This window comes from Peromyscus californicus, unplaced genomic scaffold, assembly GCF_007827085.1.
Source record: "Peromyscus californicus insignis strain IS unplaced genomic scaffold, ASM782708v3 Scaffold_23__1_contigs__length_62951481, whole genome shotgun sequence".
Taxonomy (NCBI): domain Eukaryota; kingdom Metazoa; phylum Chordata; class Mammalia; order Rodentia; family Cricetidae; genus Peromyscus; species Peromyscus californicus.
In genome coordinates, this window is record NW_026294534.1 from 62430472 (window position 1) to 62502560 (window position 72089).

Consider the following 72089-nt stretch of genomic DNA (forward strand, 5'->3'; position numbering starts at 1 on the left):
GAAGGCCATTCTAGCTGACAGAGTGTGGTTAATTTTTCTTTTTTAGTTTCAAACCTGTCTTTTTGTGCTCTAGTCTTAAACTCCTGAAAATGGTCAAGAATCAGTGTCAAGAGCGTGGGACTTTTGTCAATACTTGACTTTTGTCCCAAAAATGTCAGTCTCAAGTGTCAGACACAAAAGAAATAGTCCAAAAGCAAACAAAATACAAAACAAAGCAGATTCCTACTGGCCATCAAAGGAAAAGCTGATTCTTCCTGGCTACCAAAGGAAAAACTGAAACCAAGATGACTGCTTGTTGCCAATCAGCAGACGCGACTCACCTCGTCTATTCAGAGAAACCAGAGGGATACAACCAATACTGTACAGAAGGGTCCTTGTTGCAGTCAGCCTCCTGGGCTTAATCCTGGCCTCAGAATTTCTCTCCAGGCGTTCTGGCCATTGTAACTAATGTAAAAGGGATTCAAATGTCAATGAGGTATGAATAAAATTACAGTTGTTTTATGCAGTTCTGCTTTATTAAGGGCTGGCTCTGAAATTTGGTTATGGCTCATCTTTTTTCAAACCCAGACTTGTTTTTTAAGTCTCTATGTCCACGGTCAAAAATTGGCAGACAGAAAGAACAAGAGCGGAGCAACCAAGAAGTTATTGGTTTATAAAATTATTGGACATAGTTAAAATCTGTAATATTTGTAACAAAGAGGTTGACTCAAAACTTTGACACAGGGTTAATAATCAGAAGGCTACATAGGTAGCCTTAAAACAAAAATCTAGTTCACCAATGTCTATGGTTCTGGGCAAATATTCAAATGTGTTAACCTTGATTTTTAACCCTTTTAGTTCTGCTTCTGACTGTTTTTGTCAACTGAAATATGTCAACCCCAAAAACATGGTTTTTATGTTTAAAGATTCACCCTGAAAAAGGCTCAATACCACACTGGAATCCCAAACACCCAGTGTAGTCACTGGCCAACTAAAGTTAGGGCCATAATTGCTAAGCATCAAGAACTGGGATAATTCTATCTTGTGATGCAATGAGACAAAGACCTTAAATAACCTGGCAAAGAACTTAGAACAGTTTTTCAACCTCAAGACTCTGGGAGTCAAAGGACATTTTTATAGGAGTAGCCTAGGGTCACCTGCACGTCAAACGTTTGCATAACAATGATCCACAAAAAGTTGAAAACCACTGGCTTAAAGAACGTCTCTTTTAAGATTTATTCAAGTTTGTAAAAACTGGTTTAAGGATGTGTAACCTCTTTGTTTTTCTATAATGGTACACTATGTAAGGATCAAGAAAATTCCCAGTCTGTTTATAGACTATGTTTATGAATTAAAAATCTTATACTTACCTGGCTGGGGAGATACCATGATCACGAAGGTGGTTTTCCCAGGGCGAGGCTTATCCATTGCACTCTGGATGTGCTGACCCCTGTGATTTCCCCAGATGCAGAAAACTAGTGGGGGACTGTGTTCGCACTCTCCCCGTTAAGAAAAAAAAAAAAAGAATTAAAAATCTTATCTTGATACTAAAAGAGCTTCAATTCAAAAATTGTTATTTTATTATAAACTGTTAAAGATAATTAAGCCTTAAAATGTTCAGAACTATACTTAAGTCATGCTAAAGACTAATGTAATCAAGTACAGAAAAAAAATTTATCTAGCCTCTTATATGTTTTCAAGATATATCCTAAACCAAACAACTAAAAACAAGTAGGAGTCATTAGGCTTAAGTTCTCAAACTGTCAGAGATTTGCTGAAGATGACATTTAAGATATTTAAACTTACATGACAGACAGAGATTCTCAGATCCTAGCAGTGACTCCCAAGGTCTCTAAGAAGACAATGGGCACAGCATCGGGCAACTCCACCTGGACTATGGCAATGCTATCCAGCTGACCACTGGGTGAGACTGCCCCGATGCCTCGCCTTCTGCCAAGGCTCAACTCAAACTGTGGACAAGCAGGACACTGGAGAGTTGATATCCTACTTTTCCTAGACAACGTGAGGCCATTCTCCCCATATTCCTCCTGCACAGGAAAGCCTCTCATCCTCTGGGCCTGGCAGCTGAGACTGCTGTCCTGATAACTGCCCTCATCGCCATAGAGTCCACAGGAGCCTGGCATATCTATTTAGGTAAAGACTATAAATCAGCCTCTGTCATTTGGGTTAATTCTTCTCAGATCTCTGACATTGATGGCTAAGCTAACTGTAGCTTTGTCAGCTGGACAACAGCAGACAATCAGCTCCTTCCCTCAAGGCAGCAGTCGCCTTGTTTGTTCATTAGTCAGTTCATTAATTAGTTAAAGGTGCTAGGTCTCTTATTAGAAAAAGGCAAACAGGTTTGCCTTGATTACAAACTTCATATTAAAGAATATACAGCGCAAAGCCACACAGAGAAACCCTGGCTCGAATATACAGGTTTCAGGTGTAACTTTTCATTAAAAGAACACACCTCACAATGGCTGTCCTCAATAATAACTATTCATGTCTCTGGTAAAATACACTTTCTAATGATGTTAAAAATATAATGCAAAAAATTACAAAAAACCCATAAAATTGGCTTAGTCTAGTTATGTTGAGAGACATGTATCATAGGTTTTTCTGGTTTTGTTTCTTTATATGTTCACTTAATAGTCAAAAAAACATAAAAGCCTGACAGGACAATTGGTCTTGGACATTAAACTTATACACCCTGTATGACTCACAAACTTGACTAAAAATATATTGTTACACTGAGATTTCAGAGGTTTAGAGTTTTTTTTAAATTTGTTTATTTATTATGTATACAGTATTCTCCCTGCATGTGTCCCTGCAGACCAAAAGGGCACCAGATCTCATTACAGATGCTTGTGAGCCACCATGTGGTTGCTGGGAATTGAACTCAGGACCTCTGGAAGTGCTCTTAACCTCTAAGCCATCTTTCCAGCCTGAGGTTTAGAGTTTTAACATTAATAAAAGAATTTTGGATAAACTGAGAGCACTGAATACTCACTATTCAGTCATAAGCTCAAGATTTAAAATTTTCTTTATAGACTTAAAGATGTTTTTCATCAGGCTAACCCAAAGCCATAGCTTTTGCTATGTCTCCAAGATGTAAATCTATTCTAGCTATTTTACAGACACTTGTAAAGAGTCAGAAAGGTCATAAGGCTTAAATCCATCTGTCATAGGTCAAACAGACCCCAGATAAGTAAAAGTTCCAAATATAAGGTTTTCTTTGAAGCTCCTAAATTTTAACTTTTACCCTTAGTCTATATTTGTCTCAGCAGATTTAACAGACACTATCTAGGGAGCACCAACGGACTGCAAACTACCAAGCTCTGGACTTGCTGAAGCTGATGTAAATCAGTCCAGCTGATGTAATTGCTCCCCATCTCTTCACCTAGAACAGCTAATCAGATGCTCTCGATAAATGTGCAGCCTTTGATTAGCCTTTTAAACTTCCTGGACCCTGACAACTGACACCCCAACTTCCGCTGGAAGCAGCTACAGAAGAGAGTACATCATCCCTGTCCCCTGAAACCAGGCCGAAAATCTTAAGTCAAAGGCAAATTCCCTTTGGGGGAAACCTGTTGCTTATCATTTGGAGATACGGTGGTCCAGCTCTTCCTCAACATAAAATACTATAAAGAGACTCAGATGGAATTAGCCCTGTCTTTCCCCTCCAAATCTAAGAGAGCCATAGGGGCAGACACAATAATGCTCTCCAGTTTTGTCAGACTTGGGTTATCAGGTATAGCCACAGGTATAGGGACCTCAGCATTGATATTACAAGACAAAAACTACAAGGCTTTACAATTAGCCATAAATTCAGACTTGGCTCACATTGAGGACTCTACTGACAAACTAGAAAGGTCTTTAGACTCCCTAGCTGAAATAGCCCTACAGAACAGACAAGAACAAAGCAGTGAAAATAAACCTTTAAAAAAAGAAAAAATTGACAAGAGCAGTGATGGTGATACAGAACACTGTTCTCCTGAACATTCCTTCCACCAAAAAGTGGGTGCAGTATTTTTAACATTCAGTTCCACTCAAATTCTCCCAGCACAGGCAGAGTGTGGCAAATTTTCCCCAGAATGTTCCATGTTACAGAATGTTACCTACTCAAATTCTTGATAAAAGAACTGGAATAATCCACGGGCAGGAGTTACAGATCACCATACTTTATTAAGCCAATTAAAGACAAGTGAGTCCTCAGGCTGAACAAGAGCAGACTAATGCCCTGGAAAAACTCTTGGCGTTAAAACAGAATGTGGTCAGTAGAGACAAGAGGATGTCTTGAACCAGTTGGTAGGTTCCATTAGACTCTTTAACTGCAAGTATAGGGGTGTTAAAAGGAGAAGAAGTTGGACAGAGCAGCTTTTTTTCTGAGAAGGTCAGAAATGATAGGCTTAAGTCCCCTAAGACTCTGGAGTGAGAGAGGGTACTGAGCTTGGGTAATGTACCTGGTCCTACAACTGGATAATAATAGGGGGATGGTGCCTAGTGATAGAAGGGTTCTGGGTGTCCCAGGCTTTTGGGTTCACCTGAGAGGCTGGCAAGGGAAAGGAAATGCCAGAGCTAGTAGGCTGGGTGGCTAAGAAGAGGAGAAGGGGTGCTGCTGCTGAATCTGGAGTGAGGCAAATGGGGGGAGCAAATGAAATAAAAGCTCCTACTTTAGCTAGAAAATCTCTTCCCATTATGGGCACAGGGCAGGTTGGTGCAACTAAAAATGTGTGGGTGAGAGGGATACCTCTGAAAATACAATTAAGTGGTGGGTCTTTGTTTGATGTCCCCATGCCATAAGGTGCACGGGGACAGTCATCTGACCAGTATCCCTCTTGGTGGCACTTCAGACAAGGTCCAGATGCTGTCCCACGTGGGGCAGGGCATGCGTGAGTCCAGTGGTGAGGTGGGTAAGGCTGTCTCTCTATCCTAACAATAGGAAAATGAGAAGAAGAGGTGGGACCCAAAACTCCCCCAGGATTGAATAAGTGGCTCTGTCCAAAAGGAAAGAAATGGGTCGTCCCGATGCTGTAATGGCTATCCTGAGTTCCCTGTAAGAGACGGCACCTTCAGTTCTCACCCATGGCCAAGCCTAGGAGATTGACTGGAGGGTGGTCTTTGTTTGATGTCCCCATGCCATAAGGTGCACGGGGACAGTCAGCTGACCAGTATCCCTCTTGGTGGCACTTCAGACAAGGTCCAGATGCTGTCCCACATGGGGCAGGGCATGCGTGAGTCCAGTGGCCTTCTCTACCACATTTAAAACAGGGACCTGGAGGCTTTTGGGCAGATGGTTGGATAGTATGTGCCAGCATTTGGCAGTCCTGTTTATGGGCTTTCTCATCTCTCCCATGGTACACCTTAAATGCCACCACTAAGACTTCTGCCTTTGGGAGGGGCCCTCTCTCCAGACTCTTAAGTTTAGCCCTGATGTCAGGGAAGCTCTGGGAGATACGAGATGGATTTTATTCCTTATCTTGAATTACATCTTTTAGCTTTTTATAGTTTGCTGGTTTGAGGGCAGCCTTAGGAAGACCCGCCAGGAGGTTATAAACTGATCTCTAGATAGACAGCCACCTGGAGTATGATAATCCCAATGTGGGATTAGTTTGATGAAACTCGTCTGTGCTCCTCAGGGCAGCTCAAGAACGAGTGACAGGAGGAGTGAAGGTGGGAGCCAGAGTGGGGAGGTTGGAGCGACCTGATATGGAGAGGAAGAGGGGGTTAGTGGAGGAGCCGAAAGGGCAGATGCTCAAGGAGCAGGAGCAGGAGGTCAAGTAGGCAGAGGTTCCTTGGAGTCAGAGATTCCTCAGATTCAGGTTGCATGGCTAGGAGCACATGGGTAGGAGAGAAGGAATCAAGCAGGGAGGAAAAATCTTAGGTAAACAAAGCTTGGGGATAAGGTAGCTCTTCATTTGCCCGTTTGCTGGCAGAAGTTAGATAATTCCTGTAAAATATCGGGGTCCAAGGAGCCATTAGGTGCCCATTTTTTATTGTTATCTAAGGGACATTTAAGGCATTTCTCAGAGGAGGAGTGGGACTAAGAGGAGGAAGCCTTATTTCCCATGACTTCGGCAAAGAGAAAAAATAAAAAACTAAAAAAACAAACATAATCCAAGACCACAATCCAAGACCACAATCTCAGGTGTCCCTGAGATCAATGAAGGATCTGTGATTGGCGCAAGTCACCCAACACTTCGTCAAGCAGGGGATGAGGGCCAGGTCATATGTGTAGCTGGAGGACCCCTGTGGGTCCAACAGCATTCAATGCTTCATTAAGAGGGAATGAGTTGTGGCATACACAGCCCAAGGACCCCCCTCCCAGGGGTCTGACAGTGAGAACAATATCTCAGACTACAATCATGGGAAATGGCCAGAGACTGAATCCAGTTTACACTGGCTGGAAAGGGAGAACTCACCAATTGAAGCATCTGGTGTTGTGCAAAGTGGTCCAGCAACCAGGCAAATGAAAAAGTGGGCAGTTGTAGGTAGAACAAAATCTTGGTACAGCATCCTGGACGCAGAGTTCTGGGAGGGCCTGCTTCATCTTGGCCCCAATGTTAGTTATTATGCAGTGCTGTGTTCACCCACAGATGAGTGTGTGAACACACATACATTTTAAAAATGTAGAGTTACCACCAGCTAGGGCTGGATAGCCTGGAGGGATGTAGCAAGGGTCCATGGAAAGCCATTTATTCTGAATTGGTGTCTATTATATGGTAGTTTTCTTCAATGATCAGGATTCAAGTTGTGGAAATAGGAATAGCCCACTTACCATTGCCATTAATGACTCTTTACCAAAAATTTTCCTTCCTTTTTCTATGACTTAATGCTCTGACATCCTAGAAATCTTGAGTACAAAAGGCAGATGTTTAAAAGGAGGCAAAAACAATATTTCATTGATCTAGAAGCTAATATTTCCCACTTCTGCCTTTGAGCTTCTGATGCTCTGGAGTTACAGTGTTATCAGGGTTCACTGACAACCAGACTTTCAACGTATGTTTATATCTTCTTTCAACTGCCTCCTCATATCCTCCAGGGTCCCATCATGTCCCTCTCCCCTTAGTCCCCTCCCACATCCTCCATGCTCCTATCATGTCCCTCTCCCCTTGGTCCCCTCCCACATCCTCCAGGCTCCCATCATGTCCCTCTCCCCTTGGTCCCCTCCCACATCCTCCATGCTCCTATCATGTCCCTCTCCCCTTGGTCCCCTCCCACATCCTCCAGGCTCCCATCATGTCCCTCTCCCCTTGGTCCCCTCCCACATCCTCCAGGGTCCCATCATGTCCCTCTCCCCTTGGTCCCCTCCCACATCCTCCAGGCTCCCATCATGTCCCTCTCCCCTTGGTCCCCTCCCACATCCTCCAGGGTCCCATCATGTCCCTCTCCCCTTGGTCCCCTCCCACATCCTCCAGGGTCCCATCATGTCCCTCTCCCTCTTTGGGTTCTGTCATTTTTATTTTCCCCTTGAGTCCAGTTAGTGCCGCTTTTTGAAATGCTGACTGATCTTGGGGGCTTGATCATGTGCAGGTGACCATGGTTGCAGTGTGTTCCTGAGTGCAATCTCCATGCCTCCTTCATGCCTTTCGTAGCAACCCTCCTCATCCTCCACCTCTCGCTTACTTTCCTCCCCCTCTTCCACGATATTTCTTGAGTCTTGCAGGTAGGAGGTTGATCCAGAGATCCCGTTTTTGGGCTAAGCAATCAGTAGTTACATATTTGCAGCACTTTGAACAGTTACAAATCTCTGCATTGACTGCTGACCACTGAAGGGGGAATCCTCTGGCTAAGCCTGAGAGAAGCACCAATGCATATATATGCATTGTGATGATGTTTCCATTTAGCAAGACAACAGCAGTATGTTCCTAGTAGGAACCTGCTGAGCTGCCTGCAGGCTGTGCAGTGTGCTCCAGGCTCCCAGCTCTGTAAGCTGTCACTCATGCTGGGGTGCGCTTTGGTGACGCAGCTGTCTTTGAGTCATTTCTGTTCCTGTTAGTAACCTCTCATCCACATTCCTGTAAGTGACCCAATAAAACTCATTGGTTCACCCAGTTGGACTTTGGTGGTGTCCATACTTCGGTGTGTCATGCGCTCTCTATCTGGGGTGAGTTGTGTCTCCCCAGGAAAAGTGATAGGTGACTTGGCGTTTCTCTTCTGCAGTTTTCACCATCCTTTCTTCATTCTGAGTGTTTGTGTTTTGTTTGTATATGACGAGGGGAGGCTCTCTCTGGTCTTGTCTGTTTAGTGTTGTAAGTACCTCTTCTATCTACATTGGCATCTCTTCCTCCAACTCTGGGGAGTTTCCCGTTATTCTTGTGAAAATATTTCATCTTAGAATGAAATTATTCCCCTTCTTCTATGCTGTTACATAGCAGTTTCCTCTGAATGGAAACATTCCATCCTTGAGGGAGGAGGAGGTTCATGGGACTCTGGAGATAAACACTCTGTGTCTGGTGTATTGGCTGGTTTTGTGTGTTAATTTGACACAAGTTAGAGTAATCAGAGGAAGGAGCCTCATCTGAAAAAAAATCTGAAAAACATGCTTCCATGAGATCCATTTGTAAGGCATTTTCTTATATAATGATCAATGGGGAAGGAACCAACCCATGGTGGGTGATGCCATGCCTGGGCTGGTGATCCTGGGTTCTATAGTAAAGCAGGCTGAGCAAGCCACGGAAAACAAGCCCATAAGCAGCACCCCTCCAAGATCTCTGCATCAGCTCCTGCCTTGGAGATCCTGCCCTGTTTGAGTTCCTGTTCTGACTTCCTTCAATCAATAATGAACAGCAATGTTGAAGTGTAAGCCAAATAAACCCTTTTCTTCTCAACTTGCTTTTTGGTCATGGTGTTTCAACACAGCAATAGAGACCCTAATTAAGACATTTGGGAAAGTGGATATTTGCAAGATTCGTGAAGTCCCTTCCCAGATTTATAGAAGGTGGAAAACAATGCCAGGGGTGGAGACACCCACCCACCAAACTGCCAAGAGGAGAAACTCTCAGACCATTAAGCTGCCTACAGTTGCGCAGGAAGCTCCGTGGACCCAGTTTTTGTGAGTCATTTCACGAGTTGCTGTTTTGAGTCATTCTTGTTCCTGCAACCAACCCCTCACCTACATTCCTGTTAATGACCCCAGTAAAAACTCACTGGTTCACTAAGTTGGACTTGGTGCAATCCTTCTCTTCTGTGGCTCCCATCTGGTGACGAGGGTGTGTGTGTGTCACCTCTCTACAGGAAAAGTCTGCCATAGAACATTTGCCTGTCACCCTTAAATGTGCTCTTTTCAGTGTTGTGCCTATTTGGGAATTCTCGCTGGCAGCTACTACTTACTTCATCTGTGTCCTTGTTGGATTGTTCCGATTCTTCCACTTGTTTTCAAGCTCACATATTCAATTCTCTCCTTGATCCAGTCAGTTGATGAGGCTATCCATAGTTCTTTTTATTTGACAATTTTTTTTAATTTCTGCATTTCAGATTGGTTTTTCTATCTCTTTGTTGAGTTCCTCTTTCATATTATCGATCACCTTCCTCATTTTGTTCAGTTGTTTGTGTCTTTGAACATACTTACAACCATTATTTGGGTTCTCATTCTGGTATTTCATTTAACTCACTCTCATTGGATGTCGTTGCTGTAGGGCTAATGTTTAAATATTTATTTATTTTACATGTAATATTTGTGATCGATGTGAGTATATGTGTAACGTATTTGTGCCATTCCATGCACTGAACCATTCAATGATGGATACCTTTTTTCTTCTTTCTTTCTTTTTTTTTTTTGAGGTACGGTCTCACTGTATAGACCAGGCTGACCTTGATCCCACAGAGATCTGCCTGCTTCTGCCTCTGGATTTGCTGGGATTAAAGGTTTGTATAACCATGCCCAGCTTTTGACTTGTTTTTTTGAGGTAGGGGGTCATGCCTCAAAACCACTATGTAGTGGAGAATGACCTTGAACTTATGACTTTCTAATTTTCATCACTGGTGGGGTTACAGACAAATGCCATGTTAGTTAGTTTGTGTGATTTTGAGGATTGAACCCAGGGCTTCCTGCGTTCTATGCAACCAAACCACATTCTTAGCTATTCAACTAGACACTTGAAATATTTATTTTTATTTTATGTATATTGGTGATTTACCTGCATGTTTGTGTACCACATGTGTGGTTGGTGCCCATGGAGGCCAGAAGAAGGCATTGGATTTCTTGGAACTGGAGTTACAGAAGGTTGTGAACCTCTCTCTATGTGGGTGCTGTGAATGGAACTGGGGTCTTCTGGAAGAGCAGCCAGTGCTCTTAACTGCTGAGATCTCTCTAAGCCCCTCAGTTACATACTCTTAAATTTTTTCTCCAGTTTTACATGTGAAGAACTCGAGTATCTGAGGACATTCCAGAAGTTTCAAGTTCTCTAATGACTGTTCAAGAAAAAATTATGCCCACGCATGATGGCTTAGGGCCTATGATCTCAGAACTTAGCAGGTTGAAGCAGGAGGATTAAAAGTTTGAGGCTCTTGTGGGCTATATAAAAAGACTCACCAAAAATATTCTGGAGAAGCTATGGCACAATGACTTCCTGAGATGTCGGGACCGAAAATTAGTTGTTTTTTTTCAGTGGACTTGTTCCACTGAAAAAATTGGCTTGACACTGGCAACTATTTTCACTGGCCAGGGTTATTTAGTAAGGCACGCCTACAAGTACACAAGAGCCATGGGCCTATGTTGCCCCTTGCTGGCCATCGCAACACAAGACAATGTTTTCAAAGCTCACAGCCTAAGGAGCGCCTAGAGGAGCTGTTCCTGTCACTCAGCTCACGCAAAGCAGTTTTAGCCAACCAGAGCCTTCAGGCAGGTTGTCCAATCAGAAGCTTCTGGAAGGCAGGGGGTGGGGGCAGTGTTCTTTCCGGCCGCCATGCTAGCTAAGGGTTTTTCACCAAGGCTGAGCGAGGTCACTGCGGGTGCCGCTGCCCGGAGCTGGGAGGGGAGCGCGGACGAGCTCGGCGGCCGCGCCATGGTGAGCGCGGGGCCGCTGTCCCCAGACGGGGCGGAGCGTCCGGCGGAGCCGCGGGAGCCGGTGTGCTGGGTCCTCCCCGGGGCTGGGGGAGCGGGCGCGGGGACACGGCGTCTGCCCAGCGACCTGGGCCCTGCCCAGCGGCCTGTGGGTACTTCCGCCTTGATGGTTCTCTTCCGCGCCAGCGCTGAGCGGGAGGCCCCGCCCTGCGGGGGGGGCGGGGGAGCCTAGCGCGTGTGACGTCACGGTCGCGCCTGTCCTGCCTTTTGGTGCTGCGCTGGAAGGCAGCCTTGCTAGACTGAGGTTCTTTGTGGTGTCTTCTAGAAGTACTGAACTTTGCATTCCAAACGCAGATATAGGATCCTTTTTCGGTTAATTTTGCGACATTTGTAAAGTTTGTCCAGTGAGTTTCTTTGCAAAGGTGTTCAGAAACAGCTGTGGAAAAGACTTTTCTCATTGATTTTTGTTGTTGTCGTCGTCTGTTTGTTCTTCGGTCAGATATACTTTGATTATATTTTTTTCTTTATTTCTGTTTATGTGTTTGTTAATATTTTTCCCCAAATAGTGCACTGTTTTGAGTACTGAAGTCTGATGGGAAATGTAGTCAGGAAGCATTGCAGTATTGTGTATTGTGTTCATCATTTCTTTTCTTCTTTTCCACGCACCTTTTATGTTCCCTGTTATGATAAATACTTTTTTTAGGATTTTATTGGAAGTGTGTTGAGCTTCTAGTTTAAACTGAGAACTGACATTTTTAAGACTTCCTATCACGAGTGTGGTATGCTAGATATAGATGAACACCTTTGTATTTTCCCATAGTGTCAGAATATTTTTGAATAACAATAAATTCAAAAGGCACAGTGGTTTTGAAAGTAGCAATTTCAGATAATTCCACTTACTGTGGTAATTGGGACAAGGCTAATGAAGGTTTATTCCAGTCTTAATTAGTAATATTCTTAAATCACACAGCACAGTATAGCTATGCATACATGTAGTTTATAAAATGAATACAAGTAAAAGAAAAGGCACAGAAGTGGGCTGAGAGACATGCAGGTAGAGCCTGTATTGGTGTGCTAAGGAACTCAAAACTGGGATGCTCCAGGGAGGACTCAGTTTTGTCAGCCTTGCTACAGAGTTCTAGTTGCTAGATAGAAGGTGGAACCAGGCTTTGAGAACAGGCAACTGGGTTCAGGTCCAGGTCAAGATTGGGAGGGATAGGCAGTGGAGAGGCTGGGCTAACAGAGGTTGGACCTAGTTTATTTGAAACCTCGGGGACAAGAGTTCCCTGCCTGTCCCTTCTTCACATACATGCCAAGTATGAGATGATAGGTTGGTTGGGTTGGGGCCAGCCATCCTACTGCTTGGTGTCCATCACTTTATGAGGCCAGGAGAGGGAGTTATATACTTTCCTGGTTTGGCAGGTTCTTGGACTTGGTTTCCCTGATAGCGTTTTTTAATACACTCATGTGCCCCTCTAGGGTCAACTCACCCTGATAAACTTAATAGAGTGGCTCCCTTTCTGTTGCCGGGAATAAGCCGTTTATCAGTCTTTGCTATTTGAGTGAACAGGTAGTATTGTTGTGGATCTACTCTAGGGGCTGTAGTCATTCTGTTCTCTTAAAATGGAGTCAAATGGAGTTTCAGGGCAAGGCATTGCCTAGAAAGAAAGCCACTGTTTTTCACAACATGGAGTAACTGGAACAGGGCACAACCTGATCTCAACACTGAACATATCTTGGATATGGATATCCAGGATTCTGCAGAAGCACTCTTTTTATTAAGTAGATTGTTTTCATTAGTGATTTGTAGTTTGGAGCTGGAGAGATGGCTTAGTGATTGAGAACTCACTGCTCTTCTAGAGGACTGGAGTTCCATTCCCAATGACCACATGGTAGCTTACACCTATCTGAAACTCCAGTCTGAGGGGATCTGAAGCCCTCTTCTGGCCTTCATGGGTACCAGGCACGAATGTGGAGCAAACAAACACCCATATAAATACATAATTATTTTAAAAAAATAATTTGTAGCTAATGTCTGCAGGCTTCCCCTCCCCATTTTGTTTTGTTTTCTTTCCTTTCTTTCTTTTTTTTTTGTTTAGACAAGGTCTCACTGTGTGATGTGTCTGACCTGGAACCCTGGAATTTTGTAGACCAATCTGTCCTGGAACTCAAAGCAATCTGCCTGCCTGTGCCTTCCAAGTGTGTGCAGTACCATACCCAGCATGTCTGTAGTTCTTTGTGTATTTCTTACAGTACTGTATATTACAAACATTATTTTTTATTTTCACATCCTATTGCTCATTGCCAAGGTATAGGCATAGGATGGAATTATGTATCCTACATGTTTGCTATAGTATCTCATTAGTTTCTTGAATTTTTGTTGGTTTTTGAGATTTTCTTTTTTATTTCTTCTGTAAAAGCTCCTTTCCCCTTTTGTTGACATACAGTCGCCCTCATCCCCCACCGCCCAACTATTTGTATGATCATATAATTTAAATTTATTTCTATATTATATATTTATCTGCCTGCATTTATGTCTGTGTACCATATACATGCTTGGTGCCTGTGGAGGACAGAGGAGTGTTGTGGGATAATTGTTTTGTTCACTGTGAAGATAGGTCTCTACCTAAGGTGCCTTCTGATTGATTTAATAAAGAGCTGAATGGCCAATAGGTAGGCAAGAGAGAATAGGTGGGACTTCCGGGGAGAGAGAGGAACTTGGGAAGAATCTGAGGTGCTTGGAACTAAGCCAGTGAGATGCACATGGCAGAATGTAGATTAATATAATGGGTTAGTTCAAGTTATAAGAGCTAGTTGGAAAAAAGCCTAAGCTAAGGCCAAGCTTTCCTGATTAATAAGAAATCTCCACGTCATTATTTGAGAACTGGTGGTACAAAGAAAGTCTGACTACAGAGGAGGGTGTTGTATCCCCTGGAACTGGAGTTACAAATGATTGAGAGCCACTATGGTGCTGGGAATTGAACCTGGATCTTCTGGAAGAGCAGGCAGTGCTTTTAACCCCTGAGCCATCTCCCCAGCCTGATCATAGGATTTTTGTTATTTACTTGTTGATGATAGATTACACTGATTTTTAACTTTTTGGGGGGAATGGGATGAGTGTTGGGAATTGAACTCTGGTCCTTGTGTGCTCTGCCATTGAACTTTATCCACAAACTGAATTTTGACGTTTTAATTGGTTTTGCATACCTGTCTTAATTTCTACTTGGTTGTGGTACGTAAGTTTTTGATTTGGTTTAGTTAATTTCTTTATTATATTGAGGGAGACCCTTGGGTAAGTAAGGATGGCCTTGAACTCCCAACTCTTGCTGCTGCTCCCAAAATGCTGGAATAGTAAGTATGAACTTAACTGTTTGGATCTTCCTTATTTTTTTTTCCCATTTTAATTTTTCAGATTTTTTTCCCTTTGTCATTTTACTTCTTGATTTTTGTGGCTGTATTACTTGATTTTCTTTGGTACATTGTGCAATCTTTATAAATAAAACACTTGAGCGATATGACAAGAGCATGGTGAGAACATGGACAATAGAAAGATAAAGATAGAGCATAGTCACTGGGCTTCAGAGGGGCTCTTTGAAAGGTGTACATGCCTGATGATACACGTAATAAAGTATTGCTGGAAAAGCTCAGAACAATAAAAACAGAGCTAACCGCTGGGCATGATAGTGCACACCTTTAATCCTAGCACTCAGGAGGCAGAGGCAGGTTGATCTCTGAGTTTGAGGCTAGCCTGGTCTACAGAGTGAGTTCCAGGACAGCCAGGGCTACACAGAGAAACCCTATCTCGAAAAACCATAACCAAAACAAAACAACCCCCTCATCCTGAAAAACAAAAACAAAAACAAAAAACAAAGAACTAAAATACCAGAGCTAGCCACTTCTAAACCTCAGATTGGAAACTTTTACCATATGTGGCTTTAGTGAGCTTGGGCCTCAGCCTAGGGAGGTCCCACTCAGGTCACCCTTCTGAGCCCAGGGACTTTAGCAGAGCTCGAAGCAGGCTGTGTGCTAGGATTTGGCCAGCAGTGTGATAGGGAAGAAAATGCAGGATGCTGCTAATGGAGCTCAAGACACATCTAGTTACAGGTAAGACTAGTCTGAGAGGAGCCTGTGGGTGGAGACAGATGGATCCGGAGGTTGTGAGGGTGGAGTGTGAGGGAGCATACTCAGTGGGAACACAGGTCCTGAATATTGCTGATTGCTTGTGTGATGGCTGATCTTCAGTTGACTTGATTGGCTCTGGAATCAACTAAGAGGCCTGTCTCTGTGCAGGTCTGCCAGGGGTTTTCAGGAAGGACTAACTGAGGCGAGAAGACCCTTTCGTATAGTGGGTGGCACTTTGAGTGTGACCTCAGTAGAGAGAAGTCCAAAGAAGAAGCAGTGTTGTTTTCCTGCCTGCCTTCACTTCTCGCTGGTGAGTGCATCTGTCCATTGCTGCTGCTACTGCTGCTGCTGTTCCGCCGCCACCACATCCTTCACTGACGTTGGAACCCAGCTTCTTGGGCCTTCCAGTGTGGACTGAAGAGCAGAAGCTGTCCAGGTGTGCTCTGGGCCTTTGGCACCTGATTGAAGCTCCTGAGGCTTCTAGTCATCGTGGATGGAGCCTCTCCATCATGGAGACAGCCATTGTTGGACTGTGCAGGCCAGATCAGGTAAGCTGTCAATTAAATAAGGTAATCTAATAAACTCTCCTTGTTATTTGTTCTTTTAGTTCAGCCTCAAGAGAACCCTGATTGATTCAGATAGCTAACTATATCCTCCTATTTTTCTTATGCATACCTTACACATTATTTTAAATCATCATTCTCTATTTAATTTTACACATCAAATTAATTTAATTTAAAAGAATTTGAGAACTGTCTCAAAAGGAAGCTTAAGGACGGTTTTATGAATTGAAAGCAAACCCTCAGGACTGGCAAGCTGTAAGCTCTGGCAGCTGCCAAGAAGTGGAGATAGGTAAGAGAAGAGAAAGCAATGCCACATGAGTTAAATTGGCTTATCAGTCCCATGGCAGATAGGCCCAAAATACCAGCCTGGACATTTAGGCTCCAGCCAGCATTTTAAAGAGAAGAAAAAGGAGTTATCCAGGAGATCTCATGGCAGCTGTTAGTAATTACACAGGGAGCCCTTGTCCTGTTTGCAAATATTAAATATTGATTTAATTTCTTTCCTACATGTGCATGTACATAGTTATATTGTTTAATCGCTTTTCTTGATAGAGTCTTCAAATAACTTGCCTGTTTTATCTAAGGTACTCTATGTGGAGTCCAATAATTTTCTCCATTTATTCCTTTATGACTTTTAGGCTAGATTGCTCATTTCAAAGAATTTGTTAATTGCTGCAGGCCGCAGGAATATATCATAAGAACTCAGCTGGTTATGGCAAAGTCACTACCTGGAGGAATCAGGGAATTCCTCCAGAGGAAGCCAAATCCCAAGGAGTTTTTGGTGTTACTTGGCTTGTTATATATCAGCTGTATTCTGTTATGAAAATCATGTGTGCCTTCACAGTTTTCCCAATTGACTTGTCCCTAAGAAGGGCTAACAGTGTGGACTGATCACTCTCTGGACATACACATTCCAGGTATTTGGAGAACAGCCTCGGGAAAGGCTTTCTCTAGAATCAGATATCTCCCTTGGCCACTTTCAAGGACTAGCAGTAATAACAGTCCACATGCAAGTCTCCTGGTAAATTCCACAAGGAGACACCACCTAGGTCAGGTGGACGTTAAGTAATAGCTTTACACAATTCAGCTCGGACCCCTCTTTCTTACAGCCTTACTAACTTTATAGACTGCTAACTCCTTACCTAACCACTTCTAGGAATATTTAGATAACCTCCTGCACTGACAGCTATGCTCAGCCAGAAGCCCAGTTCAAGCCTCCCTGTAATTATCATCATTAGCAGCATCCGGCCAGGTCCATCCCCAGATGGAGGAGAGTACTTTATCAGAGATACCTCTGTATTCTCTAAGAACAGACTTAACCATCCAGGCTACCTGTTTGAGAAGGCCTGGCGGATGTGCCAATTAAGCGTTACTTCCTCCTTTCCCAAACCTTACCTCCAGTTCCAGATCTCCCTTTAACTATCACCAGAGGCATCCAGCTGTACACAGGTTGCCTAGCGACTGAGCACACTTTCCCCCACCCTGCAGAAAAACGGCAGATAGCTTGGACAGATAGGAGCCACAGGAAAAAAGAAGACAGTTTTACTTTCTCCCATTGACCTAGCAACTTATAGATTCTTAACATTTTCTACCAATCACGTTTAAGATTATAGTTGAGCACATAAGAGCCCTCTTCTTAGATATTACCTGAATTCAGCCTTTAGTTAATTCATTTCCCCATTGGTCACTTCCCTTTGGGGTTGCAAATGATAATTAATGGTTACTGCCTCCCTATGTGATTCTTATCACCCTTCCATTTGACCCTGGAAGCCTGGCTTTATATACCAGGACTTCCAGGGCACAGGGGTTCGGAGAAGAGAAAAGAGAATGGAAGAACTAGATGGGTAAGAACTTGAGAGGAACAAACTGAGATGGGGAAGAACTAGATTGAAGGGCTAGAAGAGAGTACCAGAGGAACGAGATGGAAGATGAGGATGAGCCAGATGGGGAACAACAAGATGAGGAAGAACGAGATGAGGAGAGAGAAAGAGATGGGAGAAAAGATGATATGGGAAGGAACAAGATGGATGAGAACCTAGAAGGGGCAGAACAAGATGAAGGAATTAAGATAGAATCCAGAGGGGACCGCGGACAAGTGTAGAGAGAAATCAGGCAAGAAAAGACCTAAATATGAGAGCAGAATATAAGCTTGTAACTGACACAGAATAATAAAGTATATGGACTAAGGAGTTTCGTGTACATAGATTCATTTCTCCTCATCAAAGATTAATTATCAGCTGGTTGTAGATTCTTCCCGGACCCTGGGAGGGGACTATCGAGGGGCTGGGCCCCCTTAGTCCCCGATAGTTAATTTCATATAAGTTACTAAATTTGTGACCATGGGGTTGCTTACAGTATTCTTTTATGATTTTCATCATTTGAATGTGATTGAATTACCCCTTTAGGTTCATGTGTAGGATACTTGATCTCTAGCTGGTGGCACTGTTTAGATTGTGTGGTTACTTATAATTCTCAGAGATGACTTACATTAAGTCCCCCCCCCCCCATTCCATTTGTCACATTTGTATTTCTCTGCATTCTTTCTGTATTTTTTGGTTGTTAAAGGTGAGCATTGCTGGCCTGATGTTACATGCCTTTATTCCCAGCACTTGGGATGCTGAGGCAGGTTGATTTTTATGAGTTTGAGGCCAGCTTGGTCTACATAGCAAGCTCCAGGCCAGCATGCAAGGCTACATACTAAGAGACCCTGCCTCAAAAAAAAAAAAAGAAAAAAAACCAAAAAAACAAAAAACAAACCTCAAAATGTGTGAACTTTTTTTTTTTAAAACTCTTTTTACTCTCTTGGCTCTTTGGGGCGGGGTTGGGGGTTGGGGGGCTGCCACCCAGCTCCCAGATAATCACACATGGAGGCTTATTCTTTCTTATGAATGCCCAGCCTTAGCTTGGCTTATTTTTAGCCAGCTTTTCTTAACTTAAATTATCCCATCTATCTTTTGCTTCTGGGTTTAATTTTCTCTATTTCTGTATATTTTTTCTTTCCTTCTTATTTCATGTCTGGCTGTATAGCTGGGTGGCTGGTCCCTTTTTCTCCCTCCTTGATCTCTCCCAGATTTCATCTCCTATTTATTCTCACTGCCTGCCAGCCCCACCTATTCTTTCTCCTGCCTTGCTATTGGCCATTCAGCTCTTTATTAGACCAGTCAGGTGTTTTAGACAAGCAAAGTAACACAGCTTCACAGAGTTAAACAAATGCAACATAAAAGACTGCAACACTTCTTTGCATCATTAAACAAATATTCCACAGCATAAACAAATGTAACACATCTTAAAATAATATTCCACATTTCCCCCTTTTTGTCTAAATAAAAATGAAAGGTTTTAACTTTAACATAGTAAAACTGTACACAACAAAAATGGTTATCAAGTAAGAATTACATTTACAATATTCAGTCCATTTATTTGTATTTAGCAAATTCAAAGAAAATACTCCATTATCTATCTTAGTAATTCCAAAGTTTTATACCTAATTTACTAATAACTAAGGAAAATTATAACTAATTATTTAGTCTTTAACTCCATCAAAGACCCCCAGAAGGATGTAGTATTATTTAACAACAGAGGCATTTTGCTGTCTGGACAGTCATCCAGAGTTCCTCTTTGGGATGTCCATCTTCAGCTTACAGGCCCAGAATATCTGGCAAACTTCTCAGTGAAGCAGGAAATTTGAAGGACTGTCCTATCTTGTATTGGCAAAGTTTGTCAGTCTCTTTTCTCTCTCCTGCAGAATGTCTGGGCAGACACTTCTATGAAGCAGGAACCCTGAAGGACTGTCCCATGTTGTGCAAAATTCAGCAGTCACTTTCCTGTGGGTCATCCATGTCCAGTTTTTACAGCAGTGAAGGCAAAAGCAGTTTCTTGCCCAAATGCTAACCTTGCCACATTGAAGGCAAGCTCCTATGTAGTTTTTTGATGCCCATCATCCTTTTGTGAAGTAAATTGATGTGCCAGGAACAGATGTTCTCATTGTCATGAAAAGCCTTAAGTTAACAAGACATTTTAAATGCCATATTCTGTAGGTCTTTGAAGTGTTTGAAGACCATTTATCTAAAATATATCTCTGTATGATCTTGAAAATAAGCCTAACATAGCTATAAATTTGATTGTTATAGATGACTAACTACTAACCTGTGTTTCTTAATTATCCTAAATAGTTCATAATAATAATAATAGCCTTCAGAAACTAGAACTTTACCTTATGTTTTTATTTTTATTTCTTTTTAATTAATTAATTTTGTTTTTTTGAGACAGGGTTTCTCTGTGTAGCTTTGCGCCTTTCCTGGAACTCACTCTGTAGCCCAGGCTGGCCTCGAACTCAGAGATCCGTCTGCCTCTGCCTCCTGAGTGCTGGGATTAAAGGCGTGTGCCACCACTACCTGGCTACCTTATGTTTTCAAATGAACTGCATAGGTACAATGCCTTAAACAGGAGTAAACACATATATACAGTGTACAAAAATAACTTTAAATTTGTACAAATATTCCACAGCATAAACAAATGTAACACATCTTGGTATTCCACCACACATTTGGGTCAGTGCTATGGCTCAATAGGTCAACACAACTGCCACTGAGCCTGATAACCTGAGTTCAATCCCTGGGGCCCACGTGGTAGAAGGAGCAAACTGACTCCCACATTCACAGTGCTGTGTGTGCCCATGTGAATAAATGCACATACACTAAATGCTTATCTTAAAGAGTGTATATGATTATGGAGTACTTCAGAAAATCAGTTCTCTCTTCTCTAGGGTTTGCTTTTTTTGTTTGTTGTCGGCTATACTTTGCCATATTCTTAAGAATATTTCCAGAGTACTTGTTCCAGAGAGTCTATTACTTGTATGTATTCATGGAACTCCATGTCTTTTTCTTTTTTTCTTAACCTTGTTTTTAGAAATTTCTTTGAATGTTAGGAATGTGGAGGAAGAAGCTTAAACTCTGAGCATGAATTTCCAAGGACAGCCAGGCTCCTGAGCCCTAATATTAATGCTGTTGTATGTATCGGATGATAGGGTGTGCCTGGGACAAGAAGTGGAGATGGCTGGAGAAAGGGAATGGGGTGGGGAAGCAATGCCTCTCCTCCTGGGCGCAGTAATGAGGAGAGTGATCTGTCTGCTGTCTCTGAACATCACTCAATGGTTTTACTAGAACTCCTGTGTTATGGAGTGAGTGTGTGGGAACCACAGTTATGTTGTCGTACTGTCAGACATGGACAAATCCACACTTATATACAAATATGGTATGTTTTAGGATCTGGTGAGCTTTGAGGATCTGGCCGTGAACTTCACCCAGGAAGAGTGGGATTTGCTAGATCCTTCTCAGAAGATTCTGTATGGAGATGTGATGCTGGAGACCTGCAGGAACTTCACTGCCATAGGTGAGGCTATCATCTTACCTTCACTCTGTAATTAGAGAGCAGGTGTTTCTGGTTATTGATGGTCACAGTGATTTGGATGTGGAAAGGGAAGAATGTGGTGAAGAAATTAGGTGTAGTTACAATGTACATTCTAATAATTTAATCACACATTTTCTGTGACAATATTTTAGGATATGAATGTGAAGACCAGAAAATTGAAGAACATTATGAAGATCCTGAAGTAAATATAAGGTAATTTGCATTCAGAAGTGCAAGCAAATATTCCTTGAAGAAATTTTAATGTGCTGTAAAATTTTTTTTTAAGATTTTTAAAAAATATTTATTTAATTTTTTTTTGTTTTTTCAATACAGGGTTTCTCTGTGTAGCCCTGGCTGTCCTGGAACTTACTTTTGTAGTCCATGCTCACCTTCAGCTCACAGAGATCCACCTGCCTTTGCCTCCTGAGTGTTGGAATTAAAGGCATGCACCACCATTGCCTGGCAAGATTTATTTATTTTTATTTTCTGTATATGGGTGTTTTTTTTGTGTGTGTTTGTCTGGTGCACTACATGCATACTGCGCCCTTGGAAACCAGAAGAGGGCATCAGATCCTTTGGAACTGGATTTATAGCTGGTTGTTACCCACCATGTTGGTGCTGGGAATTGAATCAGGGTTCCCTGGAAGAACAGCCAGTTCTCTTAACCACTGAGCCTTTTCTTCAGCTGCTGTGCCATGAAAATTTAACAAGTTAACAAAACAAATAATCCCAGCTTTAAATTTATTTATCAGTAGAGAATTTTCACCCAAAGTATTTTTTTGTTTAATCTTTAACCTAGAACCAGTTCTGGGTCCCTGCATTAACAAACTCTACTAATTTGATCATGGGCCTATGGGAACCATATTGCAGAACCATCAGTCCATTTATTTTCAGATACTTTGTGTGAAAGCACACATTTTGTTTGTCTGTTTTTCTTTTTTTGGGTAGAAAGTTGGTCTAATAGGCAAACAGTAGTAAATCAACTATCACTGATGGGCTTGTCATTTCTCACAGTAGTTATTTTTACAGATACTCTGATGCTGAAGAAGGTGGTCAGGGTGGAGCAGCCTTATCCATATACCAATCTCAGTATGAGCAGCAATGTGTGTGGAGAAATTTTCACGTGTCATTTATTTCATTTTAATAGGCACATCATATCTCACTCTGAATATACACAGTATGAACCTGAGGATTGTGAAGAGAAGCCACAGGACTCTAATTGTCTTACAAGGATAGAAGGATACACGGAAACTCACACTGTGAATGGACCTTCTGAGTGTGAGGTATGTTTAAAATCCTATGGACTATATCACCTCACTTACAATGGACATCACAACTATGAATACAAGGAGTGTGGAGGAAGCCAAACTGTACGAAAATGTTATGAATGTAACCAATGTGGTAAAACTTTGAGTTCTTTCAATTCTCTTCAAAGACATCAGAAAATTCATATTGAAGAAAGACCATATAAGTGTCAACAGTGTAGTAAGGCCTTTAGATGTCTCAATGCCCTTCAGTCACATGAAAGAATTCATACTGGAGAAAAACCTTATGAATGTAAACACTGTGGTACAGCTTTTAGCAGACTTACTCACCTGCGATTACATGAAAAAGTTCATACTGGAGAAAAACACTATGAATGTAAACAATGTGATATAGTTTTCAAATCTCAGAGTTCCTATCATAGACATAAAATAATGCATGGAGAAACATTTTATAATTGTAAAGAATGTGGTAAGTCTTTCATTTACCCCTCTTTACTTCAAATGCATGAAAGAACTCATACAGGTGAAAAGCCTTATGAATGTAAACTATGTGGGAAAGCCTTTAGATACCATTCTTCCATACGATTACATGAAAGAACTCATACGGGAGAAAAACCCTATGAATGTAAACACTGTGGTAAAGCCTTTACACGTCAGAGTTATCTTCAGTTTCATGAAAGAAGCCACACTGGAGAGAAACCCTATGAATGTAAAGAATGTGGTAAAGCTTTTAGGCATCACTCTTACCTTCGATTACATGAAAGAAGACATACTGGAGAGAAACCGTATCAGTGCATACAATGTGGCAGATCCTTCAGCCGACAAAGTTCCTTTAAGAGACATCAGTCTGTTCATGCTGTGGAAAACCCCTATAAGTGTCAACAATATCTACTTCCTTTATCCCTGTTTCCTTCAAATGCATGAAAGAACTTACACCAGCACCAAACCTTCTGCATGTGAACAATGTGATAAAATGCTTATCCCTAATTCACATAAAACACACATAAGGACTCAAAATAGTGATGAGTCTTTAAACAATGTAGTATAGCCTTCAGGGGCCACAGGGACTATAGAACCCCACCACCTGGAAGCAGTTACCAAAGATGATATCTCCTGCCCTTCAGCCTCCCATAAAAGTTTGTGGACATCATGTATCTCAGAGAGAAGTATTGCAGGAAGAAGGCCAGAAAAGAATGACTGTGAGCCACAGTAACTTATCTCTAGAGCCCAACAACCAAGAAAGGCCAGCACTTGAACTTTGGGGACCATCTTGAGGTTATAGAAACTTTTCTAGCTAACATAGGAAATCATTCCCTATAATCACTAGAAGATAGGTCTGCCCTTTTAATGAACTCTCCTTTTTAAATGAAAATTTATGGATTCAAACAGAGGTACACACTTGAGTCCGCTCCTATTCTGTGGAATGTATTCTATGCTGTTATTCTCAAGTTCAGTAAATCTACATATACTCTCAGTATTACTGCTGTGTGTCTTACTCATTTCTTTGAAATAACGTATATATCACATCCTGGACACCTCCCCACCCCTGGGCATAATTTGAGGGCTTTCATGTATGTATACAATATGTTGGTTAAATCCTATTCCCTCTCTAACCTCTCTAATTCTCCCTCTTTTTTTTTTTTAAACTGTGTTCTGGGACTCATTGTATAGAAAAGGTTGGCTTTGAACTTAACAGAGATCCACTTGCTTCTGCCTCCCTAGTGCCGAGATTAAAGGTATGTGCCACCAGAAACATCAGTGTACTTTTTTTTGCGCGGGGGGGGGGGGGGGGGGGGGAGATCCACTGAATCCAGATAATGCTATGTTTCTTTATTTCTGGGTTATAGTACCCAACCCAAAGTAACAAATACATCCTTATTCCTACACCTTGCTATCAGTATTGGCATTTCTACTTTTCCCAGAAGAAGTTTATTCCATGTGATCTAAGGAAATTGCAAAGACATTTCCTAAAGGAAATGCCAGGTAAGACAATGCTGACACAGACTCAAGTATCATCAAGACCCCAGAGGTGAGGTACACATGGTGATCTGTGTGGTCTTGAGGACTTGGGTTTTCGGATTCATACAAAGAGATGTGTTTTGAACGTGTATGGATATTGGTGTGTTATAATGGTGGGAGAAACAAAACTAGATCAGACAACTAGTGCAGAAATCCTGGTCTTAGTGCTGCAGATTATATATTCAAAAGGTATAGGTGAGTGGGCTGTAGAGATTGTTCACTGACTAAGAGCACTTGCTGTTCTTTGGAGAACATAGGTTCAGTTCCCAGTCCCCAAGTCGCAGCTTACAACTGCCTATAGTTCCAGGGGCTCTAATGTCATCATCTGGCTTCAATACGCACCTCCACATATGTGGTACGTATACATACATGTAGGCAAACACAGGAAAATTTCTTAAAATTTATTCAATTTTGGGGCTGAATTCTGGGTCAAAAGATTGCCTTCTGTAAATGAACCAGTAATGCCTGATATATCAAAAATTAATACTGATGAAGAAATCCACAGACTCAATAAATTGGAATGATGTACCATGTAAAGCCTATTTTCAGTGTTCAGGTTGAGAATAGTGCCTTTCACTCATAGTACAAGATACAAATGTCAGGAGCATCAGCGTATATGAAGAGCTCATCAATTGCCCATGTCTGCATGCTAGGTCTTACAGTAGCGGGTGGAGCAGCTCAATTTGAAAACCTGAATTCAGTGGGTTTAATGGGATACTAGAGCAGCAAGTATCAAGTGTAAATACTAAATTGCAAAGGGCAAAGTGAGTGTGCTTATCTGATGACAAGATTGGCAAAGCAATGATCAAAATTGTGTTACTCAGAGCTGAAGTGCAGGCATATTCTCAAAGTGTTCCCAGAAATGAAATAGGAAGCCCGGTAAGTCTGTCTAAACTACAGCATATATACCTTGATTTGTAGTCAAAGGCACTCTTGACTGAGACTGAGACTTGACTGAGGCAGGAGGCCAGGTCCTCTTGGGTCCCCTGCAATTTTACATTTCTGTATATGTACATGGGTATGTACATGTGAGTAAATACACCCACAGAAGCTAGAAGAGGGCTTCAGAATCACTAGAGTTGGAGTTATAGTGGGTTCTGAGCCATCCAGTGTAGATTCTGAAGACCAAACTTAGGTTCTTTGGAAGAACAAGTGCTTATAGGTGCTGAGCCATCTCTTCAGCCCTCTGTTAATCTTTCTCAGATTCTTCCCCATAGGGACCTTTAGTCCTTTACCTGGGTAGCTGTTCCTTGTGAAATAGGACATAACCAGACCCCACAGGTCCTATTGGACATGGGCTGGATTTGGTCATTATGGGTGATCCCAAATAGTGTGTGGCCCTCCTATTAAAGTAAATGCTTATGTTGGGTGGGGGGCAGGCGATCACTGGAATTTCAGCCAACATGCAATTCATACTAGGTCCAAGAAGTCATTCTGCAGTTATTTTTCCAAGCACAGAATTTGTAATTGGGATAATTATACTTGGGTATTGGCACAATCTCCATGTTTTCCCTGACCTGTAGGATGAGGGTTATGATGGTTGGAAATGGCTAAATGGAAGCTATTAGAGCTGTGATTACTAGGGAAAATAGTGAATGATAAACAATGTGCCTTATTATTGGGAGGTATAGGGAACAACAGCCTTGCTAGTGAGATCTTAGTGATGGTGAGTGGTGCCATGCCCCTTCTGCCTTTGAATCCTGGACCCTTTACTCCATACATATTGCATATTATTGACACCATCAAAGACTTGGAAAATGTAGGTGTGGGTGGTTCCCTCCATACCTCCCTCTAGTTATATTATCTGACCTATGCAAAATTGGGGTGGATCTTGAAGAATGAGAGTTGATCATTGTAAACTTGTAATAATGTAACGGGGGTGGTATGCATGTGTGCCTGAGCTGGTTCTGAAGACATGTTTCATGAAGAAGTAGCCAGTATACATATGGTCCCTACTCTTGCTACATTGATTTTTCTTCCCAAGCATGCACTAATGGCCTCGTGTGTGTGTGTGTGTGTGTGTGTGTGTGTGTGTGCTTTATGATTGGTTGGTTGGGAAGAAGACTAAGTCTTGGTTTGTAGATGGTTCTGCAAATATACAAGCATTACTCAGAAGTAGACAGCTGCATCTTTACAGTGTCTTTCTTGCACAACTCTGAAGGAATGTATTGAAGGGAAATCTTCACAGTGAGCAGAACTTCAGGCAGTGTACATGGTTGTACATTGTATTTAGAAAATTAGCCAAAGGTGAGATCATGTACTGACTTACCTATAACTAACTATTGCTTTGGCTGGATGGTCATGAACTTTGATTGGAAAATTAATAAGACATTTGTGGAAGGGTTCATTGGATGTAAACATGAATGGTTCTTTCAGCAGAAATGAACTTCAGTGATTAAGGAGATAGAATGATGTGTTCTGAGGATAATAGTCTCCTTCACTGGACATCCCAATGAGTATGTGCACAGCCTTGCCATGGTAGCAGAATTGGAGGTTATGGGTGTGCTCAACAACATGGTCTTACACTCACTGTGGCTGACCTGGCTACGGTGCTCTACAGTGTTATGTATACTGTTGACTTTTCACTGACTTACACAGATCTTTGTCTAAGACCTGGGATCTGAGAACCTGAAAGAATGGGGCGGACTACAGTCTAATGCTATAGACAACATTATTTCAGTTTTAGTGTACTTTTATACACAAATGTAACAATGATCAATGGAAGATTGTTTGAATTCAGAAAAACATGTAAATAAATGCCAGTAAGCACATACTAAATATTGACAGAGCAGCCTTTTCCCAGATGTTTCTGAAACCACTTTAAACACAATTGCTGGACACATACTACAGATTATATCTGGGAAATCATGAAAGCAAAGCAGAAGGACAAATCCAGATTCAGGGTACATTGACCAGATTGGGTTCTATAGCTATGTTCTGATATCTAACAAGAATAAGCATGTCTTATAATTGAATGTAAATGTAAATGTCCTAAGAGGCATGAAATCACATCCAAGAACACTCCAGGAAACAAAATGCACCTGAGATAAAAGGCCCTCTGCCTTTTCCCCTGGAGCCTCTCTCATAGTTCCCCAAGGCATTATTTACCATGTGACATTCTTTTGACTGTGTTCCGACAGTATCCCGACAGTATACCAACAGTAGAAGGCAATGAGTCTCCAATATGGCTCCATTCACCATGGTGTCTTATGGCAAGTTACCTACATTGGACTACTTCTGTCATAGAAGGTGCAGAGTTGTCTCACTGAAATAGACACTTAGGATATGGATTTGCCTTTCCTGCACATAATGCTTCCACCAAAACTACCATCCAAGCAGCTATAGAATGCCTTATCCTTCGTCATGACTTTCCACAAAGCATCACTCATAACTAATTAACTCTCTTTACAATCAAAGAAATGTAGCAGTGTGTTTGTTTTGTGGAATTTAATTATATTTCAATGTTCTTTACCATCTCGTAGCAGCTGGCATTATAGGACAGTAGAATGGCCTCTTATAGACATGGAGTTCCAACTATGAGACAATAACCTGATGTCTGGATTCGGGTGTCTAGATGGCATTATACTCTCCCAAGTCAGTGTCCAGTGTATGGTATGGTAATGGTTTCTCCCATAAACAGGAGTAAAGGGTCCAGGATTCAAAGGCAGAAGGGCCATGGCACCACTCACCATCGCTACCGTCTCACTGGCAAAGCTGATGTTCCCCCCAGGGCTGTATGATTTGTGCTGGTTTGTGTATGATTTGTGCTGGTATGATTTGTGTATAATTTGTGACTGTATGATAGAAGACTGGTTTCCAGAACAGGGATTGTTTCTGTCAGGAAGTCCAATAAACATTTCATTAACAGCTGCTTGCACCACTGGGTTCTTGCAGTCCTGAGTCACCAGGCTTAAAAAGAATTCCAATGTTACCAAGGGTGATTGGTCTAGATGAGCAGGGAGAAATTTGATACTACTCTGTCATTCAAGTAAGGAGGAATAAGACTATGGCTCAGGAGATCCTTGAAGGTTTCTCTTAAGTGTTGCTATGTCCTCTGATTAACATCAATCAGAAAGTACAAACCCCTGGCAAGGCAGGGTGATAAATGTCCCAGTCCTTTCAGAAGTAAATGTGTGGGTCATCCCTTCAGAAATGAACTAACATGAGTTTGAAAGGAATACAGTGTGGATAGAGAAGGAAATAGTTATAATTACTGTGTGTGGTTGAGTGATCCCTGATAGAAGGAAGAATTGTAATTATCAAATGCATTTTGTTAATCATGTTTGTTGATGATGGTCTAGGGTTTGAGAACTAGCTTATTCTTTGTCATTCCTTCTATGCAAGTATGAAGGCTTGCATATAGTAGTTTCCTCCTAATTGAAACATCCCCTCCAGGAAGGGGAGAGGCTCAATAGACTCAGGAGGTAAATGTCACATGTCCTCAAAAGATGAAATTACAAGATTCTTTGTAGGCCCTTATGCAACTTTATAGATACAGTAAACAACATTTTGGAGTATAGGCTGCAGAAAGATTTCTGGGACCTGTTGCTGCCTGTAGGTTGCACAAAGAGCTCCAGGGTCTGAGCTGAGCTGAGCTTTTTGGTGATGCAGCTGCTTTATCTCATCCATGATCCTTTAAGTCACCCTGCACCCTTGCTCAATATGGTGTTAGTTGTTGTGCACTATGTGAAGGTGTATTGGCTATAATTGGTGTAATAAAAAGCTTAATGGCCAATAACTAGGCAGGAAGTATAGGTGGTACTTCTGGGGATAGAAAGGGAGAGGAGTTGGAATCTAGGTGTGCAGGAGAAGCCAGGAGACACAGAGAGGAAATAAAGTCTCCATGTCATTATTTGGGAGCTGGCTGACAGGACAGAAAAAAACTCATTAAATATGGCACTCAACATGGGCTATGACCACAAGGATAGAGAAGTCACACCAGCTGGCACTGCCGCAGTTACCCTGTGGGTCTCTCCGTGAGCACTCAAAACAGTTGGCTGCTGCTCATGGGACTCTGGAAAGTGGGCTCAACAACTTTCCAGAGCTGGGGTGGTAAACGTGCCTCCCACCTGCTGGCATGAAGCTAGGCTTTCAGGGAACTGAGGGGGGTGAAGTCAGCCACTAGAGCCAAGTGGCAGAGGGCCTAGCTGCCACCTAACAGTTTAAGCTTTGCTCATGGGGTAAGAGAACACTGGGTGCTTAGTAAAGCTAGGTCTAGGCTGACCAATCCTCTAAATAGGTACAGAATGCTTAAAAATGTGCTTAAATAAAAAAAAAAATAAGAAAAGAAAAAAAAATAAAATGGGTATAGACAGAAAAAAAAGTTTGAAAATAATAAAGTCTTAAAAAATAAAGTAGTAAAAAAACAAAAACAAAAACAAAAACAAAAAGCAAGCCATGTAAGGATGGGAAATATACAGGATATCTGAATACTGTATAGTGCTTTGTTGACTTTGAATTTTTTAAATGCTGATGAGTGAATGACAGCTGATGAGAGACATTGGATTATGAAAGGGACTGCTAAATTAAACCAGCCTATATTCTTTAGAGATGTCTTGGTTTCAGAATGGAAGTCAAGAAATATGTTGTGTTTGGGGAAGTTATGCCTTTGTTTCCACAGGAACAGAAAGCTATGGATTCCTTCAAAGTTAATAGAGATCCAACTTGATGGGGAGGGGAACCTCCTGAGGATCTTGGCTGCAGACACAAGGGAGAAAGACAAAAAAGACTACAAGACAGGAAGACAGGTTACGTGTATGCTGATCCATCTACATGGAAACAGCACTGAGACAGGATGAGATGTGATAAATCTTTGTTGTCATTATCCTTTCATATGGATGGATAGAGATTTATATTACAGTTTGGTTATATAGCCCAAACAAACTTATAAAATTGACAGATGTCTTTTATCTGCTCAAACATAAAACAAAAAAATCATCTTTAGCTGATTTGTGCATACTGTGCATTCCATACTTATGTTAATGCAGATATATATGTTACCATTAAAAGTTAGTGTGTTTTTTTTTTTTAAAAGGACCAGACACCAGTAAAAATAGTCCAGATGATACAGCCTCTTAGAGTATCTCTTTTGGCAGTTTCCTCAAATTCTACATCCAGAACTTCAAAGCTGCTAGCTAAGATGGTCCAACCTCCCAGACTAAGCAGCCAGATCTTCAGATAAGTCCTATACCTTTTCTTTTTCTTTCTTTTTTTCCCCTAGCCACTGGTACTTGTTTTTATTAAGTGAAGCCTTAAGTATTTTTATATTGTTAAAGATAGATAAATTAAATTTACAAAAGGAGGTGAAAACACAGTACTGGTACATATGCTAATTCTCTAGAAAGTTATGACATAAGAGGATTTTCAAAATAGCAAATTATTATCTTTTTTGAATAAACATTACCTTTATATGTTTTTGAATAAACAAATAAAAGTGAGTGAGTCAGAAGTATTATTATATAAATCAAAATGGGTGAGTGAAGTACAAAATAACCTACAGGACATGAAATCTCATTCAAGTATTATTACTGAGGATTTTAAAGAATACCCATTGTAGTAGAAATACTCAAGTCATAGTCAATATGAAAAACAGGAATTATTTGTGGGAATACTTTATAGTGTATGCATTACATATGTATAGGCTATACATTATCTGTAGTTTCTGCTTTGCTTTTTAAATTTTTATTATTAAGAAATTTTCTATTCATTTTATATACCAACCACAGATCCCCCACTCCTCCCTCCTCCTGCCCCCCAGCCTTCCTCCTGAACCCACCTCCCATTCCCACCTCCTCCAAGGCAAGGTCTCCCATGGGAAATAAGCAGAGCCTGGTACATTCAGTTGAGGCAGGTCCATCCAAGACCCTCCCCCCTGCACCAAAGCTGCACAAGGTGTCCCACCATAGGTACTGGGCTCCAAAAAGCCCACTCATGCATCGGGGATGAATCCTGATCCCACTGCCTGGGGACTACCTAAACAGTTCAAGCTGAACAACTGTCTTGCCTATCCAGAGGGCCTAGTCCAGTCCCATGGGGGCTCCACAGCTATTGGTCCACAGTTCATGTGTTTCCACATTTGGCTGGCCATCTCTGTATGTTTTCCCATCATGATCTCAATGTCCCTTACTCATAGAATCCTTCCTCTCTCTCATCGATTGGACTTCTGGAGCTCAGCCTGGGTCCTGGCCGTGGATCTCTACATCTGCTTCCATCAGTTACTGGATGAAGGCTCTATGATGACAGGGTATTCACTAATCTGATTACTGGAGTAGGCCAGTTCCAGCACCCTCTCTATTATTGCTAGTAGTCTAAGATGGGGTCATCCTTGTGGATTCCTGGGAACTTCCCTAACACCCTATTTCTCCCTGTTCCCATGATGTCTTCATGGTATCTTTCCTTGCTCTTCCACTCTGTCCCTGTTCCAGCTCGAACTTCCTGTTCCCTTATGTTCTCATTCCCCATCCCTTGCCTCCCTCACCCCCAGTTTGTTCATGTGGATCTCATATTTTTCTATGCATCCCTCTTAGGGTTTTCCTTGTTAGCTAGCTTCTCTGGAACTGTGGGTTGTAGTCTGGTTATCCTTTGCTTTACATCTGGTATCCACTCATGAGTGAGTACATACCATGTTTGTCCTTCTGAGTCTGGGTTACCTCACTCAGGATGATATTTTCTATTTCCATCCATTTGCCTGCAATTTTCATGATGTCATTATTTTTCTCTGCTGAGTAGTACTCCATTGTGTATATGTGCCACATTTTTTTAAATCCATTTTTTGGTTGAGGGGCATCTAGATTGTTTCCAGGTTCTGGCTATTATGAAAAATGCTGCTACGAGCATAGTTGAGCATGTGTTCTTGTGGTATGATTGAGCATTCCTTGAGTATATGCCTAAGAGTGGTATAGCCGGGTATTGAGGTAGATTGATTCCCAATTTTCTGAGAAACCACCATACTGATTTCCAAAGTGGTTGTACAAGTTTGCATTCCCACTTACAGTGGAGGAGTGTTGCCCTTGCTCCACAACCTCTCCAACATAAACTGTCATCAGTGCTTTTGATCTTAGCCATTTTGACAAGTGTAAGATGGTATCTCAAGAGTCATTTTTGATTTGCATTTCCCTGATGATGAAGGATGTTGAGCAATTCCTTAAATGTCTTTCAGCCATTTGAAATTCTTCTGTTGAGCATTCTGTTTAGCTCTGTAGCCCATTTTTTAATTGGATTGTTCAGTATTTTGATGTCTAGTTTCTTGAGTTCTTTATACACTTTAGAGATCAGCCCTCTGTCAGATGTGGGGTTGGTGAGTGAAGATCTTTTCCTATTCTGTAGGCTGTCATTTTGTCTGATTAACCATGTCCTTTGCCCTACAGAAGCTTCTCAGTTTCAAGAGGTCCCATTTATTAATTGTTGCTCTCAGTGTCTGTGCTACTGATGTTATATATAGGAAGTGGTCTCCTGTGCCAGTGTGTTCAAGACTGCTTCCTACTTTCTCTTCTGTCAAGTTCAGAGTAACTGGATTTATGTTGAGATCTTTGATTCACTGGGACTTGAGTTTAGTGCATGGTGACAGATAAGAATCTATTTGCAATAGATTCATATTCTGCATGTTGACATCCAGTTATGCTAGCACCATTTGTTGAAGGTGCTTTCTTTTTTCCATGGTACAGTTTTGGCTTCTTTGTCAAAAACCAGGTGTTCATAGGTGTGTGGGTTAGTGTCAGGATCTTCAGTTCGATTCCATTGGTCCACGTGTTGGTTTTTATACCAATACCAAGCCTTTTTTTTTTTTTAAAAAAAAACTATAGGTCTATAGTAGAGCTTGAGGTCAGGGATTGTGATGCCTCCAGAGGTTGCTTTATTGTATAGGATTCTTTTAGCTATCTTGGGTTTTTCCATATGAAGTTGAGTATTGTTCTTTCCAGGTCTGTGAAGAATTGTGTTGGGATTTTAATGGGGATTGCATTGAATCTGTAGATTGCTTTTGGTAAGACTGCTGTTTTTACTATGTTAATCTTACCTATCCATGAGCATGAGAGATCTTTCCATTTTCTGATATCTTCTTTGATTTCTTTCTTCAAAGACTAAAAGTTCTTATCACACAGGTCTTTCACTTGTTTAGTTAGAGTTACCCCAAGGTATTTTATATTATTTGTGGCTATTGTAAAGGGTGATGTTTCTCTGATTTCTTTATCAGCCCTTTTATCATTTGTATATAGGAGGGCTACTGATTTTTTTTAGTTAATCTTGTATCCTGTCACATTACTGAAGGAATTTATCAGCTGTTGGAGTTCTCTGGTAGAATTTTTGAGGTCACTTATGCATACTGTCATATCGTCTGCAAATAGTGAAAGTTTGCCTTCTTCCTTTCCAATGTCTATCCCCTTGATCTCCTTTTGTTATTGCTCTAGCTAGAACTTTGAGTACTACATTGAATAAATATGAGGAGAGTGGTCAGCCTTGACTTGTTTCTGATTTTAGTGGAATTGCTTTGAGTTTCTCTCCATTTACTTTGATGTTGGCTGTTGGCTTGCTGTAAATTGCCTTTATTATGTTTAGGTATGTTCCCTGTATTCCTGATCTCTCCAAGACCTTTATCATGAAGGGATGTTGGATTTTGTCAAAGGCTTTTTCAGCATCTAATGAGATGATCATGTGGTTTTTTCTTTCAGTTTGTTTATATGGTGTATTACACTGACAGATTTTCATATCTTGAACCATCCTTGCATCCCTGGGATGAAGCCTACTTGATCATCATGGATAATTTTTTTGATGTGTTCTTGGATTCAGTTTGCCAGTATTTTATTAGGTATTTTTGCATCAATGTTCATGAGGGAGATTGGTCTGTAATTCTTTCTTGGTCGCATCTTTGTGTGGTTTGGGTATCAGGGTAACTGTAGCCTCATGTAAAGAGTTTGACAGTGTTCCATCTGTTTCTATTGTGTGGGATAATTGGAGAGTAGTAGTATTAACTCTTCTTTGAAAATCTGGTAGAATTCTGTGCAGAAAGCCCCTGGTTCTGGTTTTTTTTTTTTTTTTGGTAGAGAGACTTTTAATGACTGTTTCTATTTCCTTAGGGGTTATTGGTCAATTTAATAGTTTATCTGGTCTTGATTTAACTTTGGCATGTGGTACCTACCCAGAAAATTTATTTCCTTCAGATTTTCCAATTTTGTGGAGTACAGTTTTTTTTTCTGGTTTTTCAAGACAGCTTTTTGCCATGTAGTTTTGGTTCCCGTCCTGGATCTTGCTCTGTAGACCAGGCTGGCCTTGAACTCACAAAGATCCAACTGGATCTGCCTCCCGAGTGCTGGGATTAAAGGCGTGTTCCACTGCCACCCTGCTTGAAAACACGTTTTTGAAGTATGGCCTGATGATTCTCTGGACTTCTCCATTGTCTATTATCTCTCCCCTTTCATTTCTGATTTTGTTAATTTGGATGCTCTCTCTCTGCCTTTTGGTTAATTTGGATAAGGGCTTGTCTGTCTTGTTGATTTTCTCAAAGAACCGATTTCATTGATTTTTTTTTGTATTGTTCTCTCCGTTTCTATTTTATTGATTTCAGCCCTGGCATGTATTCCTCCTGGGTGAGTTTGCTTCTTTATGTTCTAGAGCTTTTGGGTGTGATGTTAAGTCTTTATGTGTGCATTTAGAGCTATGAATTTTCCTCTTGGCACTGCTTTCATAGTGTCCCATAAGTTTGGATATGTTGTACATTTGTTTTCATTGAATTCTAGGAAATCTTTAATTTCTTTCTTTATTTCTTTCTTGACCCATTGGTGATTCAGGTTAGCATTATTCATTTTTCATAAGATTGTAGGCTTTCTATAATTTTTGTTGTTGAAATCTAACTTTAAGCCATGGTGGTCCAATAAAATACAGGAGGTTATTTCAATTTTTTGTATCTGTTGAGATTTGCTTTGTGACAGAGCATGTGGTCCGATTTTACAGATGCTGAGAAAAAGGTATATTCTCCTGTGTTAGGGTGGACTGTTCTGTAGATACCTATTAAGTTCATTTGAGTCATAATGCCTGTTAGCTCCCTTATTTCTCTGTTAAGTTTCTGTCTGGCAGACCTGTGCTTTGGTGAGAGTGGGGTGTTGCTGTCTGGGGTTTGATGTGATTTAAGCTTTAGTAGTGTTTCTTTTACAAATGTGGGTGCCCTTGTATTTGGGGGCATAAATGTTCAGAATTGAGACTTCATCTTGGCGGGGTTTCCCTGGGATGAATATGTAATGTCCTTTCCAATCTCTTTCAATTTGAAGTCTATTTTATTAGATATTAGGATAGCTACACCAGCTTGGTTTTTTTTTTTTTTTTTTTTTTTTTTGGTTTTTCGAGACAGGGTTTCTCTGTGTAGCTTTGCGCCTTTTCCTGGAACTCACTTGGTAGCCCAGGCTGGCCTCGAACTCACAGAGATCCGCCTGGCTCTGCCTCCCGAGTGCTGGGATTAAAGGCGTGCGCCACCACCGCCCAGCCCCCAGCTTGGTTTTTAAGTCCATTTGATTGGAAAGTCTTTTCCCAACTTTTACTCTGAAGTAGTGTCTGTCTTTGAAGTTGAGGTGTGTTTCTTGTATGCAGCAGAAGGATGAATCCTGTTTTTGTATCCATTCTGTTAGTCTGTGTCTTTTTATAGGTGAATTGAGACCATTGATATTAATAATAATTAATAAATGAGTTTTTGTTAATTCCTGTTATTTTTTGTTGGTAGTATGTATTTTCTTTCTTTGGTATTTGTTGGTGTGGGATTATTTATTGCCTGTGTTTTCATGGTATGTTGGATTTTTCCTTCTAGGACTTTCTGAAGGGCTGGATTTGCAGATAGGTATTGTTTAAATCTGGTTTTATCATGGAATATTTTGTTTACTCCGTCTATGGTGATTGAGAGTTTTGCTGGTTGTAATAGTCTGAGTTGGCATCCATGGTCTCTTAGTGTCTGCATAATGTTTGTCCAGGACCCTCTGGCTTTCAGAGTCTCCATTGAGAAGTCAGGTGTTATTCTGATGGGTCTGCCTTTATATGTTACTTGACCTTTTTCCTTTGCAGCTCTTAATATTTTTTCTTTATTCTGTATGTTTAGTGGTCTGATTATTATGTTGTGAGGGAACTTTTTTTTTGGATCCAGTCTATTTGGTGTTCTGTAAGCTTCTTGTATCTTCATAGGCATTTCCTTCTTTAGGTTGGGAAAGTTTTATTTTATGATTTTGTTGAATATATTTTCTGTGCCTTTGAGTTGGTATTCTTCTCCTTCGATAGCTATTATTCTTAGGTTTGGTCTTTTCATGATGTCCCAAATTGTAGGTGGGAGATAAAGGATCCCTGACTCTTCAGCATCTGTTGTACAGGCTGTGTGTAGTAAGCACTGCTCCCATACAGTCTAACACATCCCACCCCATAAGTTCACTGGAATGTCAGGTAGCACAAAGGGTTGAAAAGTTCCTGCATGACCTTCCTTATCCTTCTAATTTAAGAGTAGCCTGCTCTGTAATGGCATCTGAGCTGTGCTGATACCCTGTAGGTTAGAGGTGAAATTTTTAAGGGGCCATGCTTTGGGCCAATGTTTTATAGAGATAACTGAAGTGTCAGCACCAGTATCTAAAAGACCCTGAAAATTGCGATCATTAACTTTTAAATTTAGCATGGGTCTTTGTTCTAAGGTGGAAACCCAGCAGGCTAGAAGGCCTGTAGAGCCAAATCTACCCTCACCTCTGTGTGATTTAAGAAAAGGATTATTACTTTGTAAGTGAGGCATTAAAAGCAATTGTGCTATGCAAGCACCCTGGGGAGTAACTGTCACCCCCTTACCAGCCTCAACCATGATTCTTATTTTTCCTTCAAAGTCTTCATCTATCACTCCTGGAATTACTCTAATACTGTGCATAAGAGCACTGCTCCTGCCCAGAATCTAAAGATCCTGCAGGTAGTGGACCCATGACTAGAGCCTGGGGGCCCATCTGAGGTGTTAATACTGCTCTGGCGGAGGCGCAGAGGTCCAATCCTGCTCTTCCGGGGGTGCCTCTGATAAGGTCTTGGACAGAAAGGTATTTCTGAGAGGAATGAACTGGATAGGATGGTGGGAAACGGGTTGGGACAGGTGTATCTAGGGCTCCATACACCTGGCTGTGGGGGTTCCAGAGCAGACCCTGCTGCCCATTTCCCAAAGGTGGTAACAGATTTCCCTGAGCTTCAACCTTAGATCGGCACTCGTTACTCCAGTGATGGCCCTTTTGACATCGGGGGCAAAGTCCCAGTGTCTTTGCCACTGCTTGGGCTTGAGGACAATTTTTCTTAAAATGACCTTGCTGGACACATCCAAAGCAGGTTTTTTTGGCGGGCTCCTCCAGAATATTTCCCCCTCATGGCTGAAGCCATTACCTGTCCCATGATGTGATGCCCATCTATATCTACATAGCGTAAGATAATCATTTAAGCTCCTATTTTTATGGGGCCTAATGGCCTCCTTGCAATATTTGTTGGCATTTTCAAAGGCCAATTGCTTTACTATGGGCATGGCTTGATCAACATCCCAAATACTCTACCTGCTAATTGAAGCAGATGATCTACAAATTCTGCAAATGGTTCTGATGGCCCATGAATGACTTCAGATAATTGTTAGGCAGCCCTTTCCATGCTCTGGTAGCAGCTACGCTAATCTGTGCATAAACTGTGGGATCATACAAAATCTGTGCTTGTAAAGTGGCATACTGTCCTGTACCCATGAGCATCTCAAGACTGCAAGCCGGAAAGCCTGCAGCAGCATTTCTATTAACTGTAGTTTGACTCACTCCTCCAAATTAAATATCCCCCCCCCCCCCCCGGCAAGGGGGAGCAGTGTGACACAAATGCATCCAATCACTAGGGGTACAATTTAAGGCAGAAAAAGATTCACGTATAACTGTGGTAAAAGGAGCATGGGGTCCATATGACATTACAGCTTCCTTAAGCTGTTTGATGCTTTTAAAATCTAGGGGATTGTGTTCCCTTTGCCTCTGACCTTGAGCATTTTGAGTCTCTATAACTGGGTAAGCAACTCCCCCCATTAACTCCTCTGTGGGTGCAGAAGGAAGGACCTTTGTGCTGCAAAAGTCAGGATTACAGGCTGGAGGTCTATCCTTGTAAGAAATCTTCTGTAATCTCCCTCTTACGCATCTAGTATCCTTTTTAAATCTGACTTCTACATCATCACCCTCTGAAGACGACTCTGCAGAGTCAGAAACATTGTAAGTTTGAAGGGATCCTCTACTTGAGCCTCTTCCAATACAGCTTTAGCTTCAGTTAATTTTTCTTGAACTTTGACATTATCATTAAGCAACACATCTTTAACCAAGCGCCACAAAGAGAAAGTAGCAAAGGGTATGGAATCAGGCCCTTCTTTATGCAGGCATTTTTGTAAGTCAATCCTAACCTGTTCCCAATCTGGTATATTAAATCCCCCAGAGACCAGAAACCAGGGACTAACATTCTGGAGGATCTGAATGAAATCTTTAGCCATCCTGCTCTTAATGGTGGTGTCCTGTTGCTTCAGCAGTCCAATTAACTGTTCCTCCAGGAGCGACTGCAAACTAGCTGCACCCATAACAATTCACCCACTCTTACCTTCTTTTAAAATACTGGCCAGCCTTTCTTCGGGTGTCCTTCAGTGCATCCCTTCTTTCTTTTTTTTTTTTTTTTTTTGTTTTTCGAGACAGGGTTTCTCTGTGTAGCTTTGCGCCTTTCCTGGAACTCACTTGGTAGTCCAGGCTGGCCTTGAACTCACAGAGATCCGCCTGGCTCTGCCTCCCAAGTGCTGGGATTAAAGGCGTGTGCCACCACCGCCCGGCTGCATCCCTTCTTTCTTATATCTCGGTGGAACCTCACTTGTAGCACCCGCGCTACTACCTGTTCATCATGTCCGAGCAAGGGGCCGAGGATTAAAGCAGAGACAAGACAGCAGGTCATTTGTCTCAGTAGAATGCTGTTTATTAAAGGAGGGAGGAGGCCTTAAATACAGGCTTACAGCATAGTGGGAGAACCCTGAAGGGCAGAAGTTTGCTACAGATGTTTTACATTCTTGCATCCTAGCTGTTTATACCAATATGCAGGATACACAAACAAGGAACCTCCAGTAAGCTGTTTAGGAGGAAGGAAACCAGGGAATTAGCCTAGGGAGGACATCTAATCAAGGTCAGCAAGCAAGGCAACAGTCACACAAGGAATGGGGGTCAAGGCCCAACACCAAATTTCTTGGACGTTTTGTTTTATGACTTTGTTGGCTTTAGTGTTTTCTTTGACTGACCAATCTATTTCTTCTATGGTATCTTCATTGACAGAGATTCTTTCTTCCATCTCTTGAAGTCTGTTGGTTATGCTTGCATCTGTAGTTCCTGTTTGTTTACTCATAATTTCCATTTCCAGCATTCCCTCAGTTTTTGTCTACTTTATTGTCTCTAGTTCAGTTTTAAAATCTTGGACCTGTTTAATTGCTTTTTCTTGGCTTTCTTTAAGGGATTTATTTATTTCTTCTACTTTTTTGTCTTTTCCTTGATTTCTTTAAGGGAATTTTTCATTTCCTCTTTAAAGACCTCTATCATCTTCTTAAAGTCATTTTTAAGGTGGATTTCTTCTGCTTCTTCTGTATTGGGATGTTCAGGTCTTGCTGATGTAGAACCACTAGGTTCTGATGGTGCCATATTGGTTTTTATGTTGTTGACTGTATTTTTGCAGTGGCATCTACCCATCTCTTTCTCCACTCAGTGCAAGCAGTGTCTGTGTCTGAGGGAGTCTCTCTTGGTCCCAACAATACTCTTATTCTAGTGGGAGCTCTTGGTCTAATTGGGACTCTTGTTCCAATCAGTGCTGATGTGCTCTGTGTCTCAGGGAGCAGCTCTTAGTCCAGTCAGTACTGGCAGGCTTTGTCTCAGGGAGCAACTGTAATCTCATGGGGTGGATTTGGGAGTGGTGGGGCTTGTAGGGTACAGTGTCTGGTGTGGGGTGGTGGTAGTCTGACCTGCCTACAGAATAACTTCCTGCTAGTCTGAAACTGGGACTGCAATGGGTGGTGGTGTGGGGGCACAACCCTGTGCCCCTAGAGACTGGGGGTTAGGCTATGAGAACAAAGACTCATCTCTAAGTCCATTTGGTGTTGGTGGGCTCTGTCTCAGGAACAGTTGCAGTCTTGGAGGGTGGGTGGGTTTGGGGGAGGTTGGGTTTTTGGGCTCCAGGGTCTGGTGGGGGGTATTGGTATTCCAACCTGTCTTCAGGAGACCTGTTTGCTGGCTTAAAACTGGGACTGCAATGGGTGGTGGTGTGGGGGGCACAGGGTTTTACCCCTGGGCCCAAAGCCTAGAGGCTGGGGTATTCAGCTGTGAAAACAAAGACTCAACTCTTAGTCCAATCAGCACTGGCAGGCTCTGCCTCCACCCTATACTTTTTCATCATGCAGAGACTAAATAAAAAATAATACAGCTAGCTTTCCTAGGATTTGACCATTATCTCAATTTTCTTAGGGTTCCCTAAAGATGCCATTGCCCCAGACAATAGAAAACAGTCCAAAAAATGCAACACCCATGTTTCCCAAGAGATGGGGTGAATGGTTTTTGGTCATTCAGTGGTTTATGGGTATTTATCATTGTTTAGGTGGTTGGTTACAAGTTGTTATTGATAATGGTAACAAAACAAAACAAAACAAAACAAAACAAAGGAGATTAGATTCAACAGTCTCTTTCTGAAGGGAAAAGGGAGATATAGTATAGAAATGATGGGATAAAAGGGTAGATTGTTGAGTCTACTTTTGAACAACCACTAGTCTCAAATATTTTACATTGGCATGGATTTTTGTATATTGATACAAATTTAAAGTTATTTTTGTTATTATATATGTGTATATAATATATATGTTTCTACTCATGTTTAAGATATTATACCTATGCAGTTCATTTAAAAAATGTAATGTAAAATTTTAGTCCTTGAAAGCTATTTAGGATAATAAAGAAAGACAGGTTAGTAGTTAGTCATCTGTAGCAATCAAATTTATAGTATTGTTAGGTATGTTTTCAAGGTTAAACAGATAGATGGTCTTCAAACATTTCAAATACTCACAGAATATGACATTTAAAATGTTTCAACAACATAAGGCTTTTTATATGTAGTGAGACATGTCTGCTCCTGGCAGCACCAATTTACTTCAAAAAAAGCACAGAGAACCTCCATGTGGAGTTTGATTTTATTGTGGCAAAGTTGGCCACTGGGCAAAGAAACTACCCTTGCCTTGACTGCTGACACTATGCTGTCCAAACTGGACAAGCAGGACACACACACAAAAAAGACAACTGCTGAACTTTGCCAAGACAAGGCAGGATAGTCCTTCAAAATGCCTTTTTCTTTTTTTTTTTGTTTTTTTTGTTTTTTTTTGAGACAGGGTTTCTCTGTGTAGCTTTGCGCCTTTCCTGGAACTCACTTGGTAGCCCAGGCTGGCCTCAAACTCACAGAGATCCACCAGCCTCTGCCTCCCGAGTGCTGGGATTAAAGGCGTGCACCACCACCGCCTGGCTCAAAATGCCTTTTTCACAGAAAAGTCTGTCAGAATATCTAGGTCTATAGGCTGAAGATGAATGCCCAGCTTTACAGAGGAACCTTGAGTGACTGTTCAGACAGCCAGATGCCTCTGCCGCTTCTATAGTTTTGGAAGTTGCTTGCTCTGCACTTCCTGTTTACTCAGGTAATATATCCTTCTTGAGTCTCTGATGAGTATTATAGACTAGATAGTATACAATTTTTCTTGCTATCAAATTCAGAAAAAAACCATCAGAGATACAAAATTTATAAGGTTGAGGAACAAAAACTTAAATTGTTTATCTAAGAAGATATTTTTAGGTTTAAAAAGACATTTTTAGCATGGTAATACAAGTTATGATAGAAAATGGTTCAGGTATAAAACTTTGGACTCACTAAGATAAGATAGATGATACAGTACTTTCAATGAATTTGCCAAATAAAAATAGACCAAACTTTGTGAATATAATTACTTGATAGTTGTTTTTATTGTATATAGTTTTACTATGTTAGAGTTAAAACCTTTCCTTTTTATTTAGACAAAAGGGAGAAATGTAGGCTATTTTACACTGTGTGAAGGTGTATTGCTGTGATTGGTGTAATAGAAAGCTGAATTGTCAATAGCTAGACAGGAGATACAGGTGGGATTTCTGGGGCAAGAAAGGAAGAGGAGGAGGAATCTAGGCATGCAGGAGAAGCCAGGAGACACAGAGAAGAAATGCCACATGATAGAACATAGATTAATATAAGTGGGTTAATTTAAGTTATAAGAGCTAGTTAGGAACAAGCTTAAGCTTTAGGCTGAGCTTTCATATTTAATAAGTCTCCATGCATGTCATTATTTGGGAGCTGGCTGGTGGGACAGAAAGACTTGTTACAGTTAGTAACCATCATAAAAACTCATTGGTTAGGGTCAAGAGATGGCTCACTAAGTAAGAGCATGTATAACTCTTAGCAAAGGACCCAAGTTTGGTTCCCAGAAACCACATCTGGCAGCTCCCAACTACCTGTAACCCCAGCTCCTGGGCATTCAATGCCATCTTCTGACCTTCATGATTACCTGCACAGATATGGTACATTCCCACCCTAACACAAAACAAATCTTAAAATAAATGAAGGAACTGAAGAGGTGGCTTAGTGGTTAAGAGCTCTTACTGTTCCTATAGAGGGCCTGGGTTTGGTTTCCAGCACAGTAGCAGGGAATCCAACACACTTTCTTCATCTCTGTGAATTAATTCATGCACAAGAATCACATATATACACTCAGGCGCATATATAGAAAAATTTAAAGGTGAAATATTAACTCTATTTAAGAAGTCATTGGTTCAATCTGAAAGGCCCAATATCAGCTTAGGACTCCCCAAGACCAAGCCTTTAGCACAAAGAAGATTTATTTGCCCCAGAGGGACAAAGGGCAGGGAATAAGAGACAAAGACAGGGGATAGAGGATGAAGGAAAAGGGGAGAAGAATAAAGGAGGGGAATGGGACAAAGGACTGTTTCTGGATAGAAAGGAGACAGATGTGGCCTATAGGAAAATGGTAGTTCTATCATTGAGATGAAGACCACCATCCAGGGATTTGCCCCATAGACACTCTAAATCCTGATGGCTCAGCCTGAGTTACACACTACTCAAAGCCAAGAATCATTCAACTACTGCCATAGTGAGAAGACACACTACCACATAAAGGTAAAAGGAGAAACCCCATGTTAGGATGAGTTGTTTAATTTTGATTGGCCATGTTAATTAGGTGAGCAAAAGGGAGCTTTTAATTGCTGGACTTCAATACTTTGGTAGCTGGACCTTGGTAGTCAGCCTCAGGAAGAGGAAGTGGCTAAGAGAATAGACCTTTGTGGTTAGCTTTAGGAATGTAATCTTAATAGTTTTTAGCAAGGCAGAGGGAATGAGTAAGAAGGGCAAGGCTTGCCAGTCATTTTTGCCATGCTTGGGCTGGCTAGAGTCCCTTCACAATCAAGTTGGATTTTGGTGAATCATCACTTTGATCAATCATGGGTTCACTTTCTGAGGTGAGCAGATGGGTGTGTCTTGTTTGTCCCCAGAAAATCTCTCACACAACACTTAGTGCCTGAATAGGGACCTGAAAGAACCATAGATGAGTTTGGAAGGAATGACTGCATGGTCCTGGCTATGGGAAGCAAGACATATAACTAAGGCTGAACCATCTGAAGGTGGAGCATTCACAGTGCAAATTCTCATACAACTAACCTTTCCCATGTAGTATGTGGTAGTGTCTTCTCACTATGGCAGTGGTTGAATGATTCTTGACTTTGAGTAGTAACTCAGGATGAACCATCAGGATTTGGAGTGTCTATGGGGCAAATCCCTGGATGGCAGTCTTCCTCTAAGTGGTATGGCATGGCATTGCCTGATGAGTGAGGTCTACCATGTGAGCATGAAGATGCCCTTAAAATGGTTGAAGGTTTAGAGCAAATTTTGAAATCTTTTGAGAGTAGCATGTAATGACTGAGAACATAGGAATGTGGCCATAGGGGTTGCCTAGCTGCTATTATGTGTAATAAGATGTACATTTGAGTCAAAGTTTCTTGTATAAAGGAGGAACTATGATAAGGAACGATGTGGCTAGCATTCTCCATGCTAGCTGTTAGCCTGTGATTTGGAGGTGTTGGCTTATAATTTCTTATGGTTCATGGTTGAAAGGAAAAGAACACAAGTTAGGTATGTTCTATAAAGTTCTTTCTGGGGTCTGAGAACCTGGAACCCAGAGAAAGAATTGGAGGATGAGGAAGAAAAGAACATGGTGAAAGTGATAGAGGATGTCCTTCAGGTCTGACCATTAATACAGAAGAAGAGAAAGTCTGATTCAGCATACAGCCTCAACAATGGTCTATGATATGCTTTTTCCCAGATAATGTTTCCCTGCTGATGTAGTAAGTGGGATCAAGCCAAATTACAAGTAGAACAAAAGGTCTATTAAGAACAAAGCAACCCTCAGGGCAGGTTCACTAGTCTCAGAGTACAAGGCCAGAGAAGTTGAGCTCCCAAGCCAAGGCAGGGAGATTTTATAGACCTTAGGTATAGGGTTGATGACATGCCAACCAGGAGTTGGGACTGTGCCTCAATATGGTCAAAAACTAGGTCCCTGGGCAGGTACTTGAGTGCCATTCCTTTGTTCAGAGTGTTTTCAGTGCAGGAAGCTTGGGGGAAGTAGGACAGATAGGGTTTTCCAGCTTATTCAGGGGCAAACCAGAAGCACCAACCAAAAATTCTGGTACAAGAAACTATAATGAAGGGATACTCAGCACCTTGACTACTCAAATTGATGAAATTTTTTCCATTTATTTATTTTATGTGTATGAATGTTTTTCTTGCATGGGTATGTATGTGCACTATTATGTATGAGACGTATTTCTTGAGGAGATGCAACACATACATGTCTATTCATCCCAGAAAAGGAGTCCATGACCAACCAAAGTAATGACTGTACCAATGTCCAATTTGTTAACCAATGATTTTTTTTTATTGGGATTACTAACAGGGACATGGGTTAGGGGTAACTCAAAAACAGTTGCATCACCAGAAATTCCACATGTGTATGGGAGACTACTCTCTGGAATTCTTGCCACAGCTTGCAGGCAGTTCCACAGTCTGAAGATCTTTTCTGCAGCTTGGCTGGTCAGTCTTCACACCAACAACTATTTGCTGTCTCCTGTGATGTTGGTACAGACTTCAGGACACTTTCAATTTCATTTTCTTCCCAGACATGTGACCTTTTAATCTCTTATTTATTACCTCCTCCTCCTTCCTGGGGCAAATGTTTCCATTTCGAGGGGATGTTACAATTCAGAGGATTATGCCTGCTTCCTTGGTGCCCATGGAGGCTAGAAAAGGGCACCAGATTTCTTAGAACTGGAGGTATGGATGGTTGTGAGCCACCATGTGGATTTTGGGAGTAGAACCTTGGTCTACTGCAAGGGCAACAAGTCCTCTAAACCACTGAACCATCTCTCTAGCCCCATTGGTGAAGACTTTTAAACAAGCAAGAGGCGGCCACAGACTGGTTCATGAGGCTGTGGGACATGGGGGAAAATGAGATGCATCTGACTGCTGTGAAGGCATAGGCTGCATAGCCTGAGGCAGTATGAGGAAAATCATCCTCTCATAGGTTGGGTTCTTTGATCCATTAAGGACACCATCTGAGCTTCCAGTGGGTATCAGGGAGTAGCACACAATAAAGCATAGGTTTTGATGAGGGTACTGGGCTTGCAGGATACTGACTTCAGTTTTCTAGACCTTATCAGACTGTTCACTGGGACATTTCTCCCCCATCTCCCCTCAACATAGTTTCTCTGTGTAGCCCTGGCTGTCCTGGAACTTGCTCTGTAGATCAGGTTGGCCCCAAACTCACAGAGATCCTCCTACCTCTGCCTCATGAGAGCTGGGCTTAAAGGTGTGTGAGAGGACTGAGCAGATGCCATAACAGGTTGCTTGGTCTTCTTTTAGAGATCAGGCCTCAATTTCAGTTTCCTGAGATTGAACAAGCAATTTCTGAGGAAGAGCCACAAAGGACAATCAGCCACTGGTGCCCTGACCACAAGGACAAGGGAGATAGGATGCACCAAGCCTGGGCCACTGAGTCAGCCTCCATAGTCAGTGCATACTAGACCAGCCAGTCTCCACAGCAGCTCTGGGACAAAGCCAGGGACTTATCCAGGCCTTCCCAAAAATGGAAGCTGTACCTTGACCAGCCTCTAACTAACCCTAGCCAATTAAAAGTTACTAACATGATTGCCACTTGCATAAGTCAATCATATCTAAGATGAGCTAAGTTCCTTGGACACTCTCCATAGTTAGGCTTCAAAGGAGCTCATACATCCCTCTTGAGTCTTCACCATCTTGCCTTTATGTGGGATGGCATACCCCAGCATTCTGGAATAATAAACACTCTTGTTGATTGCATACATGGGTGGTGATCTTTTGTGGGACTTCTCCAGGACCCTAACAGCATGCACCCCACTACCAGTCTGGGAAGTGGGGTTTTTAAAAAAAAGGATAACTCAACATGGACTTCAAGACTGATATGGAGCTCTAATGTCTTTGTTGAATCCCATGTTGATCTTTATGAAGTGGAAGAAGCTTTGGTAGACCAGAAAATCCTAGACTGGTATTTGCATTGATGTTGTAAAGTGGCAAGCCAACCTAGAGGAGATAAAAGGACAAAGTAATTTCTGTTGCTATGATAAAATACAATGATCAAGGCCATCTATAGCAGGGAGAGTTTATTTGGGTTTACAATTCCAGAGAGATAAGACTCCACCATGGTGGGGAAGGATGGCAGCAAATGACAGGCATGGTGGCAGGAGCAGGAAGCTGGAAGCTCACATCTTGAATCACAAGTGCAAAGCAGACAGTGAAACTAAAATATGACATGTCTTTTAATCTCAAATCCCACTCCCAGTGATGTACTTCCTGCAGCAAGGCCTCACCTCCTAAATCTCCCCAAACAGTGTCACCAATTGGGGACCAAGTATTCAAATGTCTTAAATCTGTCCTGGCCACTGGCAGGCAAATGTGGTGAAATTTGTGTTACATTAGAGTTCCTAAGGAGAAAGTTGAGAGGAAGCCAAATGCTGTGCTAGTGAGCTTCTGAAAGGTTAAAGCCTGAGCTTTAACAGTTCCTAGAAGGCACAAATGATTAAATAGTACAAATAAAGACTCAGGTGGTCCCAGGGCCAGGCAGTCATGTCAAAAGTAAGTTATACATTTCTCTCCAGCAGGAAAGTGTGCTGGGGGTGGAATTGTTTAGACTCTCACAGCAGCAATATACAACTTAAGGAAGAGGCCATGAGAGTGGTTACATCTGCAGTGTCCTTCTAGAGCCTGCCAGACTCTCAGGGATCTCACAGCAGTCAGAAATGGCTGAGAAAGAGTCATGGACATTGTCTACAGCCTACGTCCTATCCGACCCGAGTAGTCAACTCAAATCACAAGTGGAAACATGGCACTGCTTACCCTTAAACCTGGGTCAGGCCAAGCAATTTTTGCCAGCCTTAATAAACCAGCATAAGTCAGGAGTGAGTGAGATGCATGATGGCCACATAGAAGCACCCCAAGATTAAAATTCAGGATAGCTCAGGAGGCATGTAAGTTAGTAGAATAGTTGAGGTGGTGTATGTCATCTTACAACTCTGTTCACATTGCTCTTTTAAGGAAACATAAATGATGGAATCTTTTCAGGCTATAATGGACCTTGCTAAACATTTTACTTAAGCTTCTTCAGCTTCTGACTTCTGAGATCAGCTGACTTGGGATGGACTACAGCTGGCCTTTGGAGAGCTTTCCTCTGTGAAAGGTTTATTCACCTGGGTGTTTTAATGCTAAGCTGAGTGTTTTTCAGATGTAGAAAAGCATCTAGAGATCATTAAAAAGCAGTTGAAGACCTTTAGAATAGAAGGCAACCTGTGGCAGTGGAAAAGGAAACCCCCAGAGGTCATAAGGTTGCAAAATAAAAATCTTAGAGCCAGAGACTACTTCCCTATGAATTATTGTCACAAACCATTATTGCCACTGCTGTTGGTTAAATACCAGATCTAGGCAGTATGATCCTACTGGTTGATGAAGACACCACATACTTTAGTTGCAGGACATGAATATAAGTAGGCACAGCAAGAAACCACAGAACACAATCAAACTCGATGGAAAATAGCAGCTTTAATGAAAAGCTGCCAGGACACCTTGGATAATAGAGGACAGCAGCCCAGCTGGGGAAGTTTTTTGGGTTATATGGTAGCAGAAAGGTAGGGGACAGGAGCGGTGCACATGCTAGAATAGCCCGGTGGGTTTCTGTGGGGACTTGGGAGACACTTCTGTTGTGGTTAGAAGCATTCTTTCTGGTGCTAACTGCAATGTGCCTGGACTGTTCAGCTATGACTGCTGCTATCAGGAGTGCTCAGCCACCTGTTAGGGACTTTCTAAGAAACACTTCAGGTTTCCATTTCTCAGAAAAACCAAGTCTCCTAGCAAAGCCTGGAGATGCTATCTCGGCTGATGAAGTACACTTGTCACCAGCAGTCCGGCTGGACTTTGTGTGATACAGTGCCATCATGTCAGGCAGGATGTGCTTACTTGTGCAATAGTGGCATCAATATAGCTACAACCAACAGCTTTTCAATTGTATTTAATGCTTACTATACAGGAGGGAGTCCACATCAGGACAAAATACATGACAGAGAAAGTCATAGGGCCTAGAGGGTGAAGACACTGCTATTTTATCATGTGTTTGTTAAACTGCCTTCTAAACATTTGAGCTTTTGCCCATAGATCACTATTGCATCAGCCTCAGTCATGGAAGGAAACTCCTTTTGCAGTGGATGGTGTACAGTAAAACTCATAACTGTTAACGAAGCTCCTGAGAACAAGTGACTGTTAATGTGGTAGTGTCCCCATGCTTAGCTGCAGACAAACATCTCTATCACTCCCTAAGGCTCAGGGAGCTCTGTAGGGAAAAGGGGCTGGCTAGAGAAACCCACCCTAACCCTGGAGCTCAGAATTAGGGAAGGATGGCTCAGATAAAGCCAGTGAGAGAAACACAGTTTAGCTCAGATCAGAGCCATCTCTGCCCCTGTCCAACTGACTTGTGAAATCAACCAATCACAGAGCAGGACAGCAGAATCCTGGCCCTAGGGCTCAAGACCAGGGAAAGAAACACAGCCTGTGTTTGGACCTGGGCCAGATAAATGAACCAAGGAAACATGCCCTGACTCTGAAACCAGTACCAAAGAAACACTCTTGGCCCCTAGAATCAGAGTCAGTGAATGAAATGTGCCCTGGCCTTAGAGGTAGTGTCAGCTAAGTAAGGCCAGTGAGAGAAACACAGTTTAGCTCAGATCAGAGCCATCTCTGCCCCTGTCCAACTGACTTGTGAAAACAACCAATCACAGAGCAGGACAGTAGAATCCTGGCCCTAGGGCCCAGGACCAGGGAAAGAAACACAGCCTGTGTTTGGGACTTGAGCCAGAGAAATGAACACTTTATCCCCAAACCCAGAACCCAGGAACTATGCCCTGACTCTGAGACTAGTACCAAAATAACACTCTTGGCCACTAGAATCAGAGTCAGTGAAAGAAATGTGCCTTGGCCTTAGAGGTAGTGTCAAAAAGTCAAGAAAGGCCAGTGAAAGAAACACAGTTTGGCCTTGAAATCAGGGCTATCTCTGCCCCTTGCTCACAAAATTGGCCAATCCCTGGGCAGAAAATAAACTAACCAATCACAGTTGACTCCGCCCCCTAGAATCCTATATAAACCACTCTGCTGGGTCAGTTGTGAGCTGTTCTCTCCGCCCTGGTAGAGGCAGCTACTCTCCTGGACTCCTCCTTCCCAAATAAACTTCTTTCTCAAAAGAGTATTGGGTAAAGACCTTCATTGAGAGCTGAACAGAAGAACCTTGCTGGGACGTCCCATAGTGGACTGAGCAAGGGGGAGCTGAACAGAAGAACCTTGCTGGGACGCCCCATAATGGACTGAGCGAGAAAGAACTGGTAACACTGAGCCAGAGACTGTGGCTCTCCAGGAGAGGAGCAGGATTGCTGTGTCCTGTGGGGAGACCATCCCCCATCATACCATCATACCAGGTATATCCTGACCTTCCCGAAGAGTCAGGATACCCTTCCTTGCTGAAGCAGTTCCAGGTCTGACTCTCCCGAGAAGTCAGAAAACCTTCCTTTCCAAGGTTGGGCTGTTTCTTTGCAGTCTCAGCCATCAGAACTGTGCTAAACAGCTCCAGGTGTCCGGGACACCTTTAGGGCAGAGCTCTTGTTCTGAGTAGCTCTGAGGTGTCCGGGATACCTCGCCCTCTAGGGATGAACTGTCTCCAGTTCAGCCATCAGACAGTTCAGCCATCACAGCTGTGCTAAATAGCTTCAGGTGTCCGGGACACCTTCAGGGCAGAGCTCTTGTCCTAAGTAGCTCGAGGTGTCCGGGATATCTCACCCTCTAGGGTTGAACTGTCTCCTCTCTGTTTCAGCCATTAATTTACTAACAGAGCTCTGCTGAAGAGGGGGTGGGAAAGTCTGTCAGAACTGGAAAAAGAGCTGGAGGACTGTTGGTATAGCAGTTTCCTCAGAATTGACATGTTCTTCCTGAGGGAGGAGAGGCTCATGAGACTCAGGAAGTAAACAAATGTCACAGCTGCTGGGTGAGAAGACTGACCAGCCCAGGAGCAGAGAGATGTCTTAGACCTGTGGAGCTACACTGAAGTACAGAGAGCTCCAGGTCACCAGCCCTGACATTGTAGGCTTTTCTTTTTCTTTCTTCTCTTTTTCAAATTTTTTTGAGATAGGGTCTATGTAGCCATGGCTGTCCTGGAACTCACTATGTAGACCAGTCTGGCCTCAAACCCATAGAGATCCATCTGCCTCTGTCTCCCGATTGCTGGGATCTAATATGTACACCACAACACTCGGTTAGTGTGGGCGTTTCTGGAGGGAGCTGATTTTGAGTCATCCCTACTTCTATAAGTGACCCCTCATCTATACTCCTGTTAGTAATTCTGACATAAACTCACTGATTCATCAAGTTGGACTTTAGTGTAATCTTTCCTTTGGCCTAGCCTAAGTTCCCTTTCTGGAGTAAGTGGACACATATGTTGTCTCTCTCCAGGAAAAGGCTTTTATATAACAGAGTGTGATCCCTATAATCCTCATTAAAAATGGCTATGGGGCTGGAGGGATGGCTCAGAGATTAAGAATACTTGCTCTTGCAGAGGACTCAGGTTCAGTTCCCAGCACCCACATGGTGGCTCATAGCCATCTGTGACTCTAGTTCCATAGGATCCAGTCTTCTGGCCTTTTCATGCACCATGCACATACAAACATGCAGGCAAAAAACTCATACACATAAAATGAAAACCAAAACAATAAACAAACAAAAAATAACCGAGCATGGTAGTATGAGCTTTCAGGGCCAGGGAGACGGAGGCAGGTGGATGCCGATAGCTTCCTAGGCAGCTAGCCTAATTCCTGAGGCTGAGACCTAAGGTTGTCTATGTGTACCTGTACACATACTCTACATGAACATACACATCTGTAGCATGAATCCTAATTGGTCTTAATAATAAAAACCCAAAGTCAGATACCAGGGTAAATGCTGAAAGATCAGAGAGACAAAGGAATGAGCCACAGCCACTTCTCACCTCACCAACTCCTCAGTGGAAACGACTGAGCTCCTGTCTCCTCCCGCCTTACATTCCTTTTTCCGCCCAGCCATATCACTCACTTCCTGTCTCAACCTCCCTAGTGCTGGGATTAAAGGTGTGTGCCACCACTGCCTGGCTCCTATGGCTAACTAGTGGCTGGCTTTGCCCTCTGATCTTCAGGCAAGCTTTATTTTGTTGGAGCATACACAAAATATCACCACACACTGTCCCGACCGGCAGGATCTTCAGTAGAGACCCTAGAAGGGAGAATGGCAAATGAAAGGGACAAGAGACACAAAGAATTGACAGCAAGACAGTATTCTGATCAAGCTGCAGAATTTTATTTTTCTCAGATGGGTTTTATAGTAAGCAGACCAGGAAACTTTCTTTGGGTAAAGATCAGGGGACTGTTGGGTTGCCAAGCAACCCAACCAAGCAACCTAACCACAAAACATTGTAACTAATGGTCAGTGTGGCAGAAAGATAAGGAAATGTTAAGTTATTTTCTAATAACTCAGGCCTTGTCCAGGCATGTCAAAAGTTGCTGGCTAGTGGCTCAATACTGGACAACAGAAACTTAACTCAGGCAGGTAATATGGCATGGCTCTTAAAATTGTCCTCGGCAACACACATCCATGCACATATACAAAATAATTTATGTACATATTAAGCTGATATTTGTTCTTTTCTTCTTGTAAAATTATTTGGGAGGATATGCTAATGCTACAGCATGCATGTAGAGGTCAGAGGACTACTGTTGGTTCTCTCTTTTCACCATGCTGGTTTTGGTGATAAAACTTAGGTTATTAGACTAGGTGGCAAGGTCCTTCACCAGTTTATGGAGCCATCTCACTGTCTCCATATAAGTATTTATTTTCTCTTGCTGAATCGTGTATTTGAACACAATTTCAGATATCAAAACTTCTGCTGCAACCTTCTCAGCTTTGAGAGTGACATGGCTGAGGTGATATGGAGTGTGATAGACACATGTACAGAAAAGCTGGGATCAGGTGGGGATGTGCTCTGATAAAGGTGTACCATCAGCCTGGAGACTCAGTGGGTTTATTATATACAGCTGAATGAAGAGTCAGGTTAGCTAATCTTTGCAAGGGTCTCTGTAGGGGAGCAGTCTCAGGCTACAGTCACTGGTAGCATACTTTCTGCAATACTGTCAGCATCTGTCTTTGGAGCAGGATAAGGCCTTGCTAATCCTCTAAGCTTGAATGGAGGGAAACCTTACCATTCCCATGGGTCTGAGCCATTTCTGTCCTTAATATGGTCATGCTCATTCATATACTTGGTTTAGAGGGACAGAACTGATAGAATGAGTATCTATCTATCTATCTATCTATCTATCTATCTATCTATCTATCTATCTTCTATCTGTCATCTATCATCTATCTATCTGTCTATCTATCTATCTATCTATCTATCTATCTATCTATCTATCTATCTATCATGTATTTATGTATCTATCATCTATGTATATATGTATGTATGTATCTATCTATCATTTATCTATCTATCTATCATCTATCTGTCAGTCACGTATTATATGCATGTATGTATGTATGTATGTATATATCATCTATCTTTTTATGGGATTTATTAGAGTGGCTCATAGGCTGTGGTCTAGGTAGTTCAACAATGGCTGTTAGCCAACAGTCCAAGAATCTAACAGTTGTTCAGTCTGTGATGATGACTGTCTCAGCTGCTCTTCAGTGTGTGCTGGAGTACTGAAGAAGTAGGTTCCAATGCCAGGGAAGGGATGGACTTACTAGCAGGAGTGAGGGCAAGCAGGAAAAGAGTGAAGCTTCTTTCCATGTCCTATATATGGGGCGCCACCAGGAGGTGGGACCCAGATTAAAGGTGGATCTTCCCACCTTAAAAGAGTCAGATTAAAGTTTGGTTTTCCCACTGCAAATGATTCAATTAAGAAAAATCCCTCAGAGGCATGTCCAACTGCTTGGGCTTTAGTTAATTCCAGATGTAGTCAGTCAAGTTGACAGCCAAGAACAGCCATCAGAGCAACACTCGTGTTTCTGTGAGGATTTCCATCCTCAATGCATGAAGCTCCCAGTGCAGCAAGTGTTTATGTTGATGGTCATGTTGGCTGAAGTGTGGAGATAGTGCACATACTGTGTGGAGGGCCTGTGCTCACTTTCCACATACACTAGCAGCTGACGGCATTTCTTTAAGCAACATCCTAGTTTTACCTTGAACGTGATTTTTTTCTTCATTTTATCTTTGTCTTGCTTTAAGTTCATGTTATAGTGTTTATTTCCCACAGAATAACCTCTTCCCCAATGTCTTGTGGATCCTTGGCAGGATCAGATAAGCTGAGTATCTTTGGAATTTTAGGAGATTTTTTTCATTCTTACTGTAATTTCTAGTCTCTATTTCTATATGATCATGTGTGTTTTCTCTTCACCAGTTGAGGTAAAGAGTCACACCATATGCAAATGTGTTCATTTTTATTTCCTTTCAAGGAATGCAGCACATACACATTTTCCACCAGAGCAGATCCTTCTACTCATCTTCTCTCCTCTTTACTCGGGTCTCCTGGCTATGGTTTTCTAAATATTGTTTTGATTTTTCCCCATGATCTAAATTATAACACTAGAGTGTTATAGATTTAGACATTGTTTGACTTTTGTATGATAGGTAATTAATGAAGATTTATGTACATATGTGCTAGATTTAATAAACTAGATTTTTTTTATTATTTGGGTGAAGATCACATATAGCCCAGGCTGGCTTTGTGGCAATATATTGTGTACCCTAATAAAATTTGCTGAAAGATCAGAGAGGCGAAAGAACAAGCCACTGCCATGTCTTACCTCTAGGACTCCTTAGCCTGAAAAGGGGTCCAGCTGAAAAACCCTTCAGTTCCTGTCTCCTCACACTTAATATATCTTTCTCCACCCAGCCATCACTTCCTTCTTAGTGCTGGGATTAAAGGCATGTGTGCTTCCCAAATACTCTTGGTAGCAAAGGCATGAGTGTAGCTAGAGTTTTCCTGGTCCTGCCTGGCCCACGGTCAGGACAAATCTCTCTCACCTGCCAGTCCCCCAGTCGCTCAAACCCAGTAGAGTAAACACACAGAGACTTATATTGTTTACAAACTGTATGGCCACAGCAGGCTTTTTGTTATCTAGTTTTTATATTTTAAATTAGCCCATTTTTATTAATTTATAAGTTGTCATGTGGCTTGTGGCTTACCGGCATCTTAACATCTTTTTTATGGTGGCGGTTGGCAGCGTCTTTTTGATTTAGCCTTTTATTTTTTTTTAATTTTTTTTGTCCCACCTATACTTTTTGTCTGGCTATACTGGCCAATCAGTGTTTTATTTATTAACCTATCAGAGCAACACATTTAACATACAGAACATCTTACAGTACTTTTCCTTTTTTTTTTTAAAGGAAGGTTTTAACTTTTATATAGTAAAATTACAGATAACCAAACAATTATCAAGCAGGAATTACAGTTACAATATCTAGTTTATTTATAATAACTAGTCTATTTGTATTTGGCAAAATTAAAGAAGATATCCTATCTATCTTATATTTGTGAGTTTAAGGTTTTATATCTAACTTATCTTTTATCATAACTAAAGAAAATTATAACTATCTAGTCTCTAACTACATTAAAGACCTCAAAAGGATATAATATTACCTGAGAAATGGGAGAATGATGTAAGCAACTTTTGGGAGTCTTGTAAGGTAGGCAGAGACAGCTGGCAGCCTGGACAGTAACCTAATGTTTCTTTGTAAAGTTGGGCCATCTGTCTTTAGCCTAGAGTCTTTTAGTTATCTTTTTGTGTGTGTGTTCTGTAGAATGTTTGGCAGTTTTCTCTGTGAAGCAGGAACCTGAAGGACCATTTTGCCAAGCAAAGTTTACTGGTCACCTTCTTATGGGTCCTGTATGTCCAGTTGATCAAGCAGTCTAGGCAAGAACAGTTTCTTGTCCAAATGGCTATTTTTGTCAAGGTGAAGATAAACTCCATATAGAGTGTCTTTGATGTCCATCCCCCTCTCTGAAGTAAATCGGTGCTACCAGGAGCAGACATGTTTCACTGTCTAGAAAGTCTAAATTTTTAAAACATTTTAAATGTCATATTTTGTAGGTCTTTGAAGTGTTTGAAGAGTACTTACCTAACTGAATTATATCTATGTATACCTAGAAAACTTAACTAACATGGCTACAAGTATGATTATCATAGATGACTAATTATTAATCTATTTTTTAATGGTCTATTACAATTTTGATGAGTTACATAAACATAATACCTCAAACAAGAATAGAAATATATATATTATAACAAAATTAAGTTTAAACTTGTATCAATAAACTAAAATCTATAGCAATGTAAAATATTTTAAACAAGTTGTTACTACTTATCTTATCATATCCACTTTTTTTAAGAAAGAGATTGTATTTATAATCAACCTGTTTTAAATAAAAATATTGGTTTTTTTTTGTCACACACCAGAGGGGTCTTTTGGTATGGGACACAAGAATCTCTCAACCTTTTGTTTTAGGAATATGTTTGGGTTTAGAGAAGGAGTGAGCCAATTTCTTCTCTAGAGATACACAGGGAGTCTGGATCCTGTATGTTATTGTGTTGATTTTGAATTTTTTGATTGTTGAAAAGCAAAGGACAGATGCAAAGAGACCTGGAATTGAAAGAGGGGCTGTTGCAATAAATCAGCCTATATACTTTAGGAGTGCCTTAACTTTCAAAAAGTCAAAAAATATATTTGTCAAATGGAAATCAAAAATGCTTTGGAGTTTTGTTCCCACAGGAGATGAGAGACTGTGGATTCTTTCAGGGTTAAAATGGATCAGGTTTGATCATGTGAGGCCTCCTGAAACTTGACAGGTGATATCTGTCAGCAAAGATTACTGCTGATCTTCTCAGGACTTGATCATTATCTCAAATTTTTTCTCTAAAAATACTTCGTCCACAGACAGCAGGAAGAAGTATGTAGAAAACTATGCCCACATTTCCAAGAGCTATATGTGGGGTGTGGGCAGTTTTTTTGTTATTTGGTAGGTTATGGATGTTTGTTACCATTTAGGGAAATATAGAATATTGATACAACGTTTTTTTTCCTCATTAGCATATTTTATTCTACAGGCTTTTATTTTCAGCAATTCTCCTAAAAAAATAGCATTAAGCTTTCTCATGCCACACTACTGGCCATTGAAGGTTGCCAAGTGGTCTTTTGGATTGGTAAGATTCACCACTTTTCAGTCACTAATACTTTGATTGGGGAACAAAGGAAATTAAACCCACCTCCAAACATAGCCTGATAGGTTTTTAGATCTCTATTCTGCTCCTCCCACCAGAAACCCAGCATGGGAAGGGAAGGGAAGCTTGCCTCTGCACACTGCCAGCAGGGGAGTGCCTGTCCAAAGGCTCTGCCAGAAGTGCCCAGCAAGCATTGCCCAGGGGCATGAACAGGAGATCTTTGCTTGGAATCAAGGTTTGAATTTTCCAATCTTGAACTGATTTGTCTCAGCACACATCAGAAACTGTTCCATGGTTTCTTGAAGGGTCTTCTTTGCCCCTCCTTCTTCTTTCCCGCCTCATTCTTAGAGAATTTCAAGAGTTCCCATGAGTGTTACAAGTGCATTTACCAGCATCAGGACTCCCTAGGTGTTCAGAGGCCCTTCCCAGGGGCTGCACCTGGTGAGTTAGGGTGAGAAAGGTCAGCGTGGAGGTGAGATGTCAGGCTGTCAACTTTAAGTCAATTGCTTATTCTTTGACCAACAGACAGTGAACCTGGTCTCTCCTCCCTCTGTGGGTAGAGGTCTGGACCACAAAGCCAGGAGGCTGCAGGGAGCATGAGCTGAGCTCAGGAGGCTAAAATGGCAGGAGGGGCCGAGTAACCGGTCTCCAAAAAGCTTTCACTTGGGTTCCACTCTCAGCCTCATTCTTTCCCTTGGTGAAAGTCAACCGATAGTGCCAAAGTGGTGAGGCTCCTTGGACGCTGAAGTCAAAGAAATGGAGGGCTTAGGCTATCAGACCTGTCTATTTAAAATTTAAAAGTCTGCTGCTGTTTGGTACTTTCCTCACACCTTCCCCCAATGAAACAAAAGTGCTGATACCTCATAAAAGCCAGAATATTGATACAAATTTAGAGTTAATTTTGTTACACTGTATATATATTTTTACTCTTGTTTAAAGGATTTTTGTATATTGGTAAAAATTTAAAAATTAAAAATTAAAAAATTATTTTTGTTACAACATATTGTATATATGTTTCTATTTTTGTTTAAGGTAGTGTACCTATGCAGTTTATTTAAAAATGTAAGGTAAAATTCTTGTTTTTGAAAGCTGTTATTATGAACTATATAGGATAATCAGGAAACAGGTTAGTGGTTAGTCATTTATAACAGTCAAATTTGTAGATATGTTAGGTACACTTTCCAGATCATATAGATATATTTTAGATAGATGGTCTTCAAACCTTTCAAAGACATATAGAATATGGCATTTAAATAGGATTTTTCATGACAGTGAGACACATCTACTGCTGGCAGCACCAATTTACTTCAGAGAAGATGATGGGCATTGAAGAAACTCCTTATGGAGTTTGCTTTCATTGTGGCGAGGTTAGCCACTGGGCAAAGAAACTGTTTTTGCCTTTGACTGCTGACAATGTACTATGCAGACTGGACATGCAGGACACACAGGAAAAAGGCTGTTGAATTTTGCCAAAACAAGGCAGGACAGTCCTTCAAAATTCCTGCTTCACAGAAGAGTCCATCAGATATTCTTCAGGACACAGAGAAAAGCAACTGATGAACTTTGTCAATTCAAGGCAGGACAGTCCTTCAAATTTCCTGCTTCACTGAGAAGTCTGCCAGATATTATGGGCCTGTAGGCTGAAGATGGATTCCCCAATGTTGCAGAAGGAACTTTGGGTGACTGTCCAGGTGGTCAGATGTCTCTTTCATTGCTAGAGTTTTGGAAGTTGTTTGTAATGCACTTTTTGTTTACTCAAATAATATCCTTCTGGGGTCTTTGATGGAGTTGAAGACTAGATAGTTATAGTTGCAGTTTTCCTTAGTTATGATAGAGAGTAAATTAGGTATAAAACTTTAGATTCACTAAGATAAGATAGATAATGGATTATTTTCTTTTAAGTTGCCAAACACAAATAAATTGGAATTCATTACATTGTGAATGTAATCTTTACTTGATAATTATTCTTATTGTGTACAGTCTTATTATGTTAAAGTTAAAACCTTTCATTTTTTGTTTAGACAAAAAGGGGGAAAGGTTGTAGAATATTATTTCAAGGTGTGTTACTTTTGTTTATGCTCTGGAACATTTGTTTAGTGTTTGATTAAATAAAATTCACCTGTGGTCAGAAGACTGAGTCTTCAACTAGCTGACAGGAAGTGGTAGGGAGGACCAGTGAAAAAGGGTTTATAAGGAGGAGTGAGTAGAAGCATGAGGGCTTTTTGGAGGATGCGAGCAAGGAGAGGAGGTGAACTATTTGCTATTCAGCCTCTCTGAAGAGCCGAATTCCACCTTAACCTTTGAATCTTGAGTTCTTTAGAGAGAATGAGGTTTAGTTAAGGTCCCTTCATAACTTCGCAAGAGTTGGAGCCAGAGGGAACAGAATTCCCTCTGGCCTCTGGCTACAGGCCCTTGCAGCCTAACCAATGCTGGTAGCAGTAGAATTGCAGTTGCTGATTCAGACAGCTGTGGCTTAAAAAGCAGCAACAATTTAAAAAAGGACAACATTTAATCAATAGCATTTCTTTGTGAGACTATATTGTTGCACATATAACTTTAGTAGTCAGTTTTGTCTTCTTGAATACTGTTCTCCTACAGGTATGGAAAGTAGGGTATTGAAATAGAGGGGCAGAAAGAATCCACATCAAAGTAGTTCTCCCTTTATTCATGAACAAATGTATTACATGCCATTCATGCAGTTATGTTGTTGTCTGTGGCCAACATTAATTTCTTCACAAGGACTGGAAGGTGCATTATTGAAGGTACTCTTTGCTCTCAGTGCAGGTCAAGCCCCAAAAGTATCAGTATGTACTGCTCTTGACATTTGCCACTGGAGGGATCAACAGAGATCCTCACATTTCACCCAGCAAAACTCTAGGATATGACATCCATAGTGTTCAGCAGAATAAGCAGTGAGGAACTCTCTTAGAGAATTCCCTCATTTTGCTCATAGGACAAGATCTCTGTACCCACAAGAGATAGAAAGTCATTAACAGTGTGCACAGGAACAATGTGGACAATACTGGACAGACTGGAAAAATGCTGGAACTCTGTAAATTTCCACAGGTCAGGAGGATGGGAAGAGGAGAGCTAAATCAATGCTCCTCTAGATCTATCCTCAGGTGCCTGAAGAGGCTGATGGGAGAGACTGGATTCATGTACTTCTCACAGTGTATAATCTCAGGGATGCACAGTGGGTCACTCACATATTTTTCTATAATAGAGAAGAAGTGAGGGGAAAGATGTTTCCTAAAAAAAAGTTCACAGGGAATGAGATTATCCAAAACATGGGGTAAAAGTATCACCAACCACTCCAGCTCTGGCTTAACATATTTCAAGTATGAGCTATGCCAATGCTCTTCCTCACCCTGCTCCAATTTTGTTTCCCTTGGCTCCTTTTCTCCTAGTTTGAGTGAAAGTGGCCCAGTCTCACTCTCTTTATCAGATACTCTCCAAGGACACATTGCTGGTCCTTGGCATGTTCTCTCTGAGGCTTCATTTCAGCTGAACCTAGGTGAGGTTGACCACTGGAGAAGGCACAGAAGGAACTCAGTTTCTTTCCAGCTTGAGGTGAGAGATGGACAGGAACATAGTCTACATTGCTTTTGTGAGAATGTTCATAAGTGATGTCTTATCACAGTACAATTATTCACAGCCATATCATTTATGAGCAACACCAACAGCTCTACCTTTAAAATGGCTAACAGACAAGCATCTATGGGTTCAGCAATGGTGTTTAACAACAGAGAAACTGCAGGCTTTAGAAGAGCTGGCACAAGAGCAATTAAATGCTCAGCATATTGAAGAATCAACCAGCCCTTGGAATTCTCCTGTATTTGTTATTAAAAAGAAATCTAGTAAATGGAGAATGGTAACAAGCCTAAGAGCAATTAACAAAGTAATTCAGCCAATGAGCTTGCTACAATCTGGAATTCTTTTGCCTACTCTGTTACCTAAAGGATGGCCTCTTATAATTATCGATTTAAAAGACTGTTTCTTCTCAATACCCTTACAAGAAAAAGACAGAGAAAAATTTGCCTTCATAGTGCCTACTTATAACAATTCTCAGCCGGTTAAGAGGTACCAATGAAGGGTTCTCCCACGGGGAATGTTAAATTGCCCAACCCTGTGCCAATATTTTGTATGACAGCCATTAGAAGTAATATGTAAACAATTTCCTAAATGTATAATTTATCATTACATGGATGATATTTTACTAGCTGATTCAAAATGCAGACACCTTAGAATGTTTGAAGAAGTGAAGTAAATTTTGCCTTGTTGGGGATTGCAAGTTGCTCCTGAAAAGGTACAAAGAGGAGATTCTATTAATTATTTAGGATATAAAATAGGTCTACAAAAAATTAGACTCCCAAAGGTGCAAATTAGGAGAGATCTATTATGGACTCTTAATGACTTTCAAAGATTATTTGGAGACATTTCCCATCTACAAACTGTTGTTGGAGTAAAAAAATGATGAACTGAGTAATTTGTTCAAAATCTTAGATGGTGACAAGGACTTAAATAGTCCAAGAGAATTATCAGCTGAAGCTGAGAGAGAATTGGCCTTGGTAGAAATGAAAGTACAGGAAGTACATGTGGATTATGTGGATCCAAAGCTTGATTGCATTTTGGTTATTTTACCCTCTCAGCATTCTCCTACAGGAATTTTAATGCATAGGGAAGATATTATATTGGAGTGGATATTTTTACTAAATAAACAGAGTAAAAAATTAAAAACTTATGTGGAAAAGATCTCTGACTTGATTTTAAAAGGAAAATTGAGGCTTCATTAATTATCAGGAATAGACCCAGCAGAAATTGTAGTACCTTTAACTAAGGATGAAATTGACAAATTGTGGGCAGAAAGTGAACCTTGACAAAGCGCTTGCAGTAATTTTTTGGGAGAGATTAACAGCAAATATCCCAAAAGCAATAGAATTCAGCTTATAAAGAGAGCTGATTGGATTCTGCCTCGAACTGTATGGGAAACACGCATATCTAGAGCCCATACATTTTATACAGATGCAAACAAACAAGGAAAGGCAGGTTACAAATCAGAAAATTTAAGTAAAGTGGTTCAAAGTCCTTATTTTTCAGTTCAAAAATCAGAATTATATGCTATTCTGTTGGTATGAATGGATTTTTCTGAACCTCTCAACATAGTTACTGACTCCCAATATGCTGAAAGAGTCATCTTACATATTGACCATATTGAGACTGCAAAATTTATCTCTGATGAGTCAGAATTAACTTTGTTATTGATTCAGTTACAAGATATAATCAGAATAGGAAGCATCTTTATATATAACTCACATCCAATTCCCTATGAGTCTGCCAGGCCCTCTAGCATAAGGTAATAAGTCTGATAAACTATTGATAGAAAATGTGCTGGAGGCCTCAGAATTTCACAAAAAACATCATGTCAATAGTGAGGGTTTTAAAAATGGATTTTTCTATAACTTGGCAAGAAGCCAAGGAAATTATAAGGCAATGTCCTACTTGTTCTTTTTACAATCAGTCTCCACTACCAGCAAGATGTAATCCAAAGGGTACTCAGAGGAATGAAATCTGGCAGATGGATGTGTTTTGCTTTGCAGAATTTGGAAAACTGAAATATGTACACCACACCATTGGTACCTATTCAGAATTTCAATAGGCAACTGCTCTGAATTCTGAAAAAGCTGATTCTGTAATCACACATTTGCTAGAAGTTATGGGCATCATGGATATACCTGCACAAATTAGAACTGATAATAGTCAAGCATATGTCTCTGGTAAAATGAAACAGTTTTTTGCTTATTACAATATAAATGTACAGGCATACCACATAATCCTACAGGCCAAGCAGTCATAGAAAGATCAAATCGAACTCTAAAGTATATGCTAAATAAACAGAAAGGGGTAACAAAAAAACCCCAGAAATAGATTACATAATGATCTATTAACTTTGAATTTTCTCAGTGCTAATGAGAAAGGAACGACACCTGTGGGGAGACATTGGATAATAAAAAAATCTATGGAATTAAATTAGCCTGTATACTTTAAGAATGTGCTAACCTCAGAATGGAAACCAGGATATGTGTTACGTTGGGGACGAGGTTTTTCTTTTATTTCTACAGAAGAAAGCTATCGATACCATCAAAATTGATAAAGGTTCAATTTGAACAAGAGAGACCTCTTAATTAGAAGAGGTGATAATTCATTAACCAGCATGACCATCCAATTTAAAATTAACTTATACCACGAACAAATGCTTTTCATTTAATCAGAAATAACTTGCCAAAAAGGAACCTCCCCAAAGTCAGGCTTGGGGGAGGGTTTTTTTTGTCTTTCAGGAGAATAAAGGCTAAGGAATCTGAAGAACACTGGACAAATGAGACATCTGAAGAAAAAGAACAAATCATCCAGGAAAAAAGTCCAAAGAAAAAGAGCAAATTGGCCCATTGGTATATCACATATAAAGTTTCATGTCTTCCTAAATGTTTATTTCTGCTCTTCAGATACTTAACATAAATGTTCTTTATGTAGTCCTAGTTCAATTAAAAATTAAAGCTGGCTTTGGAGTTGGAGAATGGCTTTCTCTCTAAACCCAAAAATGTTGTTAAAAAGAAAATGCAAAATCTCTATATCATGTCAGAAGAGCCATCTGATACGGGACAGAAGAAAACCAAAATTAAGGGACTGTTCTTTTGCCACTAATCTCATAATTATTTGGTTCTATTTTGATTCTTTAACTTTTTGTAAGGTATGAATTTTATATCAAAATTTATAAGATTTATATGTATAGATTTTTAAACTTTTGTCATGATATTAATGGTCATAAAGAGTACTAACTTATTCTAGAAAAAAGGCTTCATCTAGCTGCCTGTACATGTTTTTGTGTTTTAGTCTCTATCAGTTTTCAGCAGGGAATGATGATCATGCCTAACAGCAAATCTGAAGTCTCCAAAAATATGATGTCCCCCCACAATGATGATTCCACATGGACAATTATACCACTAAGCTGACAAACATCACCCAAAGACCAACTTTGGACTACAAACTGCTCAGGACTATTTTGAGATGGCTAGCTGAGATGATCCAGCCTCATAGACCACTTGAGCAAGGACTTGAGATAAGCCCTGCACTTTTTACATTGTACAGAGACTGGACAACAAATGATACAACTAACACTCCCATGACTTGACAGTTAACTAAATTTTTTTCTTTTCAGGAACCCCAAACAGCAAGAAGCAATTTTAAGAACACGGCACTCACATTCCCAAGAAGTGGGGTGGGTGGTTTTTGGTCTTTCAATGGGTTCTGGATGATTGTTATTGTTTAGGATGGTTAGTTACAAGTTGGTATTGTTAATGGTCAGGAAAAAGGCTAAACAAAGGTGATTAGATTTAAGGCTCTTGTTTGAAAAATAAGAGGATATTGATAAGAGATTATTGAACCTACTCTGAAAAAAAGATATAGAAATGATAAAATGAAAGGTAGATTATTGAATCTACTCTGAAAAGAAAAAAAGAGAGGATATAGATATGATATAGACAAAAAGTTAGATTATTGAATCTACTTTTAGAAAGCAACTACTAGTTTTAAATACTTTACATTGGATTAGATTTTTGTATATTGTATACAAATTATGTATATTGATACAAATTTTAGATTGATTTTGTTAGAAAATGCTGTACATATATTTCTAATCTTGTTCAAGATATTGTACCTATACAGTTCATTTAACAATGTAATGCAATTTGCTAGTTCATGAGTGTTATTATTACCAGCTATTAGGATATAAAGAAATGAAAGTTAGTAGTTAGTCATTACAATTGAACTTGTAGTCATATTAGGCATGTTTTCAAAGTCAAGCTGAGATATATTTTAGATAGACAGGTCATTTTCAAACCCTTCAGAGATCTATAGAATATGGAATTTAAAATGTTTTAATAACATAGATTTTTTTCTTTTTTTATGACTATGAGACATGTCTGCTTCTGGCAGCACCAATCTACTTCAGAGAAGGTACGAGCACTGAAGAAACTGCATATGGAGTCAACTTTCATTGTGGCAAAAGTTAGTCCCTGGGCAAGAAAGTGTCCTCGAATTGACTGCTGACAGTATGCTATCCAAAATGGACAAGCAGGACAATAAAATAAAATAAAATAAAATAAAATAAAATAAAATAAAATAAAATAAAATAAAATAACTGCTAATCCTTGCCAAAACAAGTGTGGTTGCAGCTTTGGCAACAGGCCAATATGTCCTCTGAGACCAGGACAATATGGCACCATCGCTGAAATGGCTTTGCAATTCAGCAAAGGTACAGTGCCCCTTCCTTTGAAGGCAGCTGAACAGGCAGTTGGGACAATGATTTCTGGTGTGCAGTGGAACAGTAGCTAGAACAATTGTTCTTGGAGGAGTAACTAGGCTGATGGAGTTTGACCTCTCAATGGTAGACTGGCATTTAATAAATGAGATGAAGCCACCCACAAGCCAAGAAGAATGAGAAGCTGAATTCCAAAAATACCAGCAATTTCCAGAATTTAAAATCCTGAATTATGACAGGACACTGGAGGAATTCAAGTTTATCTGATACATCGAATACTAGCACCGAATGTGGGGTCAGCTGTAGGCCTTGCATACATCCTGCTTCACAAATGAGTCTGTCAGATACACTAAGCCTGTAGGCTGAAGATGATGCCCCAATGTTGCAGGGAAATCTTGGGTCACTGTCCTGACAGCTGGCTGTTTCTGTCATAACTCACATTTTTTGGAAGTTGCTTGTTTGCACTTCCTGTTTTACTAGGTAACATTATTTCCTTCCTGGGTCTCTGAGGGAGTTGAAGATTAGATAGTTGTAGTTACAGTTTTCCTTGTTAACAATTTCAGAAAAGAAACTCACTAAGAGGTGTAAAGTGTATAAATTTGAAAGAAATAATTAGATAGTTTTTTGTTGGAAATACAAAATAGGATAGAAAGTGAAATAGATACATTTAGGACTTACCAAAATAGGATAGATGATGGAATATTTTCTCTGAATTTGTCAAATGCAAATGGACTAGACATTGTTGATGTATTTATTGCTTGTATATATTGTGTATAGTTATTGCACTTATTGTGTATAGTTTTTCTTATATTAGTTATATGGTTGATATATTGTGCACCCCAATAAATTTACCTGGGGGTCAGAGAATAGAATAGCCACTATATTAAACATAGAGGTTAGGCAGTGGTAGCACATGCCTTTAATCCTAGCATTCCAGAGGCAAAGATCCATCTGGATCTCTGTGATTTTTGAGCCACACTGGAAACAGCCAGGCATGGTGACACACGTCTTGAATCTCAGGAAGTGATGGCAGGAAGCAGAAAGGTACATAAGGCATGAGGACCAGGAACTAGAGCCTTTTTAATCTTTTAGCTTTTAGCAGCAGTTCAGCTGAGATCCATTCAGATGAGGACTCAGAGGCTTTCAATTTGAGGAAACAAGATCAGCTGAGGAATTGGCAAGGTGAGGTTGGATGTGGCTTGTTGTGGTTCTCTGATCTTTCAGTGTTCACCACAATATCTGGATCTGGGTTTGTTTTATTAATAAGACCTTTTAAGATTCATGCTACATAGTTATAGTTTTTTATTATTTTTTATTAGACAAAAAGGGGATATGTGGTGATGTTTTATCTGTGTCCCCCAATAAAATTTACCTGAGGATCAAAGGAAAAAGCCAGCCACTATATTAAACATAGAAGTCAGGCAATGGTAGCACACACCTTTAATCCTATCATTTGGGAGTAGGGATCTGTCTGGATCTCTGTGAGTTCAAGGCCACACTGGGCACAGAGCCAGGCGTAGTGGCACATGCCTTAAAATTCAACACCAGTTAACCATGAAGGTTTGGAGTTCTGTACAGACAGACAGGAAGTGACAGAGCTGGGCAGGAAGAGGAAGTGATGCAGCTGGACAGAGAGAGCAAATGAGATAGCAGAACAGAAAGGCATATAGGAGTGGTTATACAGGAAGTAGAGTAGGTCTTCTTGGAGACTGAGTTATCAGTGAGGTGAGGTTAGCTTGTGACTTTTCCTATTTCCCTGATCTCTCAAATTTTCACTCCTATATCTGGCTCCGTGTTTTTTATTTAATAAGATCATTTAGCAATTTGTCTACAGACCTGCCTCAAGTAAATGTACCAGGCTCTGCTGACTCCCCATGGGAGGCCTTACTTTCTTGTAGGAGGAAATTGGGGATGGGTTGATGGGGGGGAGGCTGAAGGGGCAGAAGAAGGGAAGAGAAAGACCTGTGATTGGTATGTAAAATGAATAAAAAATTTCATAATAATAATAATAATAATAGTAATAATAATAAAAATAAAATGTGGTACATATGCACAGTAGAGTACTATTCAGTAGTAAAAAAAATGATATCATGAAATTTGCAGACAAATGGATGGAACTAGAAAATATCATCCTAACTGAGGTAGCCCAGACTCAGTTGGACAAACATGAGTCTTCATCCAGTAACTGATAGAAGCAGATGCAGAGATCCACAGACAAGCACCAGGCTGAGCTCCAGGAGTCCAATAGAAGAGAAAGAAGAGGGATTTTATAAGCAAGGGGCATCAAGATCATGATGGGGAAACCTACAGACAACCAAACCAAACTAGTGCTTGGAATATCTTTTTCCAACCCTTTGCTCTGAGGTGATGTCTACCCTTGATGTTAAGGTGTATTTCTTGGAGGCAGTTGAAGGATAGACCCTGTTTTCACATCCATTCTGTTAGTCTGTGTCTTTTTCTTTGGTAATTAAGACCATTGATGTTGAGACTTATCAATGAACAATGATTGCTAACGCCTGCTATTTTGTTTTTATTATTGTTGTTGTGTGTGTGCTTCCCTTCTTTTGACTTTGCTGGTCTGGGATTATTTATTCCCTGGCTTTCATAGTTGTAGTTAACCTCTTTGGGTTGTAGGTTTCCTTCTAGCACCTTATGTAGGGCTGCACTTGTAGACATATACTGCTTAAATTTTATTTTATTATGGAATGCTTTATTTTCTCCATCTATGTTGATTGAAAGTTTTACTGGCTTTAGTAATCTGGGCTGGTATCTGTGGTCTCTTAGAGTCTGTAGCACATCTGCCCAAGCCCTTCTGCTTTTAGAATCTCTGTTGAGAACTAATGTGTAATTCTAATAGGTCTGCCTTGTTACTTGGCCTTTTTCCCTTATAGCTTTTAATATATTTTTTTTTGTTCTGCATATTTAGTGTTTTGATTATTTTGTACTGAGAGGACTTTCTTTTCTGGTCCAGTCTATCTGTTATTCTGCATGCTTCTTATACTTTGATAGGCTTCTCCTTCTTTAGGTTAGGTACATTTTCTTCTACAATTTTATTGAAAATATATTTGTGCCTTTGTCCTGAGTTTCTTCTTCTATTATTTATTATTATTCTTATATTTGTTCTTTTCATAAAGTCCTAGATTTCTTGGATGTTTTGTTCCTAATTTTTTTATTTGACTTTTTTTCTTTGACCGATGTATCTACTTCTTCTATTGTATTTTCAACACCTGTCATTCTCTATTCCATCTATTGTATACAATGAAAGATTTTTAAAAGAATTGTGCTTCCTATGGATCCACTACTTTGTATTGTTATGAATATCTTTTTGGTTAGAGCAATAATGCACAATGGTTGCCATTTGATTTACACATAATTGTTAAAATGGTTCTTAGCCCTTCCCAGTTTCTTCAGTGACCAATGTGGCTTGTAGAGGAAACCCATGAACAAGTTCAACAACTAGGACTGAGGGGTAATCCTGGAAATGTCTCATATGAAATGCTGACAGGACTGGTAGATGGGTATCAACAGATTATCAGTTACATACTATACTTCCTGCAGTTCTCCCACATGTTAGAAACATAGCTGTGGGCACCTAGATGAAAACTGATATAGGATCTGACTTTGGGTTTAGTTATATGAAGATTATACAAGGTCTGTCTGGGTCTTATGCTGATTTCATAGGGAGCAAAGATGCTATTGAAAAACAAGGAAATGGGGAACAAATTTAAGAGTTATTATTAAAACCGCTGGCTTTTGATAATGTCAGTGAAGGTTTTTAAAAATTCATCAGAACTCAGAGAGAGACAGGAAATGTTATAGACTTTCAGAAGTCACGTAGAAATGTGGGGACCTATAAACATAGAGCAAAATTGGCTGTTTCAGAAACCTGTGCTGTTCAAAAACAGATATTGGCAAAGTGTTTCAATTGTGGCAGACATGGCCTCTTAAAGAAACACTATAAATTGCCCTTACAACAAATGAATGGTCAGAATCAAGGAGCTCCTGGATTATCTCCTAAATGCAAGAAAAGAAAATTTAGGTAACCTGATCTAAATATGAAAAGGACAGCAATACATTGCCTAGCAACAATAATAATACCATCCAACAACAGGGAAATGTATTGAAGGCCCTCCCTCAGGCCCCACAAAATTAGAGGGTTTAACTCCAAAAACAATAATAGTTGTGCCAGCTTCAGGTTGTAATCAATCGATTCCTTTGTTACAAGGAAGTGCTACTATTTAAATTCCTTGGCCTAAAGGTATTGTCATTTTCCCTCTACAATGTTGTTATTTAAGTTTATTTTTAAGTTATAAATAATACAGGATCCCGTGACTTATGTTGCCTGGAACCGTTGGACTGTTATTGGGCTGCAGTAATTTATCCATGAAGGAAATCACGATTCATTGATGAATTGATTATTACAGGAGTCATTGATGAAGATTATGCAGGGGAAATTGTAATCTCTCAGTGCCCACTGACTGGCAATTTAAAGCAGGAGAAAAAGTGCACAGTTATTATTATTGCCTTATGTGGTAATATAATACCTTCATGAAAAAAAAAAAAAACATGCTTCATGATGGAGGATATGGTAATGCAGATCAACCTATAGCTTTGAGCACCTCATTGAAGGAAAATGATAAATCATTATTGGATTTAAAAATAAAGGAAAAACTTTTACAGGATTCAGTGATTCTGGAGCTGATGTCTCTATTATAGGAGAACATCCCTTGAATGACTTGTTATGGAGGCAAATTTAACCCTGATAGTGCTGCAAAGTTACAATGCACAGGTCCATTGGCATAATGACAGTCCTACAGCCTCATGTCACTCATGTTCCATTCATCTTTGGGAAGGAGACTTTCTACAACAAACTAATGCAGCTATCTATATTCCCACCTCTAATGCTGCCTATCCTTCATAAGTGCAAGGCTAATGAAAAGAATGGGGTATCAAAAAGAAAAATGACTAGGACATGGAAATCTAGCGAGCCTGTCTGGACACTTAAAGAAAATTATAGGCTCTTCACCAGTTACAGAACAGTTGGAGAACGGGCACAAAGAACCGGCCCCCCTTCTTTCCTCCCTGGAATTCTCCTGTTGTAATTAAGAAGAAATGTGGTAAATGGAAATTGTTGGCTGACTTATGAAATGCTAATGCTCTGCCACCATGTGGCCAATGGGAGAATTACAGCCTGGTTTACATAAACTCATGGCTATTTTCAAAGATTGGCCTTTAATAGTTTTGGATTTAAAAGATTGCTTTTACCCTATTCATATTCACCCTGATGGTACAGCAAGTTTCCCATTTTCTGTTCCCTCACTCAATCATAAAGAGCCTCTGCTCTGATATCAATGGACACTCTATAGTCATCACCTCCTCTCAGCTGACTTTCATGGGCAAAGAAAATGGCCACATTTCCCATGTTTCTGGGATTTAAAACTGGTTACCAATGATGCTCATGTTCATAAGATCTTCTAAGCTATGAAACTGAATGTATATACTATATAACTTCCATTTTCCACATGGAGGAGATTCAAGTTCATTCCTAATTTAATGGATAAACCCCTTCTCTCAGTTTCCCATTTAGTTTTTTATATGATCATCAAAGAAATTATATATTATTTTAATATTCTGTAATAATAGCAAGGCACGACCAGAGCAGAACATGACTCATTGCAGCATTTTCTACAAGGATAAAGTAGAAACACAGAAGAAGTTAAAATGTGTTCTTCAGGAGACTCTAAGAATTACTTGGTTTTAGGAATTTTCTGATATGCCCTGCAACTCATTCCCTTTACCTGAGAGCTTATTAGATGACAGAAACTGGTCTTCACCACATCTTGTATGATAAAAGATGTGTAATCTAAAATCAATTTTGCAGTATAGTTCTATGGCAGAAATTGTGTGACTACAATATAGTGAACAATCTTTTAAATGAATTACAGGGATGAGAATTTTTCCAAATGATACCATTCAGTCAGAAGACTCTCTCTTGATGATAATTAGGAAAGCCCAAGTCTGAGCTGTCTAGATTTCAATGCAATACAAGGTCAGGTAACACAATGAGGTTTGGAACTGACAGATTTCTCATTTCCCAATCAGTAGGCCAACTAGAGTCAACAGCTCTTGAGAAGCTCCACTCATATATGCTGTGGTGTTGAATCTGACTGGGTCACTAAGACATAACACTACTCTGTCTTCCCACTCTGCCCAGCACCTCCATCCCTACATCTATGATCCAAATCATTCTTCTACCCCTAACTCTGTCTTTGTTACTTTTTCCTGTTGTCATTTGGACATCATTGTTGAAATTGCAAACTTTAAGAATTACTAAGTAAATTGCAACTGTTAAAACATGTACATGAATGATAATAATTTACTTTTCACAATTATCAAAATATTTTCTAAATTTAGAAAAATTAGGAGGAATATCTAGCACACTGAAGAAACTTAACTCCTGA

General features: G+C 40.7%; 1 protein-coding gene and 1 pseudogene across 3 annotated transcripts; both read left to right on the top strand.

Moving 5' to 3' along the window:
* The first annotated feature begins 1341 nt into the window (after nt 1–1341).
* On the top strand, nt 1342–1486 carry LOC128119501 (uncharacterized; annotated as a pseudogene).
* Nucleotides 1487–10872: 9386 nt separating this feature from the next.
* LOC128119318 (zinc finger protein 14-like) lies at nt 10873–23823 on the top strand. Of its 3 annotated transcripts, none has more exons than XM_052752737.1 (5): nt 10873–10991; nt 15278–15657; nt 20937–21063; nt 21234–21294; nt 22229–23823. In XM_052752737.1, exons 2-5 carry the CDS (start codon nt 15619–15621, stop codon nt 23268–23270), a joined length of 1269 nt encoding a protein of 422 aa, XP_052608697.1. In that variant the 5' UTR covers nt 10873–10991; nt 15278–15618; the 3' UTR covers nt 23271–23823. The 3 variants fall into 3 exon arrangements, with proteins under 3 accessions (XP_052608697.1, XP_052608698.1, XP_052608699.1); XM_052752738.1 differs by lacking the exon at nt 10873–10991 and adding an exon at nt 11006–11135; XM_052752739.1 differs by lacking the exon at nt 10873–10991 and adding an exon at nt 11152–14338.
* The last annotated feature ends 48266 nt before the right edge of the window (nt 23824–72089 follow it).

What these genes read in the sequence shown, in the direction of transcription:
- LOC128119318 (XM_052752737.1), top strand. Translation starts at nt 15,619, where the DNA reads ATGGAGACAGCCATTGTTGGACTGTGCAGGCCAGATCAG. An exon ending in GACTGTGCAGGCCAGATCAG is followed by an intron (nt 15,658 to 20,936) that starts GTAAGCTGTCAA and finishes GGTATGTTTTAG; the next exon opens with GATCTGGTGAGCTTTGAGGA. An exon ending in CAGGAACTTCACTGCCATAG is followed by an intron (nt 21,064 to 21,233) that starts GTGAGGCTATCA and finishes ACAATATTTTAG; the next exon opens with GATATGAATGTGAAGACCAG.